The sequence below is a fragment of the Nelumbo nucifera genome, chromosome 5 (assembly GCF_055504915.1).
Source record: "Nelumbo nucifera cultivar China Antique chromosome 5, China Antique-T2T, whole genome shotgun sequence".
NCBI lineage: Eukaryota > Viridiplantae > Streptophyta > Magnoliopsida > Proteales > Nelumbonaceae > Nelumbo > Nelumbo nucifera.
The window spans coordinates 74,232,336-74,304,424 of record NC_142653.1 but is presented as its reverse complement, the minus strand read 5'-3'; the positions used below and the strand labels follow the sequence as shown (position 1 = coordinate 74,304,424).

At 40.4% G+C, this 72,089-nt stretch overlaps 1 protein-coding gene across 1 annotated transcript; it reads right to left on the bottom strand.

The window, feature by feature from the left end:
• Positions 1-18,486: 18,486 nt before the first annotated feature.
• On the bottom strand, positions 18,487-68,135 carry RGTA1 (RAB geranylgeranyl transferase alpha subunit 1). Its single transcript, XM_010254097.3, has 8 exons — positions 67,889-68,135; positions 67,537-67,696; positions 63,363-63,523; positions 63,184-63,288; positions 52,714-53,472; positions 52,419-52,605; positions 45,798-45,984; positions 18,487-19,107 (listed from the first exon to the last, which is right to left on the bottom strand). The coding sequence occupies exons 1-8, from the start codon at positions 67,999-68,001 to the stop codon at positions 18,722-18,724; spliced, it is 2,058 nt and encodes a 685-aa protein (XP_010252399.1). The 5' UTR covers positions 68,002-68,135; the 3' UTR covers positions 18,487-18,721.
• Between the last annotated feature and the right edge of the window lie 3,954 nt (positions 68,136-72,089).

The window sequence follows — 72,089 nt, the reverse complement described above, 5'->3', positions numbered from 1 at the left end:
TCTCCTGTAGCTGGATCCATCGGAACCACAAGAATCTTTAGAATGGAATAGGATCCAACTCAGCACCTTTTGAGATTTTGAGAAGAGTTGCTCTTTGGAGAGCACAATACGATGAAAGTTGTAAGCTGTGTAAAAGTCCAAGGAGTAGTGAGGACAGATTAGGTTTGGGGGATGACCTTAATCATGAGTCATGTTTTTTGTAGAGGTAGAGTGGATTTGGAGACAACTTGGAAGAGCTTCTAATACTTCTAGGGTGGAGGCTATACATGCGCCTTTCTTGTCAACATTAAATGCTAGGAGATCGGATCAAATTACAACCTCTTAAGGGAAGTGATGGGCAATCCAATTTTGGAACCTAGGTCAAGAGAACCCGATATTTGATTAGGACCTAGCTTTGAAAGCTTATTGGTGCGAAGACCTTAACGTCCAAGAAGACAATTTGGAGATGATTAGGGTCCATTAGTAGTAGGTTTAGAAAGCTGACAATTATGTTTGGAGCAAGAGAGGTAGCAAAACTTGGAAATTCCTTTGATAACTAGAGAAGAACCTACAGAGATGGTGGATGGAGAGAGTATAGTTGAGAAACCGATGATTACTTCAAGTGGCTGAAGTGGCTTTTGTACAGAGAAAGTGGGGAATCAAGTAAGGCTCGTGGTTCGCCATCCTCTTAGTCGACTCAGGGAAAAGGTAATCAAAATGTGGTTTAAAACCCCCAAGTACATTCTTGTTGTTCAAAAAACAAATTTTAAGGAAGTTTTATCTATCTTTGCTTGGAACTATAGGGGACATGTAAGAAAAATTTTATGCAAAATATAGTCGAAAAAGACTCTTGATTTTACTTTTCTTTCTAAAACTAAACTAGCAGATACCAAAATGTGTGAAATTCAAAAGAAACTAAAGCACCCCAATGCTACTGTTGTGTCGTTAGAAGGTTTGTCAGGGGCTTACTTTTAATTTGGAAAAAATAATCTAGTGGCAGATGTCATTCATGTAAATAAAAGATACATTCTTCTAAAATTAAATCATTTCCTCCTAACAAATAATGGTTGCATGCTTGTATCTATGTTGAACCAGATAAAAGAAAGAAAGTAAAATTTTGGTCAGAATTTTTGATGTTTTATGTAATTTGAATCTATGTAATGAAGGAATGAGAGATCCATCATATGGATGGCCGAATCCTACAAGAAGGTCGGGCAAAATTTCAAAAATTTCTCTTCCGTCTAAGAATCGCATTCTCTATGTTAGAAAACTGTATTTTCAATGATCATTCTTGAAACAAAACCAGACCACATCTGAAACCAGAGGGAGGAGAGGGATATACCTGATACGAAGTAGCAGTAACTCCCAATGAAGGTGTTCACGCCCAAAGAGAAAACCAAAACCCGCTTCCACTGAAGATGACACAGTGCGTAGTGAAGCAGGATCAGCATAACAGCTCTTCAGCAAGAACCGAATTCTTCAGTAAGAATGGAGTAAATGGCTGGTGATCACGACTTCAGATTGTTTCTTCAACCAATAAACAATATCTAGAACTCTTCTTGATCAGTTCCATAGGTGGAGCTCGAACTGAGTAGGGATAGCAAGAACAATGAGAGAATTATACAGATTGTTGTGTGTTGAAACTAAGGAATCTGCCCCCTATTTATAGTCTTCTTTGGATCAGCCTCCTAATCTAATTATGAGAGAGTTTCTTAATCCAAATCTGATATTTGGATCTAGACTCTTAAATGGATAAGACTTATCTTACCCTTTCAGCTAATCCTAATCAGATTATAAATCAGATCTTGCCTCCTTTTAATTAACCAATTTAAGCCTAGTTCGAATTGGGCTTTCGGCCCATTAAGCCTATGTTCTCACTTACACCTTTAACCTGTTGCCTAGTTGGCTCTTTTTGTATGGCATGGGACCCTTACATCGATCTACACATCAGCCACATCGGTTCAGCCCAGCCTTTGTTACAAGGCCTAGCCAAATTCATTGTAGGAGATAGTGAACCCCTGAGTCCATCACCATGGGCTCTTAATGGGCCCTACATTTACACTAAATGGTCATTTGATCCAGTCACCTTATGAAAACCTAAGGACTGTGGGAAGATGCAAGATTAGCCCATCAGGTATCACCCTCAATGGTCTTACACTTAACCTCTCAGCCCATAATGATCAAACATTGCCCGACAAGAGAGGACCTCTCCCTCGACTGCAATGAACAGTACTACACTCTCTACTCACATAGATCATGGGAATTAAAACCTTTTGCAAACATTTTGAAACCATAATATATATGTATATCTCTATATAAATATATTTTGCAAAAAACAAATTTCAACGTTTAAAATCAACTGCCGACAGTTTAGGTTTCCAACAGAGAGAGTGTATCCCCGATCATTCACTTTGTCCAACAAAGGGGCTGATCCTGTCACTATGATCACCCACTCAGATGAATTTTCGGACTGTCCCAATATACCCAAGTTTTGACCCCCTTTAAAGATCTCACTGATTGGCATATCAAAGACAGCCCAATCCGACACGTAGTGCAGTACCATAATCGAGTTTAGGAATCAAGTGTAACATTTCAGTTTTGCCCATCTGTCTCTAAGGTCTTACCCTAGCAGTTGAGACAAGTCACCCCAACCAACTTGGTGGCACATCAGTTTCAACCTTGCTAGGATAAATCTCCCCAGATCTATCCAACAGTTGTGAAGATTCTAAACCAATACAAGTCTCATAATTGTCCAATTTAAGGGTATTACATAGAAACATACCAAAACACATGAATCAATTATGTACTTTTATTCATTTACAATAAATGTCATCAAGTACATCAATCTGATTGGAGCTAAGGGCATACATTGTCTAACATGTAATATATTGTGTGCTTTTATTGGGAATTTTAAATATGATTTGGGAATTGAGACCGATGATGTCAATAGGAGGACAAAAAATGAGGATAATTTTATTCTAGCTATAAATTTCGTGCAATTTGTTAATTGTTTGCATCTTTTTGAAATTTGGGGAAGGGGGTGATTTTATTTGGGAAAATGGTCAAAAAGGTTTGGGTCCATGGAATTTCTTAGTCTTTTTAGAACTGTCCAAGGTGTGGTAGGGCCAAGATGGGGGTCAAATCATAAATCAATAAAGATGATTGTAAATGGGTCTTATGCTTCAAATCCCATTCTTTTCATATTTTTTCAAAGCTGGCTTTTGGAGGAGGATTACGTAAAGATTATAAAAGAGGGATGGGATGCAAATTTTCAAAGTTATTCTAACTTTAAAATAAGTGATAAATGGAACTTAATCAAGAAACATTTAAGGAGGTTGAAAAGGGAAATCTTCGGAAACTTTGAGTCTAAATTGAATAGGGTAAATGATAGACTCCTAAAAATAGAATCTATACCTCTGAATTGAGAGGACCACGTTTTGATTCAAGATCTATAGAGAAATTAGTTCTTCAACAAGAACTAAACTAAGGAAGATGGAGTTATCGCCAACAATGAAGTGGAAGCGAAAGAACTGTTACTAGAAGAGCTCATCCACCAAAAGGAGGTTGCTGTGAAGATAAGAGAAGGAAGAAGAGCAACAGTGTATCTGGTAGGCGAAGCAGAATGGAGCTAAGTAAGTGAATTGGCAATCGGAATGGAAAAGCTAGTTGAAAACTATAAACAAAGAATTCACTGTAGTACAAAGGAGAAATGATAGAGGATGGTATGTAAGTATGATGTAGAGGTTTGCAAAATGTAGGAGACAAATGATAATCATACCATAAGGAAGGAAGTTGGAAGGGTGGACAAGAATAGCAGATGAGTTATACCAAGTGGGAGTAAGAAATTGGAGTAGAGGAAAAGGAATGAAGAAAAGGAAAATGTAACCGATGCGAGGGCGGAGAAGAAAAATGAAGGAGTGAAGAAAGAATAAGTGAAAAGAATGGAGAAATTAGGGGTGGAAAATGAGTGAGGTAGAGGATACAGTATCAGTAGCTTCATGTTTGTTGGTACCGAAATTGGGGATTAATGGTGAGAAAGGAGAGTGAGAGCAGAAGAAGGTTATATCAGCCAAGCAAGGGGTAAAAGACTGGAAGGGGATTCTGGAGGAAGTATACAAAACCTTGAAAAAATGGCATTACTTATTCCATTTGACGAGAAAAGAGCCACACTAGATGTGGGGGATGTAGCGCTAGATTTCACCTTGGTTCAAATGAAGGAAGGCTTAGTAACAATAGAAAATTGGTGCCCGTCATGCAATACGAAGGTATTGGATGGAGGATGCATATGGTTGAAACTCCTAGGATTACCTTTCAATATTTGGAGGAATCCCATCTTTGTGAAGATTACAAGGGCATTGGGAGGAGTCCTTATATCCTTCAAGAAACTAAATTTGAGGGCAGCAAACTTGAGAATGACGGGAGTTAAATCAGAAGCAGCCCCTCGCTTCTTGGATTTGCTGGTAGAAGGAGTTTGGAGCAAAACCTGGATCACTTTAAAGGTGGAAGCAATGTTCTAGAGTGGGAGAGCAAAGGTTGAAGACGGTGATGTGGTGGGATGGGTCACATGAGCAGCCACAAAGGAGTGACACGTAGAGGTACACATGGTCAATACATTAAAAAATGGAAGAGGGGAGGCTAGATTAAAGGTGCCAAATATCCAAAAAAGGAAGGAATTTTCAATTAATGAAATAAGTAGAGCAAGCTTTAGTCAAAATGGGAAGCTCAGTTTAAAAAGGCTTGAATTGAGGGACAATGATAGTCACTTAAAACCGGTGAGTAGTGAGCCATTTGGCCAACTTATAAGTAATAGACCAGCCCGGGAGGTTTTAAAGCAAGAGGCATGTGGTTCAATTAGTGAACATGTGAGATTAAATAGGGATGTGCAATGATAGACAATTTGCAAGGTCTGTCATTGTCCCTAGGAGCAAAAAACAGAATTGAGGGGCAAAGGAAAGGGAGCTTGCAGTGGTAGCAGTGGCCTCGATTCTTGACCGAGCATCCAAACCCAAGATTTTATAGAAAGAGACAAAGGCAAGGGGAAGATAGCGAGGTGTACTAGAGCAATTCTGAGATGGATGAGGAATGGTCCTTTTTGGACGATGAGTCGAGTATAGGTAGTGCTCAAAATTAGGCATCTCCACCAGTTTTGGACTCAGAGGACTGCATGTTGGAAGGCCTACTCAGTCTAAACATCGAATATCAAAGGGACACAATACGATTGAATGGTCAGGGATCTAATAACAAAGAACCAAAGACTCAGGGTGACAACCTGTTTTCAAGGAAGAGAATAGTAGAACATTCATAAAGGCGGGGGCATGAAATTTCAACAAGGTTAGGGTCAATCCAGGAAAAGAACATAGAAATATCAAATAAGGGTGTGACACCAATTTTATCTCCAACTCAGTAGTGCGCATTAGAAACCAACCAAATCAATGTACCCACAAAAGCTCTTCCTTTTTTGTCGAGTGTTCCTCCCAGTAACTTACAATGTCCTCAAAGTACGTCTGTGCTTTCGGTTTTGGTTACTAATGATGAAACTGTTATTCCTGTAAAGGATCATCCAGTCTACTAGAACTTGAAAGAGCCCTTGGGTGCAGAGGTTATTATCGAAGGCTTAGGAAGTGGGGAGAGGAAAGCAACTGAGGAAGGTGGAAGAGTGGTGGAAATCAAAAATGGAAGGATCAACGGAAACAAGGAAGGGCCAAATGCAGGGTATAGAACATAGGAGTGAGAAGGATGGGGTAGATAAAGCAGATGAAGATCTTCCTTTAAAGAAATAGGCAAAGAAGATGGGCTTAAAAATCAAAACCCATTCAAAAGATAAGAGCCTAAGGGAGGGAAAGACAAGAGAAAGAAGAGAAGGAGATAGAAAAGTGAAGGAGTCTGAGAAACCAAAGGGGAAAGGGGGGAAATGAAAAAAAAAAAAAAAGGAGGAATGGGAGGAGGAAGAGTGGTAAATAGGAAGGGTAAGAACCAGGTCTAGCTTAAGACTTTAGGAATGAAGATTTTAAGTTGAAACATTAGGAGATTGGGGAGTGCCAATAAAAGAAGAATAATAAATGAGGTAATTAATAAAGAAAAGCCAGAGGTGGTGTTGGTTCAAGAATCAAAGTTACAGGACTTTGATAGGAGGTGATTAAGAAGTATTTGGAAAAGTAGGGGAATTGGGTGGGCAAAGTTACCTTCTTGGGGTGCATCCGGAAGTTTGATTACCCTATGGGATGAAGATTCGGTTAATTTCTTAGAGGAGTTAGAAGGAAGTTATTCTGTATCTATCAAACCGAGGAATGTAAGGGATAACTTTGTTTGGGTACTAACCAACATATATGGGCCTACTTCATATAGGGAAAGAAATGGAAGTGGGAGGAGTTGGCTGATATAAGAGGTTTATGGAAAGGTCTGTGGTGCTTGGGAGGGGATTTTAATGTGATTAGGTAGACCACTGAGTCCAACAATCCAAGGCAAAGGGTCATTACTAGTATGAGGAGGTTTAACAACTTCATAGATACCTTTGAGCCTAAGGAAGTCTTGATAGGATAGTTCAGGTTTACCTAGACAAAACTTCTAGGAGAACCTACTTGTTCAAAACTTGATAGATTTTTGTTATCTCAGGAGTGGGAGAATCACCGGGAAAATGTGTCAGGAAGAACCTTGCCTAGGCTTACTTCGGATCATCAGCCAATTTGTATCTTTTAAGAATCAAATGGGGGAGGACCTAAGCCTTTCAAATTTGAGAACGTGTGGATTATTGTACCTGATTTCATGCAAAAGATCAGAGAGTGGTGGGAGACAGATGACACTTGGGCTCAATGGGAAGGAGTAAAGTTTCATAGAAAACTCAAGAATCTAAAAGAAAGAATAAGAGAGTGGAACATTAGTAATTTTGGGAGAATTGAGGAGTGTAAATCAAGCCTAATAAACAAATAATGAGATTGCTAGAAAAGAGAAGCAAGGACAATTAGAAGAGGGGGAGAGGGAGGAAAGAAAATGCTAAAAAAATATTAACAAACTACTCTGATGGGAGAGGAAGTGGCCTGTAAGGAAAAATCGAGAGTAAAATGGATTAAGGAAGGTGATAGGAATACATAATATTTCCACTAGATGGAAAATGGGAGGAGAAGAAATAATTTCATATCTTTTTTGGAATTAGATGATGTAACTGTGACACAACAAAATGATATTGCAAAAGCATTAGAGGATCATTTCAAATCAATGTACAGAAAGCCTACTTATGGAAGGTGGGAGATAGAGGGAATGGAGTGGCCTTTTTTGGATTCTAAATTAAGTAGGGATTTAGAGAAGTATTTTGTGGAAGAAGAAGTAAAGGAAGTTGTCTTTTCCTTTGATAGGTCAAAGGCTCCTAGCCCGGATAGATTCACCATGGCTTTTTACTAGGACTGTTGGGAGTGGATTAAGGGAGACCTAATTAAAGTGTTTGAGGAATTTTATCGTAAGGGTTTTGTTAGTAGGGGGTGAATGCCACTTTCATAGATTTAATTCCTAAGTAGTATGGTGCTTGTTGCCCTAAGGATTTTAGATTTATCAATTTGGTGACAAGTCAATACAAGATTTTGTCTAAGGTCCTATCATGTCGGGTTAAAATGGTTCTTCCCACAATAGTCTCTCAACAAGGGGATTTATTTAAGAGAGGCAAATCTCATATCAGCTTTTATTGGCTAATGAATGTGTGGAAGATTTTAGAAGCTCAGGGAAAAAAGGAATAGTGTGCAAGTTGGACTTAGAGAAAGCTTATTATATGGTATGTTAGGGTTTTTTTATTGAAGTAATGAGAAGATGTGGGTTTGGTGAGAGATGGTGTAAATGGATGAGGGGTGTTTATAGACTAGCCATTTCTTTGTGCTAGTGAATGGGGTAGTAAAGGGTTTTTTTGAGGCCTTAAGAGGAGTTAGGCAAGGTGACCTATCATCTCCCTTTCTCTTTACTATCATAGCAGAGGTGTTTAGTAGATTGATTTTCAAAGCAGATGAATAAAAGGATGGAGGGTAGGATGAGGCAAGGTAGTGGTAACCCATTTACAATTTGTAGATGATACAGTAATCTTTTGTGAAGATGAAGGAAATGAAGCCAGGAATTTAACAAAGTTAATATGTTTGAGAAAGTAACAAATTTAAAGATTAACCTAAACAAAAGTGTGGTGGTTGGGGTTAATCTAGAGCAAAATGTGATTGAGATGTGGGCAGGAGAATTGGGGTGCTTAACAAGTGATTGGCCTTTAAAGTATTTAGGACTCCCATTAGGTGTAAGTCCTAGATTCCATGATTTTTGGACCCCAGTAGTGAAGAGATTTCAAAGGAAGTTAGTAGAGTGGAAAATGAATTATATCTCTTTGGGAGGAAGAATCACACTAGCAAGTCTACTTTATCAAACCTCCCTGTCTATTATCTCTCAATCTTTAGCATGCCTATGGCCATTACAAAAAGGTTAGAGAAGATGATGAGGAATTTTCTTTGAGAACCAGGAAAGGCTAAGAACGACCATTTAATAAGATGGGAAGTTGTGTGTAAGAGGAAGGAATGTGGTGGACTGAGTTTAGGGAAGTTGAAAGAGAAAAATGTGGCTCTTTTAGGAAAATGGTTGTGGAGGTTTTCTAGGGAGGTAGATAGGTTGTGGCACAGGGTGATAGCCAACATTCATGGGCTCTCAAAGAATTGTTGGGATGCTAGAACCTCTAGTAGGGCTTCAAGTGCATCACCATGGAAAGCAATCCAAAAGCACCTTCCAAATTTCCCACTCATATCAGGTATGATCTCAATTTAGGGAACAAAATTAGATTTTGGGAAGATTTGTGGGTAGGGGAAGTCCCCTTGATAGTGTCTTTCCCTTCCTTGTATGCTCTTTCTTTCTTCAAGGGTAAGACAATCTCAAACTTTGTAATCCCTTCTCCCTCACTCTCTAGGTATGGGTGGGATTTGGGATTTCATAGAAATGTTAAGGATTCTCAATTGGATTTAGTGTCAAACCTTTTGCAATTGTTGGATCGGTACTTCTAGATGTCAATAAACTTGATACTAGGGTCTAGACCCCTCATCCATCCGATACATTCGGTTGTGCTTCTTTCCTTAAATTGTTGTCTTCTACTGAATCTTATGGCTCTTCATTCCCAATTAAAGAAGTGTGATGTCGCCATGTTCCTCCTAAAATGTGTGCTTTCAACTGGGAGTCTTCCATTGCGTAATTAACACTTGTGATTTATTGCTGAAACACCTGTGGTTTATTGTTGAGTGAGGGGCTTGGTTGGTGTCTCTCCTCGAACTAGTGTGACTGCTTACCACTTGCTTATTTCTTGTCCTTATGCTAAATGTGTTTGGGAGTGGTTCTTCTCTCCCTTTGGGTGTAGGTGGAACACCCCTGAGAGCTTGGACAACTTATTTGATTCTTCTACCTTTAGTTGGACAAGAAAAAGGGGTAGGATACTGTGGAGATGCACAAGGGCAACTGTGCTATGGTCTCTATGGGAGTAAAAAAATCTGTGGATATTTGAAGGAAGAAAAAGGAGTAGAGGATGAGTGACAGCCAAAGTGATTTTCTGGATTAAATCTATGAAATTGTTCTATGACTTTTCATATGATGATTTGATAAGGAATTGAAGAATAATTGTTGCTCTACCTTCCTCAAAGAATAGAACTACAAGGGGGTGGATTCTCCTGGAATATGGGCTTATCAAATTTAATTTTGATGGTAGCAATTTGGAGAACCCGGGCCCATCTGGTATAGGGGGGTCTTCAAAAATGAAAGGAGTGAAGTGGTTGGAATGTATTTAGGTCCATGTGGGCAAGGGAATTCAATTACAGCTAAATTGACAGCAGTAGTATTTGGGCCACAGAGAGCATTGGAGATGGGGGTGAGAAAATTGATAGTTGAAGGAGACTCAAAAGTATATCAGTTGGTTGAGGCAAAAAGAAACAGCTCCATGGTTCTTTAGGATTTATAGAAGGTATGCAAGTGGATTTTCAATGGACCCCAAGATCAACAAACAACTTCGCAGATCAACTAGCAAAATAGGGGTGCACAAGGAGACTTATTTCTAGGCTCAATTGTAATTGCAAAAGTAAAGTTGGGTAGTTTTAATGTTTAAGCTTTCAAGGGTAATCGAGGCTACCCTTTGTGTAACTCTTATTTTGTTCTTTAATAAAATCTATTTTTATCCATAAAAAAAAAAAAACAGGAAGTAAACTAGTGATAAAAGTCTAGGTAGAGTCAGATTAAAGAATGAGATCAAAACACTAAATTTTTACATAATTTTGTAAATTTCAGAAGACAAAGAAATCAAATATCCTGGATTAAAGACGAAAATGGAGAGTGGATTGATGAGCATGATGACATAACCAAGGTCTTTATAAATTTTTTTGAGGATCACATTCGATCTCGTAGGGATTTACATTTTGTTGGCATTCCAAACCTCTTTGAGTCTATAATTATAGCCTTGGACAATGCAGCCATGATTGTAATGTCTTTAGACCCTTTGAAAGCCCCTGGCCCTGATGGGATACCAGCCCTTGTATATCAAAAATTTTGGGGGCTCATGCGTAATGATATTTTTGAATTTGTCCTAGAATTTTTTAAAAATAAAAAAAAATGTGAAAAGAATTAATTATACCTTTATTACTCTCATCCCAAAAGTGAAGAACCCTAGTTTGGTTATTCACTTCAGGCCTATTAGTCTTTGCAATGTATTGTATAAAATCATAACCAAGTTATTGGAAAATGGGCTAAAACTCCTTTTGCAAAAATGTCTCTCCTTTTTAGAGAGATTTTGTTCTAAGTAGGCAATTACAAAATAATACTGTTATAGCTTAAGAACTAATTCACCACACGAAATATTAAAAAATCTGGGGGGGCCTAATGGCAATCAAGTTACATATAACAAAATCTTATGATTCATTAGATTGAGACTATTTAATGTGGGTCCTAAAGTCTTTGGGATTCTATGATGAATGGTGCCAAATGATATGGTCTTACATCTCATCAGCATCCTTTACGGTTCAAATAAATGGGGTTCCTAAAGGCCAGTTTTAGATTTCAAGGGGTATAAGGCAAGGGAATCCTATTTTCCCATACCTTTTTGTGTTGGCTATGAAAGGCTTCTCAAGATTATTAGCTAGGGAAAATGATCAGGGTAAGTTGTTGGGAATTAAGGTTTATAGTCAAGTGTTAGTAATTTTACACCTTTTATTTGTTGATGATGTAATTATGTTTGGGAAAGATTAGAGATCTTTCTTGGGATTTTATTTGTTGATGATATAATTAAAGTCTATAGTCAAGTCCTGTACCTCGTTGATGATGTAATTTCACAACTTTTATCAATTTCAAACTTTATCTGGCCTCCGAGTGAATGCTCAAAAGTTGGAATTTTTTTAATGAAAGAACTGCTTCTAAGGAAGTCCAAATGATTAGACATTATCTCGAGATCTTTGAGTTGGATAAGAGAATCAATTATTTGGGTGTTCCTCTCCTTTGGAAAAGAAGGAAAAGGGATTCTTTGGATTTCATTTTACAAAGATTTAAATCCAATCTAAGTAAATGGAAGGCCAACTCTTTGTCCTATGTGGGAAAAAAAAGCCATGATTCAGTCATTTATGTAAACCATCCCATATTATTGTATGAATTGACTAAGTTTCCTAAGCATATGCTTGAGAAGATGGAACAAATTTAGAAGCTTTTTTTTTTTTGTAAAATGGGAGTGATGGTAGGATGAAATTGAAGTGGGCTAGTTGCGAGAGAATCTGTCTCTCTAGAAGAAATGAACGCTTAGAGTCGAGAAGAATGGATTTAATTAATAAAGCCTTAATTGGTAAATTAGCCTAATGTTTTCTTAATGAGAACAATAGTCTTTGGGTTTAGCTATTGAAGAACAAATATATTTTCAACACATAGAGGATCCCTGGGAGAATTCCTACCACTGCTTCTCCTATTTGAAAAGTGATATTTTATGAGTTAGGAGAGTTGGCTATGTCAATTGGTTTCTATGTCATGTGCAATTAGAGTTAAGCATTTGGGATAACCACTAGGTTAAGTCGAGTCAAGGTTTTAATATCCCAATGGGCCCCCCTTCAATGGATGCCAAAGACCTGAGGATTATGAATTTAATTTCCCTATCTTTGGGAGATTTAAATGAGCGCCTAATTTCTAATATATTTTAGCAAGAAGGGAGTGCTAAGGTTCTAACAACTAGTGGTGGCAATTGGGCGGGTTGGGTTGGGTTGGGTTCCATCTAACCCACTAACCATTAATGATCTAGTTAGATAAAGTTAAATGGGTTGGGTTCAACCCAAACCCACCTTGAGCCAATCTAAACTACCCAACCCACTAATCTTATATCAACTTAGTTTATGTACTGAAAAGGAAAAACCAATTCCTATTTAACAAATAAGTTTGTCATAGCTTGATGGTAATAGTGGTTGTTCTTTACACGTGGTGAAGGTTCAAATCATGTTACATGTATATTCTTTTTACAAGGAGAATAAAAAGCAATTAAGCACATTGAGTCATTTGACTATGTCCGGGTATCAGGTTTGGTCGAACCACTTAGGTTTAAATCGGTCATGTAATTAGATTTCGGGCTAATCACATCAAGAGTGGTTAAACCGTTTCGATTTGGACCAATCCGATCAGACCAGTTCAGTCATATGGCATCCAGACTCGGGCTGTGTTGGTTTAGACCAGACCGCCCCAAATTAGGTTGGGTTCGGACTGGACTAGGTTGAACTGACCTGAGCCAATACGGATCGGGTCGCACCTAGCCCATACTGTCTAGAATCGAGTCAGACTGGTTTACTCGAATGGGTCGGTTTGGAGCGGGTTAAACTGACCCAGGTCGGCACAGATCAAGTTTGGTCCAAACCGTCAATGGTGGTCAACACAAACCGGGTCAGTTTCGGTCAAGTCGGTCCAGACTAGGCTGGCATGGGTTCAAATAAGGGACCATTCCGCCCAACCTAAACCAAATCAAGATTGGCCGACCATACAATCCAAACTCATATCAAGTTGGTCTGGTCCAAATTGGGTTGGGTCGGGATGCCTTGAATGATCTGATCTAGAGTTGGATCTAACTGGCTCAAATCGGGTAGGTCTAGATTCCTGGGTTGTTTGGGTTGATTTGGGTTGGGTACAATTGGGACATTTGCACTATAATCAAATCGGACCATATTGGGCCATTTGATTTAATTTGAATTTATGTCGATTTGGGTGAATTATGTTGACTCAAGACAAAACTAATTTTAGTCAATAATTAATAGAAAATTAATGCATTAATTAGAAATTTTTCACACAAATGAAAAAAATAAAGAAAAATGGCTAAAGAATTCACACTTGTATCATTAATGATTAACCCAATGAATATCCATAACCCGACCCAACTCAACCCATTTAAATTGACCCAATGGACCATCAACCAATTTCCAACTCGCTAAGTATGAAGGGATGAGAGATCCATCGTATGGACGCCCAAATCTTGCGGAATAAGGTGGGCGAATTTCAAAAAATTTCTCTCCCTTTCAACCGGGAATCAAATTCCCTATTTAGAAAATCATATTTTCAATGATCAATCTTGAACTATAAACTGAACCAGATCTGAACAAAAGTAGTGGGAGAGAATTATACTTGATACGGAGAAGTAATATCTCCCAATGGAGATGTTCACGCCCAAGGAAGGATCCAAAGACTGCTCCCACTGAAGATGGCGCAGTGCAGGATGGAGCAGAATCAGCAGTGTTCTTTCTCCAAGAACATATTCCTTCGCAAGAAATAGTAGGATGGCATGTGAGCACAGCTTCTTGTCAATCCTTCTACAAAGAACTGATGTCAAGATCAAATCTTGACTTCTCCCACAACTGGAGATCGAACTGGCAAGGTAGGCGGCAAGAAAGAATTCTACAAGGTTGCTTAATTCTTCCTTCTGTGATTTCAACTCTGAAAATGATGTGAGTATGTCTCTGCTAAAGGTTGTCGCCCCTTCTTTCTTTTGTAACCCTAAAGGATCAGCTCCTAATCCAATTAGGAGTTGCTGATCCAAATATGATTTGGATCAGACATCCATTTAGGTGATAAGGATAAACCCTTATCTTATCTGCATATTAGATCAGCCTTCTCCTAATCTCATTAGAAGGTTTCTAGATCCGAATCACATTCAGATCTGGACTCTCTGAGTGGATAGGGTTAAGACCCTATCCTATCTGCTAATCCATCTCAGAATTCGCCTCATATTTAACTCATTAAATTAGCCCAATTCGAAATGGGCTTAAGGCCCATTAAGGTTATGTACTCACTTAGTCTTCCTATCTGCTGCCCAGTTGGGCTTCCTTGTATGGCGTGGAACCCAAGCAGTGATCTACACATCAGCAACATGGGTTCGGCCCAGCCTTTGTTACAAGGTCTGGTCGAGTACACTGTTATGTGCAGTGCACCCCCTGAAACCCATCAAATGGGCTCTATGGGCCCAACACTTACCCTAAGTGGTCCCTGGGCCAAGCCACCTTGTAACACCCAAGGACTGTGGGTAGATGCAAGATTAGCCCATCAGGTATTACCCTCAATGGTCTTACACTCAACCTCTCAGCCCATAATGATCATACACTACCCGATAAGAGAGAACATCTCCCTTGGCTGCAAGGAACAGTGTTGCACTCTCTACTTATATGGATCCCAGGAATTAAAACATTTTGCAAACATTTTAGAAACCATAATATATACTTTTATATCTCATATAAAATATACTTTGCAAAACAAATCTCAACGATTGAAATCGGCTGTCGACAATCTTGGTTTCCATCAGTGAGAGTGCATCATCGATTATTACCTTTGTCCGACAAATGGCCTGATCCTGTCACTATGATCACCCACTCAGATGAATTTTCAGACTGTCCCAACATACCCAGGTTTTGACCCCCGCTAAGGATCTCACTGATTAGTACATCAAAGACAGCCCAATCCGACACCTACTGTAGTATCATAATCGAGTCTAGGGGTCAGGTGTAACTTTCCAGTTTTGCCCATTAATCTACAAAGTCTGGGGCAATACTGGAAATATGGTCCAGTTCAAAGATTCAATTAATCCTACACTGCATGTGCCTAGGGTCTCACCCTAGCAGCTGAGACAGGCCACCCCAACTGACTTGGTGGCACATCAGTGTCAGCCTTATCAGGATAGGTCTCCCCAGACCGACCCACTGGCTGTAAACATTCTAAACTAACACGAGTCTCATTAAGTGTCCAGTTTAAGGGTATTACACAGAAACATACCAAGGGAACATGAATCAAATATATACTTTTATTCATTTACAATAAACTCATAATGTACATCATTCTGATTGAAGCTAAGGGCATACAAAACTGTCTAACAAAGTAAATGAACAAGTTGGGTAGGTTGGGTGGGTTCAACGGGTTGGGTGTTAAATTGCCACCCCTACTAGAAACCTATATTTTCACTAGAAGCATTGATAAAATAGTTTGTACCTCTAACATAAATGGGAAGTTTTCAACTAAAAAATAATTAAATATTACCTTTATGAGTAGGGGAATCTAGTGGGGGAATAGAACTCAACTCTATCTCAAAAACTAAAAAGAAAAAGTGTGGAAGTTAAGTCCCCTCGATGTTAAAAAACTTTCCTGTGGAAAACCCTCAAAGGTTTCGTCCTACAAAGATGACTTGCTTTCCAATGGTTCATGTAGATAATTGTTCGATCTGCCAGGATAATCAAGAATCTCTTTTCCATTTATGTATATCCTACCCCCTTTCTTGAGTTATTTGGTTGTTAGTAATTAATTTTTTTATCAAATTTTGGTTCATTTGTCTTCTTTGCATCAAGTTTTTTATCTTGTGTTTTCTGGTGTCTTAAGTGCTTCTCAACTGACTAGTCTGATAGGCTAGATCTCGGTGGCCTAGTATCACATTTGGTAGGGCAGGAGTGGGAAAATTTTTGAAAATATGGACCTCAACCCTTAAAGACTTATCAAACAAATAAATAAAATTCTGCAATCTAATATTCCACTTTTAAATGAATCCGTTGATATTTGTCGTGAACAAAGAATTGATTTGATTCCTTTAATGGAAACAAGAGCTTATTTGATTCAATGTGATGGCAGTGTGTTGAAGGATGAAATTGGTTTTCTCTTATTTTTATGTTCACGACGGTAACAAATTCGTTTGTGGTGGCTGCAAGGAGTAGTTTAGGAGTTATTAGTACTCTTGAAGCTAAGTTGGGTGCAATCCGGAAAGCCCTTCTTTTTTCTATGGCCCAAGGATGGAAGGATCTGGTAGTTATTTCAGACTCCAAGGTGGCGATTGAAGGATGTGTGGGAAGTTCATTTGATTTTTGTTGGCTTGGCTAAGAAAATTTAGACATATCCTGAATATTCTTAAAAACTTTTCCTCAATTAAATTTGTATATAAAAATAGACAAGCTAGGATGGCTGCCCACATTTTGGTTCATAGGGAAAAATCTTTCTTCTAGCACTAGTAAGTGCATATGTACTTTGCATGTTGCATTTTGTTGTGATGATGATGACGGTGAATAATGTTTCCAAAATTTTCTATAACTTTTTTATATTTATTTTCTATCTCTATATAAACCATTCTTATTTGTAACACTTATTTTTGTTTAATATGATAGATATATATAGTATTAGAGATGTGTCCATATTTTTTGTATTTTTTATACTTTTGTGTACTTTTTCATCTTTTAGTTTTTATTATTATTTAACAATAACATTAAGGATTTATACATTTTAACCTAAAAGGTTGAATTGTTGACTCATCATCAGATAGAAAAACAATTCCATTTTTGGGTTAGTTTTAAATTGTATTTTATTTATATATCAATAAAGAATAATTATTATTTGTCACATTATTTTTCTTTAATATAGTTAATTAATGTAGGATTCAATGAAAGAATGAGAGTTAATACTCTAAATATAAGACTTAATGAGATAAAATTGAATAAGGAAAAATGTAATAATTCAAATTACATTTTGAGTATTCACAATTACAAAAGGACCAAATTCAAAAATAGGAATATTCTAGTCAAGAATAAAATTAAATGAATGATAATGGGTGATAATACTTAAGACTTAATGAGAAGGATTTGAATAAGGAGCAAATTTAGAATTAGAATGTTTTAGTCAAATAAAAATCACCCTCTCATTTACATTTATAATAGTAGTATAGATGTAAAGAAAATTATAACCTCTAATTTACTATATTCTTCCATTCGTTTTCTTTTTTTTTTTTTTGGTTTCATAGGCTACAGAACTGGCAGGGAGGGGGGTAGCTCTTCCCCCAAAATCCACAACCCTAGTCTATAACCAGCTAGAGACCTTACTGAGCCAGTTGGCACATGGCACCTTCATTATTACATTCGTCTAGATGATTCTTCGCTGTAGTGAAATCATAGGGGTGTAAATTACATATAGGTACCCTATACTTTGGGGCTAGTGACAAATAGGTACCTTAAACCTTCAAATGCGACATTTGAGCCCCTTGAACTAGGGTATCTATTCCCAAGAGTTCAAGGTACTCAATGTTGCATTTGAAGGTTCAAGCTACACAAGGATTTCAAAAATAAGAACCTGAGAATGAAGATCTCAAAACTACGATTTCATAGTGGAGAAAGGGCAATATGGGTTCAAAAATAAGAAAAATTAAACCCGAGAATGAAACCCCTTCTCTTCTTTGTTGATTGATCCGCATTTGCTATAAATCAGGCTTGAGAATGAAATCTAAGAAGAAAAATAAGGATTTCAAAATAAACAGTATTTCTGGAAGTTCAGGATACTCAAATGTTGCATTTGAAAGTTCAGGGTACCCATCTATCACTACCTCTAAAAATACAGGATACCTATCTGTAATTTACCCGTTTTTGGCATAGTACCATAGTAGCTGTTCAATTTCCACTACTGGTTAATTATTGAAAATATAAAATTCCAATACTCATTGCTGGATGGCAAATATATGGACAAATTTGAGGGCACTAAATACACGATGGTATTTCCCTGCAAGCAAAACTCTGCATACACTCTAAAAGCATGAGAATCCGGTCACACATTGGGAACATCTTCTCCTAAATTTAACAGACATGTATAGGAGATATTCCCAATGAACAGAAACTTTCTTTTAGTACCAGGTTTCACATCGCAGTAGGTAGAAAGAATGGAAGTTCCACCCTTCAGCAAGGGACTTTATTAGTCCCAATAAACAAAGTATGTAAAAACTCCATAAAAAAATCACCAAATGATAACTTGGGTAAATGACTGTGATCAAGAAAGATAGAATGAAGACGACACCTCTGCCATCAATGACTGGGAAAGTACTGGGTAAAATTAATAAACATTGCAAACCATGCAGTGTTACATGGATTCTTTTACAAACAGCTAATTTAACGAATGCTATTTTTCCTACAAATCACTACCAATTAGCAAGAAAGACGAGCTTTTAGAACTTTTCCCATAGAGATATAAAATCAAAATATATAGATTAATTTAATGCAAATCCTGTTTTTCCATCAAATTCTAACTCCCGTTTCCATGTCCATGCAAATTAGTTTCATGGTCAATACTCATTCCACATACAGAAAAATGATACAATGTTCCCTGATAAGTTACCTCATGTAACTGTAATTAATATGTTACAACTCCGTAAAGAAGCAATATGAAAAGGACAAACATGTATTCAAGAAAAGGGCAGGTAAAGAAAAAGGGAAAACAGAACTATCAAATACAAGATCAAAGATTAATATACTCTATCACCGTCAAGCCACACAAGGCTAGGAAGAATGTGTGTCAGAAATAAGTTAAACTTCTCGTCAACTATTGCATTCCCTACTACATCTAATTGAGTCAAGTACAGGCCCTTAAAAATGACAGCCGCTTCCCAATAGTTCATTTTGACACCATCTGTGACGTATGCATCAATATTCCAATCGTCACCTACTGTATGAGACAAAGGAGAAGAGAACAAATACCTTGAGGTGTCAATAGAGTGTGCACCGATCTCATTGTAGGATATATTTAGCACCTTTAAAGACTTGAGAAGTTTCAGAGGCTCCAGTGCAGTAAAACTACGAAGTTTATTGTTGCTTAGATTCAAGCAAGATAGAAGTTGCATTGCCTCCAAACCTGTTACAAAAAAACACCATTAACTAGTCCACATTTGTCTCCTTTCTGTTAACAAAATTCAAACTCTCAACAAGTACTAGGTCAAAAGGATACTATAAATTTAACATTCCAGTCATAGGGTCAACAGATGTCTTCATCTAACAAGACAAGTGATTGTGCATGAAGACTATGAAATCTCATCAAGGAATTGCCAACTAAACAAGAAACAATGTGTAGATGCATCTACTTCCCACTTTTTACTTGGTGAACCTAAACCTCAACCCATAAATCCAGTGTAAACAAAACAATTACACTAGATAGTCATTTTTTTATAAGCAACAGAACTAGTAATGTTATTTATTCATTCATTCATTCATTTATTTATTGACCAATTAACCATGAATTTTATTAATGAGAAAAGGAGAATACAAGTACAAACAGCAGTTTTATTAAGAGCAAAAGAAAATAACAATACAAAGTGAAGACAAAGTAACAAAAATACAATAACTTCCATCTGTGACCTGGTTACCAGATAGCCATATTTAATACAATAAGGACTAAAACCTTAAAATGTTAAGAGTTTTGGGTCACTATTGTAGGTTTCCATTTGTTTCTGATCAAAACAAAAAATTGCAGGTTTCCCATTGCCATGGAGGTTTAAGACATGCAATGCAAGCAAATGCCAAAGTGTTGTAATTTATTGAGTGTTTCATCAGATGACCAATAGATCCTTTTATATACCCAATAATCAAATAGAGAGGATTGGTGGAGAAAGTTGATTGCAAACAAACATGGTGTTTCTAGAGGTAACTGGACCTCAGGATCCCTTGCCTTGGGGTTCTCAGTGTGGAAAGGCATTATGAAGTCAAGCTCTTCCTGAAAGGGGTTTCCTACAAAGTGGGAATTGGGAAATGGGGACCAACTTCGGTTTTGGAAGGGCAGATGATGCAGGGCAAAGGTCTCTAAGGGAGCTGTTCCCTCAGTTGTACTTGCTGGCATGCTTGATCATCTCAAGCTGCTTAGAAGGTGTTTCGTTGGATGTTTTGTTAAACCTGATCCAGATGTGGAAGATGTGTGGACTTGGGTTTCTTTCTTTCAGGTGAGGAAAATCAATGTCGACTTCTTTAAGCAGTGAGGAGGAAGGTCTGGATATTCTTAATTGTTAACAAAATCGAATACAATGCCCAGAACTAGGTTGGGGAGATGGAATCCTCCAGTTGGGGCTGTAAGAAACTTGGGACCCTGAAGTTTGATGTGGATAAAGATTTACGGTATTCCTTTACATGCCCGAAGTTTCCAAATGTTTAGGGCTGTTGGGGATTAATGTGGAAGATTTCTGGTTCGTCGACTCAAAAACAAATTCCTGGAAGAACATTGTCACTGCACGCATTCTAGTTGAGGTGAAGAAAATTCCTCTGGTGCCAGCGTCCTTGTTGCTTCATTTTGGTGGAGAACTCTGTGTGGTTGAAAGGACATATCCACGTAGATGGCTCAAAATCTGGCTTTGCAGGACGAGAGTAGTAAGTTTCTTCCATCAGCTGGTTTGAACAATTGGAGGTTGAACAGGCTCTTAGTAGAGGAAGATGTTGAGGTGGAAGGTGAGGGTACTTTTGGAAATAAAAAAAGAATTTGTTGATAGTGGGACAGTTTGTTGGGACTGATCAAAAAATGAGATGGTGAGGAGGTGAAGAGTTGCGATATGGGGAAGAGTCATTCGAAGATTTTAAGCTCAAGATACATGGAAGCCCAGGGTGAGAGGATTTTGGAAATTGGAAAAGGTTGCTTTTTTGGAAAAAAAAATGAAGAGGCAGGTTGGGCCTGCAAATAAGGTAGTGGCTTAAGTGGGGACCACTTTTTAAAGTCCAAAGATGGCCTTAACTCCAGACCTCCAGACCTCTTTTTGTTCCAACAGGTTAAGGGTTTCTAATAGGAGAGATTTCAAACTTACGCGACCAAAAGTTTCCAAAGGGGTGGAGACTTTGAATAAATCTGACATGTTTAAGAGGAGAAAAGGAAAAGTTGTCAACTGGGTATGGGTGATTAATAAATAAAAGAGGTCTGGAGTTAAGAAGACTGCTGCAAAGTTTGGGGAATTTAAGGTCAAGAACAAGATTGGTTGAGTTGATGGTTCTGTTGAACGCTCTCCTAGTTCGTGTGGTCAAGATGAGTCTGGTTCTGATTTGTCCATCATTGTGTCTGATCAAAAGACATCTGAAGAGGTGCCAGTCCGGATGGGAGGCTACGATTTGGTTGTGCCCCCTGACCATGGCGCAGGGATGGTTGCTGAAGAGGTGGTGGTTGGGATGGAGGAGAGAGTAGTTAGTTCAGAAGAAAATGTGGGAAAAGGTGGAGATTCTGAAGAGGTGGTTTGAAAGAGACATAGAGGTTGGCTTGGAAGGGGTTTGCTTTCACTAAGATTGAGGAAGTAATGATTGGCAAGATAAGAGTTGACTTGGGTCATATAAGGAAAGTAGTGGAGGATAAGGTGGTTGTAATTGGTACTAATGTATCAGATACTAAGAAGTCTTGTGCTTCAAATAGTACTCATATAGAGCATGTGACCTAAGTTTTCTCAAAGTTGAAATATGGTTTAGTGGGGGAAGATCCTACAAATAGGTATAAAAGGATTTTCAAGAGAAGGGGAAGGAAGTCAAAGGTGCTGATACCTGAGGCGAATTGTAGGGTGGATTAAGTCTCATCTGAAGAGAAAATTCAGTCAGGGATCTACGTCTCAGAGGAGGAAAAGAGGAGGATGAGTTTACTTCTGAGGCACAGGATTCGTCTTCAGGAGGTAAGGTGGTGAGGCATGGAATTTTGCCTATTGAAGATTTTTCAGAGATGTAGAGGTGGATAAGGGGCTTAGGCTGTTTTTTTGGGGAGAGGAGTTTGCTAGAAGAGATTTTGAGTTTGAAAAAGTAGGTGAATATGGACAAAAGAAAGTCATAGTGGGTGAATATGGACAAATTTGGGACAAGGACGATCCAGGGAAGATGTGTTTGAGGGGAGGGGGGATTAAGGTGGTTGAATGGTGATGGAGATGGGAGAACAGTGGATTTTTTTTTTTTTTTGAAGAGTAAAGAATAAATTTCATTAAAAAAGAAAGTAATTACAAGCTGAATGGGTGTGAAGATGACTCGCCAGAAAAGCTAATTAAGATGAAAAAGATTCATTTTACAAGCTTGAATCTCAAGAACATCCCAAAAGTTTTTCACCAAATCTGAGCTGTTGGCTTGCTCAAATTCTGGAAGAACCAAAAACCCAGTTTATTACAAGCTTTCAAACGGAAGCAACTATCACTTCAACACCCTGCGATTTGTTCTCAAAAAGCCTTCTATTCCTTTCATTCCATACTGTCTAGCAAATTTCAAAGGATATACAATTCCAAATGATTCTAGGTTTCTTGCTCCCTCAAAAGCTTGGCCAAGAGGAAAAAAAAAACTACTGGTGAATAAGGCTGGAAGACCAGAACACCAAAAAGGAATGAGTAGAATTTCCAGATGAAATTTGCCACTTTGCAAGAGAAGAACAATGTGACAAACTGTCACCTCCTCCATCTACATAAGCAACAGTAATTAGCCATGCTAAATCCCCTGCTCTTCAAATGATCTGTAGTTAGGATGCTATCCAAAGCAACCAGCCAAGCAAATGCTCCACTCTTGGGGGAACCGGATTCTGATAGATCCCAGTCAAAGCTAGAGAGAGATAGAGTATTATGCTTAGGGCGAGAGTAGACCACAAGAGGTTTATTAACTTTCAACTGCCCCATCCATGTGATGGGGTGGTGTTTAAATACACAAACTTCTTAACTTCCTACCACTGAAATAGCCTTAAAGTAAGGGATTAGCCTTCTAACTACATGGTCGATCCCTATGCCTTCTCATGCTAACAACTTAACAGAAATAACAATTAACTCATTTGACTCAATCTTGCTTAAGACCAGCTAACAACAGGCTTAAGACTAGCTAACAATTAACAACTAACTGCTTGACTGATTCTTGTGGCTTGATCGAATCCTTCTCTACTGGGTCCTACTCTATTGGGCCGTTGCATGGGCCATGCATGGTGGGCTGTTTTGCATGGGCCATGCATGAGCATTTCCAGTCCACGTACCTTGGGTTACGCGTGGGTACCCTGTTCGATCTTCTCGGCCCATCATTGCCCCCATCCTGAAGATGGACCTTGTCCTCAAGGTCCAGATTGATATACTTCTCGCGCAACTCTTGGGAATTCTCCCATGTGGCATCTTCGCTAGGAAGGTTCTTCCATTGGACAAGACTTTCCTCCACGAAGGTGGATCCTTTCTTCACCTAGCGGGTATCCAGAATAGCTGTCGGTTCAGTGATGAGTTCTCCCTCCTCGTTTATGGGTGGTAAGTCGGTGCTAGTGGCAGTGGTGTCGCCCACCTGTTTTTTTAGGGAGACGTGGAAAACTGGATGGATGCGCGAGTCCTCGGGTAGTTGCAGTTTATAAGCCACCTTGCCTATGTGTTCCTCCACTAGGTACGGCCCATAATAGAGACTGGCCAGTTTGTGATAGGCCTGCCTATGAACCGTCTGCTGTCGGTATGGGTGGAGCTTGAGAAAGACCAGATCGCCCACTTGGAACTCGACGTGTCTTCTTTTGGCGTTAGCCATTTGGGTCATGTGGTTAATGGCCGCATGCAGGTTTACTTTGAGTTGCTGCAAAATGGCATCGCAAGAGAGCATGGCTTGATCTACTTCTTCTACTGGAGATGTTCCACCTTGGTAATTTGGAATACGAGGTGGTGGTCTTCCATACAATGCTTGAAAGGGCGTCATTCCGATAGAGGAATGATAGGTGGTGTTATACCAAAATTCTGCCCATGGAAGGAAGGAGCTCCACTTCCGAGGTTGCTGAAAAACAAAGCAACGAAGATACTGCTCTAGACAACGGTTGACCACTTCTGACTGTTCATCAATCTGGGGATGATAGGTGGAGCTCATTTGCAATTTGGTACCAGACATCTTAAAGAACTCCCTCCAAAAGTGGCTGATGAAGATAGGATCTCTGTCACTAACTATCGTCTTTGGCATACCATGCAACTTCACAATTCCTTCTACAAACCTTTCAGCTACTACCTTCGCCGTATAGGGGTGTGGCAAGGTCAAGAAATGAGCTGATTTAGTGAGATGGTCTACTACCACAAAAGTAGTGGTTTTGCCTTTGGAGGGTGGTAGTCCTTCTATAAAGTCCATGGTAATGTCGTCCCATACTTGGCAGGGAACGGGTAATGGCTGTAGCAGTCCTATCGGGGATAGTGTCTGCCTTATTTTTTTGGCAAATGGCGCAAGAAGCTACATATTGTTGAATATCTTTGTACATGGAGGACCAATAGAACTGTTGTGCCATACGCTTGTATGTTCGTAGTACCCCAGAATGTCCACCATAGGGGGAGTCATGGAACTCCTGTAAGAGTATAGGGACAAGGTGGGACTGAGGGGGGATCACGACCCGGTTTTTGTAACATACCAGCCCATTTTTCCATATGTAGGGAGCTCCAGGATTCTCCGTTGCCAGCTTGCTGATGCGGATCATGTAGGGGTGGGCGCTGGCTTCTTTCTTGATGGTGTCCCACAGAGATGTTTGAGGCATAAAGAGTATTAAGGCTGGGACTACCCAAGACTCTCGAAAGTGCATCTGCAGTAGAGTTTCCTCGTCTAGGCTTGTAGATGATTTTATAGTCGTACTCGAGCAGTTTGGATACCCATTTTTGTTGTTCTGGTGTCCCAATGCGTTGCTCTAATAGATACTTGAGGCTGCACTGATCGGTCTGGACATAAAACTTGCGGCCCAACAGGTAAGGTCGCCATGTCTGTATTGCCTGAACAATGGCAAGCATTTATTTGGCATATGTGGACCAACTTTGCTTGTTGATGCCTAGACCTCGGCTCATGAATGCAATGGGTCGTCCCTGTTGCATCAATACTGCTCCAATACCTGCGCCGGAAGCATCTGACTCAATGGTGAAGGGCTCCTCAAAATTAGGCATTGCCAATGTGGGAGTCGTGGTCATTGCCTTTTTTAAGGCTGTAAATGCTTCTTGGGCTTCGGTGGTCAATCTGAATTCACCCTTCTTGAGAAGATTGGTGAGGGGTCGAGCTATAATCCCATAGTTGCGGACGAACTTCCTGTAATACCCTGTAAGGCCTAAGAAGCCACGCAAGTCAGTAATATGGGCCGAGAAGATCGAACAGGGTACCCACGCGTAACCCAAGGTACGTGGACTGGAAATGCTCATGCATGGCCCATGCAAAGCCAGCCCACCATGCATGGCCCATGCAACGGCCTAGTAGAGCAGGACCCAGTAGAGAAGGATTCGATCAAGCCACAAGAATCAGTCAAGCAGTTAGTTGTTAATTGTTAGCTAGTCTTAAGCATGTTGTTCGCTGGTCTTAAGCAAGATTGAGTCAAATAAGTTAATTGTTATTTCTGTTAAGTTGTTAGCATGAGAAGGCATAGGGATCGGCCATGTAGTTAGAAGGCTATTTCAGTGGTAGGAAGTTAAGAAGTTTGTGTATTTAAACACCACCCCACAACATGGATGGGGCAGTTGAAAGTTAATAAACCTCTTGTGGTCTATTCTCGCCCTAAGCAGAATATTCTCTCTCTCGTCGTAGTTGAAACACAAACCTTGGACACGCCTCCTCTGCATTTCTGTCCAAGAAAGACGCTTCAATGGTGGAGTTGTCTTTGTTCTTGTCGTGAAAGAGTCGCCGGTGGTTCTGGGGGTTGAACGTAGAGCCTTCTCTTGACGACACAGTTGTTCGACCTTCTTGCGCGCCAGCCTGATGGCTTCTTTCAAGGATCTCGGTTTGAACATCCGAATTCCATCGGCTATGTCCGTTTTGAGACCGCCCATGAATGTGCCCACCAACGCCTTTTGTGTCCATCCATGCACCCTGTTGCCCAATCTTTCGAACTCCTTCTGATATTCCCGCAGAGACCCCGTTTGTTGTATTTTTGATAACAACTCATCGAAGTCTTCAAAGTCAGTTGGGCCGAAACGAGCCCAAAGCTCATCTACAAAAATCTTCCATGTTACCTCCTTCCCGTCTTCATGATATGCCCGACGTAACCATTGCCACCACTGGTTTGCCTCTCCTTCCAAATGGAATGAGGCGAGCGAGACTTTCTGTGGTTCCTCGGTTTGCTGGTATTCGAAGAATTGATCAACACGGGCAAACCATTCTGTTGGGTCATCACCGGAATATTTGGGAAACTCGAGCTTGGCTAGTTTTGAGGAAAACATGGGTCGGCCTCCTTCTGAGGTGTCACGAGAAGGTCCGGAGGAGGACTGTCCGCTGCGTCCATTAGCTTGGCTAAGTGATGGTTCCTACCGGATCAGCAATGTTTCGGACATCCTACTAATGGTTGCCTCGAGTTGGTGTAACTTGTCATTAACCCCTTACTCGAGCTTGCTAAAACTTGCTTGGAGTCCTCCAAGCCCAACTTCCAAACTCTCGATTCTTTCTTTGTTGGTTGCCATGGTGCCTAGCTCTGATACCAATGATAGGTCCCAGTCAAAGCTAGAGAGAGATAGAGTATTCTACTTAGGGCAAGAATAGACCACAAGAGGTTTATTAACTTTCAACTGCCCCATCCATGTGGTGGGGTGGTGTTTAAATACACAAACTTCTTAACTTCCTACCACTGAAATAGCCTTAAAGTAAGGGATTAGCCTTCTAACTACATGGCCGATCCCTATGCCTTCTCATGCTAACAACTTAACAGAAATAACAATTAACTTATTTGACTCAATCTTGCTTAAGACCAGCTAACAACATGCTTAAGACTAGCTAACAATTAACAACTAACTGCTTGACTGATTCTTGTGGCTTGACCGAATCCTTCTCTACTGGGTCCTACTCTACTGGGCCGTTGCATGGGCCATGCATGGTGGGCTGGCTTTGCATGGGCCATGCATGAGCATTTTCAGTCCACGTACCTTGGGTTACGCGTGGGTACCCGGTTCGATCTTCTCGGCCCATCAGATTCCCCCACACTACTACTACTTGGTCAATAGCCATATCACCTCTGATCAAAGCCAAGTAGAAGGACTTCACTGTAAACTTTCCATCCCCACACTCCTTCCACCACAAGCCATCACTGGAAGATGTTGAAATTCTGGAGTGTTCCAGTCTGTCCAGCTCCAGCAGCATGATACACCCTTCCACTTCTTGATCCAACAAAGGCCTTCTGAATTTAGGGCACCAAACCACCTGCTCACCTCTTATCTCATAACATTGAGCAATCTTAACTTGTTCAGCAAACATGTACAGCCTTGGGCATAGATCACACAGTTTCCAACCCTACTCCACTCATCCTCCCAAAATCTCACTCTAGCTCCATCTCCCACATTGAATCTAACCAAGCCCCTGAATTCCTGATTGAATTTCATAATACCTTTCCAAACACTCATCCCAAAAGAGATTGACACCTCTCTCAGTTCCCACCCAAACCTCACCACCCCATATTTCCCAACCACCACTCTCCATAAGGACTCCCTCTTCCTATCCAACCCAAACTTCCAAAGCCATTTACCCAGGAGAGCTTTATTAAAAGTTTTTATTCTTTGAAACCCTAGTCCCCTCCCCCCCCCCCCAATCTCCTTCGGCCTACAAAACTTTTCCCACTGTTGTGGGACTTAACAGAATGGGCCTGGCCCATTATATTTCTGTTATGTATTTGCTTCTTATTACTGGGTGTAATGGGCATGGGCTTATTATGTCTTGTGTTTTATATTTGCATTTTGGTGCCACCTAAGCAGGGGCATAGTTGTCAATCCCAATATTTATGTGGTGTTCTCATTTAAATAACACCAAAGGGCTGGAGAGACATAAGTTGCTGCCCTTTTTCTCCTCAAACTTCCTCTTCTCTTCTCTCTTCTTTTCTCTAATCTAGGGCTAAGAATCTTCATGGTATCAGAGCAATAAATCTGTCCTAGATCCTGGTCAGTTTTTTTCTCTTCTTTTCTTCCTTTCTGGTTGTTCCTTTCTTCTTCCTCTCGAAACCCTAGTTCTGTTCTCAGCTTTCTAGGGTTTCACTTCTCTCTCTAGGTCTCTTCCTTGGAGTTTCAGACCAAGGATGCCCTAAGTTGGTAGGCCATGAACTAGTGCAGCATGGACTGCAAGTAGTCAAGTATGACTACTAGAGAGACCTAGTGGTGCAGGTCTATGTGCTGGACAGTCAAACATAACAGCCCCAGAAGTTTTCTGGGTTATTGACAGTAGAATACTGTGGCTCAAGTAGGAGTTACTACACTTGGACTGTTGCATTTTTTTAGATTGAAGTTGGAAGAGAGTTCTGTGGCCTATTACTTCAAAAGCTGAAGAGTAACAGGTTGCAAGTACTAGAGTTGCAGACCAAGTGTTCGATCAGTGGTGCAGCCCAAGCTCTTCTTTATTTTTACTTGTTGGTGTTTGGGGGGTGGTTTCCCAACATATAAGCCAAAAGGTTCTGATTGTTTCTGCAATTCCTGGGTAGGTTTCAAGAGAGCTAGAGACCATCATGTCTTCAAATACTAGTGAGGCACCATCGAAGGAAAACAATTCAAGTGAGGGATTTCTTCAATATGGAGAATCCTAGTTATCCTAGTTTTCAAAGTATCATTGTGAAGTTGGATGACCACAACTTCAAGGAATGATCTACTTCAGCAAAACTTCATATCAGAAGTTCTGGATTATTGGGATATATCAATGGTTAGAGTAAGGAAGATGGAGGAAGATTCTCATGGAAAGTGGTGTAGGGAAAATGCTACTGTCTGTCTTGGTTGTCCTCCTCCATGCTACTGTTCGTCTGTCTTTAGGAGTTTTGGCCTCCCTCTTCTTTGGAATCAAGGTGATAAAAGTAGCATTTACTCCTGGTGAAACCTCCCCTTTGGAGAAGAATTCGTTAAAGACTTCCAAGATTTCTGATTTCACCATATCCCAACACTCAATCCTAATCAATGGTGTAGCAAAGGACTTCTTCCCGACTAGGAGAGGAATTAGGCAACGTGACCCCCTATCCCCATTCTTGTTTACCCTAGTGATGCAGTAGGGCTGGAATGAACAAACTATCAGAAGACAGAAAAGAGAGAGAAAGAGAGAGAGAGAGAGAGAGAGAGAGAGAAATACCAAGGAATCACTCCAAGGGGTCCTAGAATCACTCTAGGGTTTGTAGGAATCACTCCATACAGAAAAAAGAGCTCTAAAGAAATCTTCAATTCATTCATTAGCTTCAAAACGAAGAGAATACATCTCTTTATAGAGTGACTTGTGCGGCCCGGAATACTGTTCACCATAATAACTAAAATGCCACTCCTTGTCTTGTGCATCAAGAAACACAATAGCTTTATATCTACTAATACAAATAAACTGAAAATTGAAAGACAAGTCCTACTAAACTAGAGGAACAAGATGTTATAGCCTAGGCTCACACAGGACTAGTTAAAATGACCTAAATACCCCTGACCAGCTCAGTCCAAGTCCCAAGAGTCTTCCCCATGCCAAATCAGAACCTGTTTGCTGGCCTTCTTGCGATAATAGGTCTTATAATGGCTGGACCGATCCACATCACCTAGTGGCAGAAGTGCTAAGCAGAACGGTGGCAAAAGCTGATGGTCTAGGCCTTATCAGGGGTTGGAGAGTAGGTAGAAATCAGGTGATTGTTACCCATCTCCATTTTACAAATGACACCATCTTTTTCTGTGAAGGAAACAATGAGGAAGTGGTGGAAATTTTGAAGGTGTTGCTGAATAGTTTTGTCGGAGCGAGGGGCTGAAGTTAAATTGGACCAAAAGTGGAATTGTAGGGATCAATTCAGAGGAAAGAGAACTAATAAGATTAGCTGAGATCTCGGAGTGTGAGATCAGAAGCTGGCCATTCAGTTACCTAGGTCTACCCTAAGGAGGAAACCTAGGTCAATTGAGTTTTGGAAACTAGTCTTAGAAAGGTTTGATAGTTAGCCCTACGGAAGAGGAATTATATTTCGTTGGGTGGAAGAATAACCTTGATTAGAGCCACACTGGCAAACCTCCCCACCTATTTCCTTTTCAACCTTTAGAATCCCTTCAAGGGTAGCAAAGTGTTTAGAGAAGTACATGAGAGATTTCTTTTCAGATCCAGGAGAGGAAAGGAAGGACCATTTGATCAAGTAGGAGCAGGTTAGCAAACCTAAGGAACAAGGGGACTTAGGAATTAGGAACATCCTAATAAAGAACACAGCTCTACTAGGTAAGTGGCTTTGGAGGTTTCCTTTTGAGAGTAATAGACTATGGCACAGTGTGATTGAGAGCATTCATGGGGTGGATGGAAATGGTTGGGATGCAAAAATTTCCCCTCATAGTTCTTCAGCTTCTCCTTGGAAAGCAATTCATGAAATTTACCCTACTTTCTCAATTCCATCTAGTTCGATGTGGGACAAAGGTAATAAAATTCTGTTCTGGGAAGATTAGGTAGGGGAAACCCCACTTAAGACTAATTTCATGATATCTTTATGCTATCAAACCCCAAGGAGGAAGCTATATCCATTTTGGGAACACCATGTCCAAATGGTGTGAACTAGAACTTGGGCTTCAAAAGGGACTTAGGGAAAATGAGTGTGAGTCTTTAATCTGTTGCTAGACCTTCTAGGTCAAATCCACTTGGACCTATCACTGGGAGATTCTAAAATCTGGGTAGGCTCTCCAGACGGCATCTTTTGTTGCTCTTCTTTCTTCAGAGTACTTGCTTCCCCCAACCCCCTAGGTCGGGATTTCCCTGTGAAAGAAATTTGGTGCAAGCCTATTTCCCCAAAGATTCTAGCCTTCTATTGGGAAATATTCCTTGGTAAGGTAAACACTTGTGATATGTTGCAGAGAAGAAGGCCATACATTTGCCTTTCTCCTCACATGTGCTCTTTGTGTAAGGAAAGTGGTGAGACCCAATCTCATTTAATGATATTTTTTCTTTCGTGCTTCGAATTTGGGATTTCTTTTGTACTCTCTTTGGCTGCAGGTGGGTTCCCCCTCAATATGTGGCAGGACTCTTCAATCGTGACTTCTTAAGACAATGAAAAAAAAGAGAGATGGTAATGTGGAAAGCAATAAAGGAAGCAATTTGTTGGATAGTGTAGGAAGAAAGGAATAACAGGATTTTCTCGGAAACAAGCAGCACGATAGAGGAAGTGATTGATAGCATCAAGGTGAAAGTAGTACATTGGGTAAAATCCTTGGACAGTTTTCAAGTCTTTTTAGTCACAAACATTCTAAGAACCTAGTATGAAGTAGCACAGTCATCGAAAGTAAGAGATAAAGTAAGGCTGGAGTGGAAACCACCAGAAGGCAATAAAGTGAAACTGAATTTTGATGGGAGCTCCTTTGGAAATCCGGGTCTTTCAAGAATAGGCATTCAGAAATTCTGAAGGTTGAACTTATGCTCTCAGGACCAATTGGCACCAGAAATTCATTGGAAGCTGAACTTTTGGCATTACTACAAGGTTTAAAGCTAGCCAAACAGTTAGGATACAGGGACTAAAAAGTAGTCACATCCTGGGCAGCAAACAGTAGCCATACCCCGTGGACGTTTAAACATGTGATTAGGAAGTGGAGACGAATGCAAAGGAAGTTGAGGCTGAATTTAAATGGGTCCAAAGTAGCGCAAATGGGCTAGCTGATTGTTTAGCAAAACAAGGGGCACAAAGACAGCAATTATTTTGGGATGCACTGTAATGAGGGATAGAAAAGAGGGATTAAAGGGATCACCAGTCCCATCACCAATTTGTATGAACTGTTTACAATCTGAAATTTAAATAAAATACATGTTATTGATAAAAAAAAAAAACATTATCCAACTGCTTACAAGATATGGGAAAAATTGTCCAACACTTACGGACAAAGGAAAAACAATGGTGTACAGGTTAACCCAAGACATTGCAACATTTTTTTTTTTATAAGTAAAGAGTCATATTCCATTGCAACATTGATTCAAGGGAATTTGTCTGCTGCGACTTATTTTGCTACACTTGAGGGACTGTAGGAAGAGCTTGACCACCATCTTATCATTGGTTGGAAGGATTCAACGGATAAGGAGATTTATGTAAAACAAGTTGAAGAAGGGTGTTCAAGTTTCTTGTTGGATTTGATTCTTCATATAAAAGCATTAGATCTCAGATTTTAGGGAGGGAGGAACTACCTAGCCTGCAACATGTCTTTTGTATGATTAGAAATGAAGAGACTAGGAGGAATGAAATGAAGATGGATGCTACACAGCAGGTGGAACTTTCAGCTCTTGCTGCAGCCACCCAAATGGGGGGTAAGGGGGAAGAGATACACCAATGATACTTGTTGGATTTTGTATCCCCATCTGAAACCAACAACTCTCAAAAAGGAAAAGAAACCAAATAAGGGTTAAGGATCCCATGGGCATGTAGCAAGTTCCAATATGGTTAATGGTGTGAATAAATTTGCTACTTCTTGTGCTTCTCCTCATATGGAACAGACCACCAATGCTCCCAATAGCTTCCCTGACTTAACAACTAAAGAGGTAGACAACCTTAATCAAGCTATGGCCCAACTAAAACAATCTTATGTTGCTTCCTCATCTTTTGCCAAGGCAAGTATTTTGTCTGCCCTGAGTGCTATACAGTCTTGTTCCTCCAACTCATGGGTTATTGACTCAGGAGCTTCTAAGAACATGACCAACGACCCCTCTTTTTTTTTTTATCAATAACACTTTCATTAATTCATCAGTAGAAAATTTACAAGTGGAAGACAAACACACTTATCTTCCAAGAGTCACAAAGAACTTCAAGAAAGGAAAAAAGAAAATACAAAGACACGTTACAGCTTAGCCAAAAACAAAGAATCCCTTTTTGCCCCTTGTTTTGCTAAACCGTCAGCTAGGGAATTAGCTGATCTTTTAATCCAACATGTCTTAACTTCCATCTCCCACACCAGCTATTTGAATTTCCTCTTCTCATTATTATACTTCCATAAATCATTTTGATCTTTAGCCAGCCACCCTATCACCACCTCTGAATCCCCTTCAATTATAAGTTTCTTGATGTTCAATTCCTTAGCTTTTCGGACTCCTTCCATAACTGCACATATCTCAACCACACTCATTACTGACTTGGTCAAAGTTTAATTTCCGGACTCCTTCAATTCCTTAGTTTCCCCTACTACATCCATCAAAGTTTAATTTCAAGAATCCACTAGGTGGGGGGGTCCAAGCCACACCCATTACTGACTTGGTCTGCGTGCAATTTGCAATTTCACTCCACTTCCTCAACATGTCATCCACAGTGTAATCTGTGAATATTTCCAAAGATTTCAGCCACTGTACCGCCCTAAAATGTATGATAGCCCTCAGATCTGCTATTCCTCTCTGAGTTTCTGAGAATATCCTGGAGTTTCTTTCTTCCCTCAGTGTCCAACATACTGCAGCCCTTAGTCCTCTCCACATTGTCCTTCCCCTTTTTAACCGCCACCTGAAAAATGAAGGGGAGAAAAGGCCCTGCATGTCTGATGGGGGATTCCAGCTGCATCCAAATAAGGAGAAAGCCCAATCCCACAATGACCTCACGAAGTGGCAAGACGCCATTAGGTGAAAACCAGTCTCCCCATCTACTTTACACAGAACACACCACTGAGGTGACAAGCAAGTATTGGGTCTCTTCTTTTGGAGTAGATCACCAATGTTGATTCTTTCCAGATAGGCTTCCCAACAAAAACTACCAACCCTAGGAGGTATAGCTCTGCACCAAACCTCACCAACAAGGAAAGGAGACAAGGTAGGACTGGTGGACTGACTTAAGACTTTGAAGAACGAAGCACAAGAGAAAATGTCATTGGGGGTAGGTGTCCAAATTTTAGAATCCGCCCTAGTGGGGTCTAAGACAACGTTATCAAGAAGTGCAAGAAGGCTCGAAATACAGTCGAAGTCTGAGTCCCTCAAATCCCTTCTTAGACCCAAATTCCACCCAATCCCAGAAGTGGAAGAGGACGGGGTGGTGAAAGACGAGATCGGCTCATTTTTCAAATCAGAAAGAGCATACAAAGACGGAAACTGATCCTTTAGAGGGGCGCTCCCCACCCAGGTTTGTTCCCAAAATTTTATAGAGTTGCCGGAATTCAAGTCATACCTGATATTAGGAAAGAAAACTAGTAGCAGGTCATGAATGGCTTTCCAAGGAGAATTGCTTGTGATCCTAGCTCTGATTCCAGCGTCCCATCCATTGTGCTCCAGCCCATTTATACTTGCCACTATTCTAGCCCATAGCTTCTCCTTCTCCATAGGAAACCTCCACAACCACTTCCCCAGCAGAGTCATATTCCTTCTCCTAATACTCCCAAGCCCCAAACCACCACACGACTTACTCCTACACACTATTTCCCAGCTAACTCTATGATCCCTCTTCTCCTCTCCCAGCTCCCACAGGAAATCTATCATTATCTTCTCTAATCTGTTAGCAATCTTCACTGGGATTTTAAACACCGACATGAAAAAGATGGGTAAGTTAGCAAGCGTGGCCTTAATTAGTGTAATTCTCCCACCAAGAGAGAGGTAGTTCTTTTTCCAGGATACCAATCTTTTTTCAAACCTTTCCATCACCGGGTTCCAGAAACTCACTATCTTGGGATTATCACCTAATGGTAATCCTAAGTAGTTCAAAGGCCACCCCAAAACATCACACCCCAGCACTTCAGCACTCTCCCTGATCTCTCCCTCCTCCAAATTCACCCCCACTACACAGTTTTTCCCAAGGTTAACCTTCAAATTGGACATTTGCTCAAACAGTTGTATCACCGACTTTAAGTTCCTGATAAACCTCACATTACCACCTTCACAAAACAAAATCGTGTCATCAGCAAACTGTAAGTGAGTGAGGGGGGTTTTCACCCTCCCAACCCTCCATCCTCTAATGAGCCCCCTAGAATCTGCTCTGTGAATCAGTTTCCCCAAAACCTCCGCAATTAAAATGAACAAGAAAGGAGAAAGGGAGTCTCCTTGTCTTATACCCCTACTGGCTGGAAAGAAATCTACCACTGTCCCATTCACTAGCACTGAATAATGATAATTTCGGACACAGCCCATGATCCACTTGCACCATCTAGCCCCAAACCCGAACTTAGTTAAAACTTTCCTCAAGAACTCCCAGTCCACCAAGTCATAAGCCTTTTCCAAGTCCAGCTTACAGACCACTCCCTTCTTCTAATCCCTCTTAAAGTTCTCCACACTCTCATTGGCAATTAAAATCTGGTCTGTAATTTGTCTTCCACTCACAAAAGCTCCTTGATAGCGTGCAATGATATCTAGCAGTACCTTCTCCAGCCTCAAAGACAACACTTTTGCAATGATCTTATACAAGCTATTAACCAAGTTTATTGGCCTAAAATCCTTCGGTTGGGATGCATCTTTCTTTTTTGGAATTAAGGCTATAAATGTAGAGTTCACACCCGAATTGACAATTCCTCTCCTGAAAAACTCCTCAAACACCCGCAAGAGATCATCTTTCAATATATCCCAACAATCCTGATAAAAAGCCATTGTAAACCCATCCGGCCCTGGAGCTTTTGTTCTATCCATAGAAAACACAGCCTCCTTGATCTCTTCTAGATTAAAGCTTCTTTCCATCCTTCTCCTGTTCTCCACCCCTACATCTGGCCAATCCAAACCTTCTACCCACACCCTTCTACTCACAGGCCTTCTTAGAATACATTTGAAGTGCTCCACATAGGCCCTGGCAATCTCCTCTTGTTGTACTAACTCAACTCCATCTACTACCAATTTGGAGATAAAGTTCTTTCTTCTCCTGCCATCTGCTAGAGAGTGGAAATACCTAGTGTTTCTATCTCCCTCTTGCAACCATTTACACCGAGATTTTTGCCTCCAGCTAATTTCCTCCTTGTGTAGGCAGTCCTCTAACTATCTTCTCAATTCTCTCCTGAGGTCATTGTCTTCCCCTCCAAATTCTCCCCTTTCCTCTTTAAAGTCAAGGCTTTCAATCTTCTTCATCAAGTCTCCCTTTCTTTCTGTTGTTCTCCCGAACTCTATCAAATTCCACTCCTTGATTCTTGCTTTCAAGAATTGTAGTTTCTTATGGAATCTCATCCCCTCCCACTGCACCAGCGGGTTACACTCATGCCACCACTCCCTCACTTTGTTAGGAAACCCTGGATGAAGTAACCACATATTTTCAAATCTAAAGGGGGTAGGACCTCCACACCTTCTTTCCTCCTTACATAACACTATGGGCCAGTGATCCGAGGTCACCCTTGGGAGAGCTCTAGAAGCCAAGGTTCCCCAATGTTCTTCCCAATCCAAAGAGAATAGGAATCTATCCAACCTAGAGTAAATGGGTCTAGATTGGAGATTTGACCACGTAAATGCCTTGTGTGCTAGGGGAATCTCTTTAAGCTCAAAGGCATCCACAAAACTGTTAAACTTCCTCATGCTTTTTGTCACCCTCTAGTTAACCTTATTGGACTCTTCCGAGAATCTAATCACATTGAAATCCCCACCCATGCACCAAGGCCCATCCCACAACCCTCCAACATCAGCCAGTTCCTTCCACAGCTCCTTTCTCTCTCTGTAGTCATTCGGTCCATAAACATTTGTGAGCACCCACATATAATCATCCTCTTGCTGCTTAAACTTCATAGAAACCGAGTACTTTCCGATCAACTCCTCCAGACCTTCAACCATATCCCTCTTCCACATTGTTACAATCCCCTCGGAAGCACCCCACGATGGAGCCGCCACCCAGCTAATCCCCCAGGCTTTCCAAACGCTCCTTGCCCACTTGTCATTAAACTCCATTCTCTTAGACTCTTGCAACAGCACAATGTCTGGGTCATACCGTCTTATTACCTCTTTTATTGTTGCTCTCTTCTTCGCACTCCCAATTCCCCTCACATTCCAACTAAGAATCTTCATTCTGCTTCTTTTTTACAAACGCCTTGCCACCTACCCACTACTTTCCCCCTTTCCTTCTATCTCCTTTTACCTCGAGCTTCTTGTCTCCTTCTACATCTCTCTTTAATCTCTCTACTTCACTCAACCTCCTCTTCTTTGTTATGATCTGCATCTTCCTCTTCTGTAAACTTTCTTTCAACTCGTTCAAATCTTCCAGCCTACAGCCCAACTTCCCTACAAATTCTACTATCGTGTCTTTTCTCACCGATTCCACCACCCCTACCCTTCCTACAGAATCCCCTTCATCTCTGTCCACCTGCCTTTCCTTCCTCTCCTCTAGTCCCACCTCAGTTCTTTCCTCTCCAACCTTCCTCCCTTTAATGTTACCTCCCTCCTTCCCTGCTTTCTCCCCGTAATCCTCTCCATCTCTACCCTCAATCCTTTCCCTCCTCTCCACTAACCCCTCCTCTCTTCTTTCCTCCCCTTCCCTCCTCCAGATCAGCTTCCCTTCCACATCCTTAAACACTCTTTCAACGATTTCCCACACTTTTCCACTCCTATACCTTTCTTCCCACACCTTCCCACATTCCTTCCCCTCTCCCCCTCCTCAGAGAGCCCACCTACTAGCTTGGCTGCATATTCATGGGCTACAGGACATGGTACAGGAACGGAATCTGGAACCAAAGACACAGGAGACACATTAGTAGCACAAATCGAAAACACATGGTTACCTGGGACTGATGGACAAGCTAGAAAAGAACTGCTCCCGGCCTCCCTCTCTTGTTTCGGAGGTTGGTAAACAATTATCTTCCTGAATTGGTTGGGAAGTACTTTTGTCCTTTGGTCCACGTGGTGATCTTTCCACTCTACCCCTGGGTCACCCCTAGATGGCATATTCCTACTCTGCTTCCGGTTCTCCCGGTTTTCCCCTTCTGATAAACCTTGCACACTCTGTGGTCTTGGGAATGAGATAAGCCGATTGCAGTCTTCATCCTGAAATAACCTTGCAATATTCCACCCTTCCATGTCACCTCCAGCACTGCCTTCATCGTTTACACTGCCCACACTAGAGCCATCAACAGAAAGGTCCTCCAATTCATCATTGCCTTCACTGCACTGCACCCATCCTTCAAACTTCTCTTTCTTCTCTTCAGTTCTTCCCCTATTGAAACTTGGCTTCGACCTCTCTGAGAAGCCTCGCACGGGGCTAAACTCCTTCGGACTTCGTCGGGAGACCCACTGTAACGCCCTCTTCTTTTCTGGTTTCCGACACTGCATGCATTCCCCCCTTTGCCTCACGACTGGGGACGATGATAGACCGTAACCGTTGTCTATCATAGTCGAAACCCCAGTCACGTGTTTCATTAAAGGCTCACACACCTTTTTAACAAGCTAGGTCGGGCCCGCTGACCTGTTTGGGCCTTTAAAAAAACCACTAGCAGTCCACATGGGCTTTTGCTTTGGCCCATTCTTAAATACCCGCGAGCTCACGTGACTTTTAAGAAGGTCACGCACGTCCAACCCCGGGCTCGGCTTGGTTTTAACCGGTCTATGTTCGGTTCTTCCTTGGACCAACCCCTTTTCCTTGTTCAAAAAAGTCTTGGCGCCAGTTACAACCTGTGCAAAGGACCTGCCACCATCCAGACTGTTCACTGCTTCCACACGTGAAAAATCCCACCCCCACCTACTACCCTTTTGTTTCTCCAGCAAATGTTTTTCCATTTTAGTGAAAGTGCTTTTCTTGTTTGAATCCTCCAACCCTTTCTTGCCACACAGCTCTTCTTCTTCAACCTTCTCATCTCCCTCCCTACGAGCCTCTTTGGTTGTGTCTATTTTATACATCTTAAGGATCCCAAAAAGAACAAAGTTGGATGCTAAAGCTATCCGTAGTGTGTTTTTTAGGTGACTCACCCACACAAAAGGGGTATAAGTGTCTTTATCCTATTTTTCGGAAGAAAGTTAATCACCAAAAATGTCACCTTTTGTGAGTCCCAATCCTTTTTAAACCCTCTCGAAATCTCTTCAGTGAGAGACTTGCGGGGTGGAAGAGACTTCCTCTAAAGCTTCCCCTTCTATTGAGTCCTCTTATCGAAAAGAGAATCTTGTTGATGTGACACCAACTGATACTACTCTTAGCACGAAAGCTATTGCCCCTAATATTAATGATGAGAGAGAGCTAATTTTTTATCGCAAAAAGAGAAAGAGGGATAGGCTCGCTGAACACCACAACCAATTGGGTGCTACTAATGTTGATCAAGGTATTGTTCCTCCGACTGATTCTACTTGCTATTATTCTGATTTGGCTATTTGCCTTGACGAAACATGTCCAATAATGCACCCTTCATCCTACAAATAGATTTGTTTCTTACTCTCATTTGTCTCATGGCTATCACTTTTTTATTTATGTTTTGTCTTTCTTTTTTGGAATCAGAGCTATAAATGTAGAGTTCACACCTGAAAAACACCACCTCCTGAAAAACTCCTGAAAAACTCCTCAAACACCAGCAAAAGATCATCTTTAAAAAATGTCCCAACAGTTCTAATAAAAAGCCATTGTAAACCCATCCGGCTTGAGCTTTTGTTCTATCCATAGAAAACACAACCTCCTTAATCTCTTCCAAATCAAATCTTCTTTCCAACCTTCTCCTGTTCTCCACCCCTACATCCGGCCAATCCAAACCTTCTACCCACACCCTTCTACTTACCGGCCTTCTTAGAATGGATTTAAAGTGCTCCACACAAGCCCCGTCTATCTCCTCTTGTTGTGTTAACTCAACTCCACCTACTACCAATTTGGAGATAAAGTTCCTCCTTCTCCTTCCATCCGCCAAAGAGTGAAAATACCTAGTGTTTTTGTCTCCCTCCTGCAACCATTTACATCGAGATTTTTGCCTCCAGCTTATTTCCTCCTTATGCAGGCAATCCTCTAACTGTCTTCTCAAGCCTCTCCTGAGTTCCTTATCTTCCTCTCCAAATTCTCCCCTTTCTTCTTTAGAGTTAATGTTTTCAAGTTGGTCCATCAACGTTTTCTTTCTTTCTTCTAACCTCCCAAACTCCAAAAGATTCCACTCCTTGACCTTTGCTTTCACAAATTGTAGTTTCTTATGGAATCTTATCCCCTCCCAATCCACCATTGGGTTACAGTCATACCACCACTCCCATAATTTATTGGTAAACCCAAGGTGGAGTAACCACATGTTTTCAAATCTAAATGGGGCGGGTCCTCCACTCCTTTCCTCCTTACAAATCACTATGAGCCAATGATCCAAGGTCACCCTTGGGAAAGCTCTCGAAGCCAAATTTCCCCAATGTTCTCCCCAATCCAAAGAGAACAGGAATCTATCCAACTTAGAGCAGATGGAACTAGATTGGAGATTTGACCATGTAAATGTTTTGTGGGCTAAAGGAATCTCTTTAAGCTCAAAGGCATCCACAAACTTCTTAAACTTTTGCATGCTTTTTGTCACCCTCTTATTAATCTTATTGGTTTCCTCCGAGTATCTGATCACATTAAAGTCCCCACCCACACCATCCCATCCCACAGTCCTCTAACATCAGCCAATTCCTCCCACAACTCCTTTCTCTCTCTGTAGTCATTTGGTCCATATACATTTGTGAGCACCCATACATAACCATCCTCTTGCTGCTTAAACTTCATGGAAACCAAATACTTCCCAATCAGCTCCTCCAAGCCTTCAATCGCATCCCTCTTCCACATTGTTACAATCCCCCTCGAAGCACCCCACGAAGGAGCAACCACCCAGCTAATCCCCCTGGCTTTCCGTACACTCCTCGCCCAACTATTATTAAACTCCATTCTCTTGGACTCCTGTAACAGAACAATATCTGGGTCATACCTCCTTATCACCTCTTTTGTTGTTGCTCTTTTTCTTGCACTCCCTATTCCCCTCATGTTCCAACTAAGTATCTTCATTTCCAATTCTTTCTTGACTCCCTCTCTACCTACCCACTACTTTCCCCCTTTTCTTCTATCTCTTGTTGCCCCGAACTTCTTATCCCCTTCTACATCTCTTATCAGTCTCTCTACTTCACTCAGCTTCCTCTTCTTTGTTTTTATCTCCTTCTTCCTCTTCTGTTGACCTTCTTTCAGCACATTCAGATCTTCCAACCTACACCCCATCTTCCCCACAAATTCTGCTATCATGTCCTCTTTCACCGAACCCTCCACCCCTATCCTTCCTACACTTTCCCCTCCAACTCTGCCCCCATGCCCTTCCCTCCTCGCCTCTGGTCCCACCCCTCTCTCTCCTCTCCAACCATCCCCCCTCTCCTATTACCTGCCTCCAACCATGTTCTCTCCCCACATTCCTCTCCCACTCTACCCTCCTTCCTTTCCTTCCTCTCCACCGACTCCTCCCCTCTTCCTTCCTCTCCATCCCTCCAAATCAGAATTCCTTCAACTTCACTAAACACTCTTTCAATGATTTCCCACACTTTTTCGTTCCTATACCTCCCTTCCCGCTCCTCCCCACAGTCCTTCACTTCCTTCTCCACTACCTTGAACAACCCACCATCTAGCTTGGTTGCATATTCATGGGCTACAGTACATGGCGTCGGGACGGAATCTAGAACCAAAGACACAGGAGACACATTAGTAGCACAAACCAAACTCACTTTGTTACCTAGGATAGATGGAAAGGATGGAAAAGGACTGTTCTCGGCCTCCCTCTCTTGTTCCAGAGGTTGGTAAACGTCTGTCTCCCTGAGTTGGTTGGAAAGTACTTTTGTCCTTTGGTCACTCTGGTGATCTCTCCTCTCTACCCCTGAATCACCCCTAGGAGGTGTGTTCCTGCTCTGCTTCAGGTTCTCCCGATTTGCCCCTTCTGTTGTACCTTGCACACTCTAGAGTCTTGGAGATGAATTAGTTCGGTTACAACCTTCACCCTGAAATAAGCTTGCAATATTCCAGAGGTTAGTAAACGTCTGTCTCCTTGAGTTGGTTGGAAAGTACTTATGTCCTTTGGTCACTCCGGTGATCTCTCCTCTCTACCCCTGAATCACCCCTAGGAGGTGTGTTCCTGCTCTGCTTCAGGTTCTTCTGATTTGCCCCTTCTATTGTACCTTGCACACTCTGGAGTATTGGAGATGATTTAGTCTGGTTACAACCTTCACCCTGAAATAATCTTGCAATATTCCACCCATCCATGTCACCTCCGGCATAGCCACCTTCGTCGTTTACACTGCCCACGCTGGTACCATCATCTGAGCTTTCATCCAAATCTTCATCTTCCTCACTACATTGCACCCAGCCTTCATCCGCCTCTTCCCTCTCTTCTGCTCTTTCCCTTGCATATCTTGGATTCGGCCTGTCTGAGGAGCGTTGCAGGGAGCTAACCTCCTCACAGTTCCGTTGGGGGACCCACTGAAAGTTCCCCTTCTCCAACTTCCGCTGCTGCGAACGTCCCCCATCCATTCTCGCCATTTGGGACAAAGATAGACCAAGTTCACTATCTAGTAATGATCTATGTTGTGTCTCCTAACCCCAACCCACGTGACAACTTAAGTTATCACGTGGGTCATTCGAAAAAGACCTGTGTTCGGTATTAGGCCCGCTCGACCTGCCCGCATGACCACTTAAGTTGCCACGTGGGCCCTTAAATGAGTGACCCGGTTCACTTTCCAACCCGCCCAACCCACCCACGTGACTTTTTAAGTTGTCACGTGGCTCCTTCCAAATTTGTCCCGGTTTAATCTTCAGCCCGCCCGACCCACCCACCACCTTCACCGGCTCGGACCAAGCCATTCTGCTCCCAAAAGCAATCTGTTTCTTTGTCACGTCAGCATAAGATGAGGAGCCCACCCTAATTTTGTTTAATTCAAACCCATTTGAATTATTTCCTTAAATAGGTTGCCTATTTGTTTGGTTTTCCCCAGCCGACACAGTAACCCCAGATTTAACCTTCATCTGCTCCACCTTTTCACCGCCCTCCCTCTTCCCTCCACATGTCCACCACCCTGCCATCTCATCATCTTCGACCTCCTTCCCACCACGACCGTTTGACTTCTGAAGCCACCCACACCTTGTACCAGGCTTCATCCGAACAGATATCAAAGAACCTTGGCAAGTTCTTGTGTCTAACACCAGCAACCTGTAACTCCACTGCACTCAGGTTACGTCTATCAGCCTTCACTAAAATACCTCCCAGGCTCTGCACTATATACTCAATAACAGGATCCTGCCATAGGTGAAATGGAAGGCCTATTAGCTTCAGCCAAACACACCCATCTTGAACTTCGACTTCATTGCAGATTGGGCTCCAGTTCTGAACCTGTATCAGACCTCCATCCACCACAACTGCTTTGAAGCTTAGTTCCTGGTTGCCTACATCAAGCACGGCTTTCGTCTCCGCAAAAGGGAACAGCATTGCTTCATTCCCAGCACCTATCTCTCCTGCAACTGTACTCAGAACCTTCTTCCAATCTGTCACCTCTTTATCAGCCACTAACACCATTCTTTTCTTCCATTCCTCCTTCCCCACTCCTACCAATATTCTTCGATGAATAGAAGAGCAAGCAACCACCATTTCAGGAATCAAATGGCCTTGCACTTCTATACTCCCAGAGGTACCAATCAATGATGCCTCCTCCTGAGTTTTTTGACTCTGGTCTTCAAGCTTTTAGCCAGTTGCCTTCCCTCCATCCACTCCCTTCTCTTCCGAAGCTACAAGGTAAGACTGCAGCACCTGCACAAAAGCCATCCACCCTTTTCTGCAATCTCCCTTCCGGCACACAAAGCATTTGTTTTTCATTTGTTCCAAAAAAACTCCACCACAGTGACGAACCACCCTTTCTTGTTTCTATTCAGTTCTGTTACATATCTCTTGCCTGGAACTGACATGGAATTTTTCCAACCATTCACCTTACCAGAGTTGATAGCCCCATCTATGAAACCTTTCATCCATGCTATAACCTCCTTTGACACCAACACTGTCGCCCTGTTATTCTCTCTTATTTTCAGTACAACCTTGCCTTTGGTCCTTTCCTCTTCGAACTTGAACGTCTTGGCTTCGATCGACACCTCAGACCTCCATCTTCCTACTGCTCTGAATCCTCTCTCGCCCTCCATCAAGAGGTCCTCATTACAATGCTACAGAACTCATTACAATTTCCATAAACCAACCAATGCTACAGAACAATAAACCCTCTAGGTTTCAATCTCTCTTTCCTAGATATTGTGCCAAACAACAAGTATAATCAGAATAGCAAGGATCGAACTGTATACCTTGTCATCCAGCCCTCGAAACAAAATAACGGGGCAAGCAAAATTATCTACAAAGTTGATAGGAGATCTCTCAATGAAAGCACCTTCACTCCCTTCAATCAATGGAGAGAATGGATGTTACACTCATAAGAATGGAGAGAATGGATGTTACACTCGTAAAATTATCTACAAAGTTCTGTTCTCATCATCCCAATCCAGTCTCGTCCTTGACGCCCTGTTCTTCCTAGCATCCTATACTCTACCTCCAGAACTTGGACCATCTTCACAGTGCCATACCTACACATAGACAAGCTGTTATTTTCTTTCACAGAACAGAGAACAAACCCCTCCTTCCTGCTAACAAAGAAACTTCAAAAGTTTACATTAAACTAACACAGAAATGGAATACCACTCTTAGAAAATTACTACAAGTCATTGTATTTATGTAGTGTTCTCATTTAAATAACACCAAGGGGCTGGAGAGACATAAGTTACTGCCCATTTTTCTCCTCGAACTTCCTCTTCTCTTCTCTCTTCTTCTCTTCTCTCTTCTCTCTTCTTCTCTTCTTCTCTTCTCTAATGTAGGGCTAAGAACCCACTTTACTAAATGAAACTTCTTAGTTCAATTGGAGCCTTCCCAAAGAAAGTCCCTCTGAATCTTCTTTATCTTGTTGGCCACTTCAAGGAATCTTCAACAATGAGAGATAATAAGTAGGTAAAGTAGACTAGCGGTGTTAATGGACCGGTTTTGGATTGGACCCCGTTCAAATCAAAATCAATTTGAACAGATTGGATGGACCAATGAGACATACTGAATTGGACCATTCCAAACTTAATGGTCCAAATAATTTATTGGATTGGACTGGACCCGGTCCATCCATTATGGATTTATACTGGATTGGGTCCAACTGAACTGATATTCGGTCCATTAATAGAAGATAAGAATACAGGTGTCAATGGACCAAGTTTGGATTGGAACCAATCTAAATTAAAACCAATTTGAACAGATTGGACAGCCCAAACATTGAATTGGATTGGTCCAAAATGGTCCAAAGTATTCATTTCAATCATGAAGTTAAATATTAGTTTTTTTATGTAATGGATTATTTAGTTGATCTATTACATTCATTTACATTTTCTATGAGTTCAAATTTTGCTTTAACTGATTCTATCATGAAGTTTTGAGTCTTAAGGTTTACAACAACTTCAGAACATATTCTTTTGTCTATAACCTTAGTTTCTTGGCCTTGTTTAATGATTTGGAACAAGATAATAATTTAACAAGGTGTGTCTATGCTTCTTTTATCATTTCATAAAATATCATTCTATATTTTTGCATATTTTACAATGTTTCCACCATGTCTATAATTTTTACAACATTTCCATATGATATTTCCAACATTTCAGACATGTTTCCTATATTTGATTGATCGGCATTTCCACCCGCACCAACATTTTAAAACTTGGTTGTGATAGAAATTACTATTTTTTCCTTTTTTTTTCTTTCATTGGCAACATAGTAAAGTTTTATTAATGGGAAAAAGAGGAAAAACAGAAGATGCAATCCAAAGACTCCAATGAAGTAGTGTTACCTTCAATTGACCAAAGTTCATTGTGGCTGAGATCTAGCATTTGGACCCATAATAAATTCTCAAAAGAACCAATTCTTGATAATGATAATTTACTGAGTCGCAGGCAGATAGGGTTACATAGATATGAAGGATGTGCTTCTCCGTATTTCCAGCAGTATGTCAGCAAAGACTCTCTATTGGAAACCACCTGAAGAATAACACAACTATGAGAATTTTCCAATCACATCTTATCAGGGTATAATAGGTGACTACTACATCTTGTTACATTGGCAGGTTGGACACATACTTATTAAAAGAAAGAGGAAATTATATGTTTCCTAATTGAGGATACAGTCCCCAGGTTTGAAATTGAAAGAGTAAGCAAAAGAAGCCAGGACAGTTATTTAGTCAGAACAAGCTGGAACCTTGTTTATACACAGTTTTTACATGTCATAGCTGAGGTAGCAGCCCAAAATGGATCACAACTTTTCCCATGTTACCCTCTTTCCATACAGAAATAAGAAGCTCAATATCCCCCTCTGTAATGTGACAAGATAGGCTTATTTTCCCACCTCGCATTTTATTTTAGGGGCCAGTTAGGGTTGCAATTTGGAGCAGATCAACCTGAAACCTAATTGCCCCAACCCAATTTTGGACCTGATTGGTTGGGGTTTTCAGAAATCACATTGGTTAAAACCATGTTGAAGTCAAGACGATTTTGGATGGGTTGGATTAGGATTGAGGCCTCAGGCAATCTGAACCTGATTCCCGTGTATGTTTATATATTATATTTTATTATATTTATATGTATCATGTGTTAATATCTTTGAGTACTACTAAATGTTTATGTAATTTTAGTCTTAATGAGATGTAAAAAGTCATAACACAATTAAGTGGAAAAAAAAAGCCATAACACAAAACAATATTGAGATTTTTTTTATCTTGCATTCGTCGAGTTAACTTGATCTGACAAACCGAATGCAATTATGAAAACCAGGTTGCCCAAGTTGGCTAGGGTTACTTATCCTACAGTCAGATTGCACCTAGGTTGGGCTCTTCTGCTTGAGGATTGGGTTGGATTGGGCTAGGGTTGAGGTACCCTCTCAATCCAACCCAATCCCTAGTTACATCAGATTCCCCACCCAAAACAACTGAGGTCTAACGACCCATTGTTTTGCTAGTACATCTGCCACCCCATTTGCATTTCTTCTAACCCAGCTCAAATTAGGATTGATTTCCTTTGCTAGGTAGTCAATTTCCCTGAAAGCATGTCTACAATTCTAAGCTGCTGAATTAATTTGCCTAGTCCAGGATATGACCAGTTTTGAATCTCCTTCAAAGTTATACCCCTATAATTCATAAAAGAGAAATTTAATGTTACAGTTTGATAGAGCTGTGGAGAGGGAGCTGGTGGAAGGTTTCCAATGTGAAGCTCAATGGGACTGCTATTCCAATCCTGCAATATGCTGATTTATACTCTTCTTCTGTAAGGCATCAGAGGAGCAAATCCTTAATCTGAAGCATCTTCTATCTGGTTCGAGATTGTGTCAGGCCTGAAAGTAAACCTAGCCAAATGTGAAATGAGAGAGGTCTCTAACATTCAGGGTCTGGCAAATTTGTCGGGTTACAAGGTTGGTCAGCTACCTTCAAACTATTTGGGTTGCCATTGGCAGCCAAATGCACTTCTAAAGCCATATGGAACCCAATATTAGAAAGGATGGATCAGAAATTGGCCACTTGGAAAGCAAGGTATCTCTCCAAAGGTGGGAAGGTAACTCTATCAAGAGTGCCTTAGCAAGTTTGTCAACGTACTTCATGACTCTATTCCCAATCCCCTCAGAGTTGGTGGAGGTTTTAGAAAAAAAAAAAGATGAGGGATTTTTTGTGGGTGAGATGGAAGGTAGTACTCACACAAATACCATCTTGTAAACTGGGGTCAGATTTGTAAAGCCCTATCACAAGGGGGGTTGGGGATAAGGAAATTAAAATCTTTCAACCTAGTTTTTTCTTCTAGGAAGTTGGCTGTGGAGGTTTGATGCTGAACCTGACAACCTTTGGAGGAAAGTAGTAGCAGAAAAATATGGGATGGATGACAGTGGATGGGGAAGTGGTCCACCCCTGCCAACCTATGGTGTAGTTTGTGGAAAGGAATCTGCAGAGCTTCAAACCTGTGGTGTAGTTTGTGGAAAGGAATCTGCAGAGCTTCCACCCCTGCCAACCTATGGTGTAGTTTGTGGAAAGGAATCTGCAGAGCTTCAAACCTGTGGTGTAGTTTGTGGAAAGGAATCTGCAGAGCTTCCACCCCTGCCAACCTATGGTGTAGTTTGTGGAAAGGAATCTGCAGAGCTTCAAACCTGTTCAGAAGGGGAATCGGTTTTAAAATAGAGGATGGGATAAGGATCAGGTTCTGGTTGGATTCCTGGACTGGGGAGTATTCCCTTAAGGAGTTGTTTCCCACCCTGTTTAATTTGGCTGAAGATAAAGAGGCAATGGTAGCTGATACTTTTGTGATGAGGGATAATGCTATCTGTTGGGTTCCATCCTTTAGAAGGGATTTTAATGACTGGAAGATTCAACAGGTAGGAAATCTCTTAGCAGTTAGCACTGCTTCATTCTCAGGTGTTGAATTTGCAATCTGAGGATTCTTTAGTGTGGAAATGGGACAGAAATGGAGAGTTTTCAGTAAAAAACTTTTACAGCTTCATAGTGAGAGGATTTGAAGCCCTCTTCCCTAGACAGGCCATTTGGGGGACAGTGGCACCCTCAGAAGTCAAATTTTTTGTATGGGTGGCAGCTTTAGATAAGTGTCTTTCCAAAGAGATGCTGGTGAAGAAAGGTTACAACTGTAATGACCTGAGGTGCAACTTTTGTGGTGTGAATACAGAATCAGTCAACCATCTGTTTTTACATTGCAACTTTGTCACAGAGATCCTGAACTACTTCTTAAGCAGTTTGAAGTTAAGTTGGTGTATGCCTGCCTCAGTTAAAGCTTGCCTGGAGGCTTGGCATATTCAAGGGATGACTAAGGAAAGATTTTCTGGTCCTCCATTCCTTTGCCAATTATGTGGGCGGTATGGACAGAAAGGAATAGAAGGGTTTTTATCTCAAATCCTCCACTGAAGTTGAGGTCATCAATATGGCTTTAGGATTTGTTAGAAATTAGTCATCTATACATACTGATTTTAAAGAGGATACTTCTGATTGTACTTTTTTGAGGATGACCTTTTTTTGAGGTCCTTCTGGCTTGTTTTGTACAGCTACTCATTGTACAAAGGACCTTTTACATACAACTATACCTTACCTTTGCTCAAAAAAAAATGCCATAGTTTGATAAGGTTTTATTTAAATAACTGTAAGGGGTTAATGTAGAGAGGAAAAGAGGAAAATATGCACATCACTAATTCAGGTCTGGTATCAGATGGAGAGATTGGATTTTCCATCTCAAATCTTCATGTTGGCCTCAAATCCCAAAGTGGCGTGACAGAATAACTCAACTTTCCCAATTAACAACATATAGTGCTAGACAGCATATTGACTATTAACCATTTCACAGGGAAGGGATTCTACACGGCCAGTCAATTTGCAATCTCTAGTAATTGCAATAATATTTTAATCTTATGGTCTTTCTTTTTAATTAGGATGAAATGTTTCAACCAATTGAATCTCTAATGAGATCTTTTCAAATTGACCATCCTTTTCTCAAAATTTTAAGGCAAATATCTTCCACAGCCTCATTTTGTCTTTGCATTTGTTGAGGGATCTAAAAAGAAAGGAACATGATAGAAATTTTTTGGGACTTTTGGATTGCTATAGATACTTTGCATGTGTTATGTTCCTAGCTGGGATGTAATGTGAAATCCATCTACTTCGATAGAGAGAGAAACCTCCAATAAAAACTGTAATGGTTAGGGATAAAATTCTTCAATTCATGGTTAAGAATATGGGTTTGACTATGATATGGAAAAGATATGATATCAGAAAAACAACTCACCAATAAATTGGAATCATAAACGTGGTGGCGAATCAGGTATCATTTATCAAAATTCATGGGTGGATTTTGATTGGTCAAAACTCTTTCCATATCATATCTTCCCCGTATCATAGATTTTCCCTAAGAATATATATATATATATATCCTACTAACCCATGACTCCTTTTGAACCAATACATATGTGACACCACACAACCCTGATAACTGACTCTAACAACTACTAACAAGATTGACCACTACTAACAACGTGATTTCATGTATAACAAATCACATAACTCAACCAATAACAGTGGTGGGCCCAACATAGCCCACATGACACGTAACATTCCCTTCCCCTTAAATTTTGACCTTGTCCCCAAGGAAAAAGCCTCCCGGTTACATCCCACAACTGAATTTACACTGACCCACTAACAAGTTAACAACAACCTTTAGCTGGACTCTCCTACGATAGTGGGCTATGGGCCCTTATTTCTTGCAAACAAGGATGCTATTTGTAACCAACCCACTGGATATCACAAGCAATCTTTCCCCATTGTCCACTGTGCATATAGCCTGGTCCACCTTGCACGTTGCTTCATCCTCCTAACAGTTGCTTGCATGCATGATACAGGAGCCCTACACATGATGATTGCTTCCCCCTGAGTAGTGTCCTTGTCCTCAAGGACAAAATCTGAGAATCTCAATTTGAATTCATCTTCGGTTTCCCAATATGCTTCAGCAATGGCTAATCTTTGCCAGTGCACCAGTATTTCCCACTTCCTTTTGGGAACTCGACGATCCAGCACAGCCTGTGGTTTAGGAATTAACGATCCATCTTTCTCCCATGTTGCCGGTAACTCAACATGGACCACCTGATGAACCCCAAATGCAGGCTTTAACTGCAATGTGTGAAAGGCAGGGTGGATTCCTGAGGACCTCACATAACTTACGGTGATACACTACTGTGCCAATCTTCTTATCCACCTGGAAGTATCTGTAAAACTTGGGAGCTAACTTGGCGTCTCATCAGAGGGATAGAGATGCTAGTTTATATGGATGGGGTCGTAAGTAAACCCAACCGTGGCTTTGAACTTGAGTTCCTTTCTCTTGCAACCAGCTACAAGCTGCATTCGTTCTTGTGATAGCTTCAAAGTATGTCGTAGCTCTCAAATGACATCATTGCAGCCATGAAGAATAAGAACAAATTTAGATTCTAGAAATTTCTTTTGTTGTAATTGTTCAGAGAATGGAATAAGGATTAACTGCTGGTTTTGTTGTTGAGAGTGGTAACTGCAGAAAGAGGTTAAGAACCTGTTTTTTTTTCAAATGGCAAGAAGAAACAACCATTACAGAATCAGAATGGTCGAATTCTGTCCCAAAATCTTTTTTCTTGCATTCCAATCAAAAAAAAACCTTGCAAGCTGCATTTACCACCCCCATCTCTTTCTCTGTAAGATCCATTGGATCCGGTGCCTGTTCCGACTCTAGCTGCTTCACCGGTTCAGGTTCTGGATGCAGGTGTTTCATATCCTTCAATGTAGAGTAGAAGATCACACCATCAGTCACTAGTGTCTCTTTCACATCGGTGAGGGAATTATGGTGGATGGAAGCATCAACAATAGATTGGTTGAACCTGCAAGGTGAGGGCATAACGGCTTTATCGTTGTTGCCGTCATCATCTCATTCAAATGGTGGCTAGAAGTGTGAACAGTAGAGAGACTGGACCCATAAGGTTTATAGGATGCTTCCAATTGATTGAGACGAGCAAAGAGGGGCCTCAAACATTTGGGTCATTCTCTCCTTCAGCTTCTCTTAGTTCACCACCAACAATTGAACCCTTCCTTGCAGTTGGACAAGTCGGTGTTCAAAATCGGGATTCATAACCGACTCTAACAAAATATTACAGTCACACCAGGAAGTAAGCGCTGTTTTCGTCTGCTTCGAGGGAGACAAGAGACCTCGAATAGAAAACATAATGGTTAAGGATAAAATTCTTCCATTCATGGCCTTTAAAATGACCATTACAAGAATATATATAAACTCCTACTAATCCATGACTCCTTTTAAACCAATACAAGCGTAACACCACACAACTCTGATAACTGATTCTAACAACTACTAACAACGTGATCTCATGTATAACAAATCACGTAACTCAACAATGACAGTGGTGGGCCCAACACAGCCCATATGACATGTAACAGCATGGTGATGGATTTGAAAGCTCAAGATTCCATCTAAGGTGACTTTTTTTTGTCTGGATGGACATCAAAGGAAAAAATTCTCACAATAGAGAATCTGAGATCTAAAGGAATGGTCATAACCAATGCTATTGAAGGAATCTAACTCTTTCTAATGAAATCTTAATTTTCAAGAAAAAAAATCCACTTGTTTCTTTTAGAAAGTTTGAGCAAAAATGGCATTTTAGCAGCTTACACATTAACTTATTTCCACTTAAAGGTCAGCAAGCTCCATTACATGATAGAAGCATCCCATTAGTCAATAGACAAAAGTACATCTTGCAGAGCAGTCCAGAAGACCCAATTCCATCTTGATTTCCATACTCAAAGAAATTTAAGAAAAATATCATGCCTATGCAACATGATGAATCAAATAATGAACATTTGGGAATACAACAATGCGGAGAGAGAGAGAGAGAGAGAGAGAGAGACCTGCTCCATCAGGACTAGGCTGTGCTCATCCTTGTAATATCTAGAATGAGATGGGTCTAACTTCATCAAGTCGCTAAATAGATCAAGAACTTCTTTAGAATGAGTCTTCTCATCGGCAAATGGCATTTTATAAATCATTTTATCATGTGCCCTTAATAACCGTGCAAGTGTAAGCTTCCCAATTTTACTATGAAAAGGCAGAAAAGGAAAAGAAAATGTAAGATGGAGTTGAATGAAGACAGAAACAGTATTTGTAGTTCTCAGTCAGAAACCCATAAAAATGCATAATGCATACCAGTTTATCTCTGACAACAACTCCTGAAAGAGAGCAATCTCATTAGCTAGAGTCTCCTCATGCCATCTAGAATCTATCTGCTCAGGTTCCTTGTTGGTAGTTGCTTGATCAAGAGAAACAACAGGAGGGCTTAGAAGAAGAGGTTCACTTGCATGAAAACTGTCATCCTTCCAAACAATCATCTCCATGTCAGATCCTCCTTCACCATGTTTTGAATCAATAGAACGTAAACTCACTGTAAATGCACATTGAGAGTGACCAACTTTAACCTCAACTGGATAAGCTTTCAAAGAATCATCTTTCACATCAGGAAATCTCAGAAATGTTACCCAAGCTTGGGCATTTCCTGAGTTGTTTGTAGCAAGTGGCACCCAGATAAGATCTTCATTCTTATCAAACAAGTGCTTAACAGTTACTGTAGACGAATTTATTCCTCCAACTGATTGATTAAAATAAATAATTAGTGGAAAAGCCCCTTTATCTGAACAGAAGCTTGTGAATGAAGATGAAACACCACCATCCAAGTTCCCCTTGAAGGATACAAACAGATCTGAACCATGAGCAGGCCAAGAAGAAACCAGTACGGGAGCACCTGGTGTAACTGTTTGATCCAGAAGCCAAAAATGATAAAACCACCCACTTTGGTCATCTGGATCTGTAAAGAGGGCTTGGTGCACAAGCTCATATTCTTCTGTCAGAACTTTCTCTCTTGGAGTAAATCCTTCAATCTTCTGCTTCAGCAAATGGGACAGAAGAACACTGCAGAAGCCTCTTAGTTGAGCATATGTCATAAAAGCCGCATAGCACAAAGCAATAAAGACATCATAGAAGAAAAACTTCCATCCAAAGCAATTAAATATCATTTTATAGATTCTATAACAATGTAGCAAGTTAGCAACAGAAATGAAATTTTAAAAAGCAAATATGGCTGCTTTCCTTTTTCTGGCATTAATTCAAGAAAATGTGAACTTCAATTTCTTTTATTGGAAACGGTAATTTAATTAATACAAAATTAAGTACAACTTTCCAGAATCAAGTACAACTGTCAACCCCTAAACAGGTGTTGTGTCCCCAGTTATCTTTGTTACAAAACTGCCCAGAACATTCTCTCCCTCACAGTCCCTTGTTTAGCCAACGTATCAGCTAAACCATTAGCTGATCTCCTTGTCCATTTGAAACAAGCACCAATCTCCCTTGTTGTATTGAGGATTTCCCTTATGGTCTGTCTATAAATCCCGGCTCCCAACTTCCCTGATTGCGGCCAATCAATCAACAATTTAGAGTCTCCCTCTATCTCAATTTGGTGTAACCCCAATTGTTTGGCATATCTTACACCTTGAAGCAAGGCCATCACCTCCGCTCTCAATGAGTCCCCCACTCCTATTGGCCCAGAAAACATAGCCACAATTCTGCCATTTTCATCTCTAAATACTCCCCTTATACCTTTTATTGGTTTTAAGTTCACTTCAAATTAATCATGTGTTCCTTTTTTTTGTCAATTAATCATGTGTTCCTTGCCATTAATTAAACCAAGTTTTCTATGTCCATGGAACTAGATAAGTAAAATGTTTATGCTGGACCCTGAATCACTAATAGCCAATCCCTCTTTACAAAGAAGGGTCCAGAAAGTCTAGTTTCTATGCTGCTACAGAATTTACCGAGGCAGGAAAAGGACCATAGCCAAGACAATGGGGTTTGGAATCTGTCCATCACAGGAAGTACGTGCCTTGATTTGGTTTCAAGGACTGAATGGAGATGCCATCTTGCCACCTCTGAGGCCTTCCATAAAAGCAAACATGGTGAAGGGCCTGAAGGCAGAGTACCATAGCTGTGAAAGCAACAAACATGCCTCTGGTTCTATTCTCAAAGGCACTAGTGCTAAAAACAACTCCCTGTGTTGTCAATGCAGATCTTGATTCTTTACTATATGCTGATACTTACCTTGATTTCAAATCCAGACCACCATGTGAAAAATCTAAACCTTTTATTTTTCTCTCCTTGCTCTACTCATTCTCTCTCCCTTCCTCTCTCTTTTCTTGCACATACATTTTCACATGCCGCTCAACTAATACAACGAAAATAACAGCAATGCGAGGGACAGAATTGCTTGGGCTCTAGTCCGCCATAATTTTGAGTTACTGTATGCCCCTGCTAATGGATTTTATGCAATTCCGCCCACAGGTTTCCAGCATCTTGTGGAGTATTATTGGGTAGTAAGAGACTAAGAGTATCTGCATGGTCTGTCAAGCAATCTACATTGCCCATGGACAAAATGATACCAGGATTAACTTCCTCCCTTCAGAACTTCCCTCAGACTCTAACTTCAAGTTTAGTTGTGCTTGCTTTCAAAATATGGGTAGTCTCGCATCCACCTTGACATAAAAGTAAAGATTTGACTAATTTCATGCCCTGCTGAGCCAGCACATCTTTAGTGGAAATTCTGTTTTTGGTGGAAACAAAAAGAAAAAATTTTCTGATCCTTTGCCAGCATGGAAGCCTCCACAGCCTTCACCACTTCATTGTCTGGGTGTTATCACCTTTAACAATCCAATCATAGACTGACTTACTGGTTACTTTTCCTAATTTATGGTGGTGCCAAACTATGCCACCTACAGCCTCAGGATTGCAGGTAATCAGTCTTTTAGAATACTTTGTATATCACGTCAGGCAGGTAAAAGGCCATTATCCAATGTTGGTTCCAGCTATCTGGGGTCATGGGAATGGTAAACTGAATATGGTCCTAACCTTTGGAATATTGTTCAACATTCCCAATCTCCCAAGTCCCAGTTATAAGGTAAATAATTAATAATGTCCCTTACAATCGTTTTATGATGATGTGGTATCGATTGTATGGAAAACTTTTCTAATGGTATATCTTTTACCCAGGGATCACGGGTCAGACCATACATCCACATGGGTGCCATCCCCTAGACACCATTTAAATCCTTTGTTTAGCATGTTCTCTCCCAATAGGATTCCCTTACAGCACCAAAAGCTGGGTGGAGATTTTCGTACCTTTATAACAGAATCCCTGCAATAATTAGTAAGCATAATTTGTGATTAAGAGGAATAGATTCTGGAAAATCCTCCATGATAAACCAGTAAGCAAAGCTATTTTCTGCATTTGCAGCAATTTCACTCCTAACCCCGCAGCTTAAATAAATTGAGTAACTACTACCAATGGAATGGTGTGAATTCTCCGCTTGTCCTAACCATTAGTCAATAAGAAATGTCTACTCAGTTCTAACATATCAGTATGTTATGGACGCTTTTATTGGGAAGCAGTATCGCCGCCGAAGCAGCAGTAAAGGGTGTTCTCATCTTATCTAATTCAGTTCTCATCTTATCTAATCTAGTGTTCTCATCTTAGTGTTCTCATCTTATCTAATTCAGTGTTCTATCTTATCTGTTTTCAGTAGTATAGATCAGTAGGGAGTCTTATCTGTTATGTGTTTCAGTAGTATAGATCAGTAGGGAGTCCTCCAAAAAGTAGGATTCTTATCTTCTTGTAATCTCCTATTTAAAGGAGCTAATGATATTCAATAAAGGCATCGAATTTCTCAGTCAAGACAGAGTAGAGGAGAGTTGGTGATCTCTTGAACAATCACCATTAAGGCGCCAAAGATAGGTTCCTCAAGAAAAGGGAGGAGCAAGGGGAAACAAGAGGTTTTCCCCGTTGACCGACCTGTGACGAGATCCTATTCGCGGGCCCTTAACAATTTGGTATCAGAGCCAAGGTGTCATGGGTGACCTTGAGCAGTTGACGACTAGGGTTCATGAACTGGAGCACAAGCTCGTGGAAAACAGCATGGAGGTGCGCGAGATCAAGGAAGACGTCCGAGAATTAAGGCGCATGATAGAGCTCTATTTTTCTAGCAAGGAAAGGAATCCAAAAGGGGCTGCAACCACAAACGGCCGCCAACCAGACATGGCAGAATCGTCCGGCGAGCGGCAGGTCGTCGCCCAGGGAGCCGCGATCGTTCCCAAATACAGCAGGCTGGAGTTCCCTTCCTATAATGGTGTTGGAGATCCGTTGGGATGGTTGTACAGATGTGAGCAGTTCTTCCGCAACCAACGAACAGTGGACAGAGACAAGGTAAGCTTGGCCGCATTCCACATGACGAAGGAGGCGTAGCTCTGGTTTTATAGATTAGAGCAGGAGGAACCCGGGCTCAATTGGACCCAATTCAAATCCTACTACCTACTCAGATTTGGGCCCCCATTAACAAGCAACCCATTAGGTGAATTAATCAACCTCAAACGGACGGGAACGATGGCTGAGTACCAGCGTCAGTTTCAGACCCTCCTTGCAAGAGCATCATCGGTACGACTAGACCAGCAGGTTGACATGTTCACCGCAGGGTTAGCCGAAACCTTGAGGGTGGATGTGGAGATGCAAAATCCCCCCAACCTGGTTACGGCTATGAATCTGGCTCGCGCTTTTGAGCGCAAGCTGCAACTCAGCCGCGGAACCTTCAGTATGGGGCGGCCTCCGACAACATGGGCATCCCCGAAAACACTTGGTACGGCCCCATCTTCTGCAGCCAGCCGAGAACAGAAGTCACATACAAGCAATGTTTCCAGATCGGCCAGTGTGGGAAGTAGCGTGGTGGCACCCCCCATTAAGCGCTTGTCTAGGGCAGAGATGGTAGAACGTCGGGCGAGGGGACGGTGTTTCAACTGTGACGATCTCTATTCGGCGGGACACAGGTGCAAGAGACTATTCTGCCTCCTGGTGGATGAGCAAGAGGAGGACGAGGATGTACCCTCTTCGTTAGAACCCGAGATTTCTCTCCACGCGATCACAGGAATAAAAACCTCTCAAACTATGCAATTGCAAGCGCGGGTAGCGGGAAAACCGGTACTGATCCTCGTTGATTCAGGAAGCACACACAATTTTGTAAGCAAGCAAGCTGCCCTCCGGCTGAAGCTGCCAATGGAAGTCAAACCATGACTGCAGGTAGCCGTAGCAAACGGTGAAAGTGTACACAGCCCGGGCATCTGTAAGGACGTCCAAATACAGGTCAATTCTGAATCTTTCTTTGTTGATTTGTTTGTGCTATCCTTGGATGGATTTGATATAGTTCTTAAGGTAAAGTGGTTGATCACCCTGGGTCCAATCCTATGGGATTTCAGCGCCCTATCAATGACATTCCGCTTAAACGGGAAGCAAGTCACTTGGCAGGGTAACGTGGTAAAGGCTAAAAACCCACAGGTACATGTGCTCCAAGGTGAGATGACGCAGGCAACAACCATGGAAAGGCTCCTCGCCGATTTTTCAGACGTGTTACAAGAACCCAAGGGACTTCCTCCTTCCCAAGCTTGCGATCACCGGATCCCTCTGGTGACGGGCTCCAAACCAGTTGTCGTCCGACCTTATCGCTACCCACATCTGCAGAAAGACGAGATTGAGAAGCAATGTGCTGAAATGATGAAGCAAGGGATCATCCGCCTTAGTCGTTCTCCTTTCTCCTCGCCAGTCCTGTTGGTGGCAAAGCGGGATGGCACTTGGAGATTTTGTGTTGACTACAGAGAACTCAATAACCGGACTGTCAAGGATAAATTCCCTATTCCCATTGTGGACGAGTTGTTGGATGAACTTCATGGTGCCCAATATTTCTCCAAACTAGACCTAAGGTCGGGATACTTTTAGGTTCGAATGGCTTCCGAAGACGTTGAGAAGACTGCCTTCAGAACTCATCATGGCCACTTTGAGTTTTTAGTTATGTCGTTCGGTCTCACAAACGTCCCATCCACATTCCAATCCTTGATGAATGAGGTATTTCAGTCCCACCTTCGCAAATTTGTTTTTGTGTTCTTTGACGACATTTTAGTCTACAGTAAAACTTGGATAGAACATGTGCATCATTTGAGGATTGTTTTTGAGCTCCTGCGCCAACACAAGCTCTTCCTTAAACGGTCCAAGTGCTCCTTTGGGGAGCGCTAGGTTCTTTACTTGGGTCATGTCATTAACGGGCAAGGTGTAACGGTAGACAGTTCCAAAATTCAAGCAATCAAGGAATGGCCCAGGCCCAAATCCGCCAAGGCCCTCCGCGGTTTCCTCGGTTTGACGGGATATTGCTGCAAATTTGTACAGAATTATGGCTTGTTGGCTGCCCCATTAACTAACCTACTGAAGAAGAATGCCTTTCATTGGGACGACGCAGCCGATGCGGCTTTTGCAAGTTTAAGGGATGCCCTCTCCACCACTCCAGTTCTGCAATTACCGAACTTTGATCTCGAGTTTACAGTTGAGTGCGATGCATCCGGCATAGGGATTGGTGCCGTACTACAGCAACAAGGGCACCCGATTGCCTTCTTCAGCCGTAAACTTGCTGATCGTCATTTAAAATTGCCAGCCTATGAGTGCGAATTGATCGGGTTAGCTAGAGCAGTCCAACACTGGCGTCCATACTTGTGGGGAAGGTCATTTGTCATCAAAACTGATCACTATAGCCTCAAGTACTTGTTGGAGCAGCATCTTACCACTTCTCCCCAACAACATTGGATTAGCAAGCTACTTGGGTTTGATTTTCAAGTCGATTACAAGGTGGGATCTTTAAATCGCGTCGCGGATGCATTATCTAGGCGTGACGAGGACACTATGCTTCTTTGTGGGATTTCACGACCACAAGTCACCTTATTAGACGACATCAAGAAGGTGATGCCACAATCAACGGAGTGGACGACCCTTGTTCAGCAAATTCAGACCAGAACTGCCAACCCCAATTGGTCCCTTCAAGACAGGCTTGTGATGTATAAAGGTCGGGCGCATCTTCCAGCCGATTCCCCTCTAATTCCCTTCATCATCTCCGGTATTCATAACTCCACCCATTAAGGCATTCAAAAGACACTGTATCGCGTCCAAGCAGATTTCCATTGGCAAGGTATGAAAGCTTCTATTAGGGACTTTATCCAAAACTGCTCTACTTGTCAACAATACAAATGGGAAAATCTGCATCCCGCTGGCCTTCTTCAGCCCCTTTCGATCCCAGCACAAATATGGGCCGATATCTCCATGGATTTCATAGAGGGACTACCCAAAGTTGGGGGGAAATCGGTTCTTTACGTGGTGGTGGACCGCTTCTCTAAGTATGCCCATTTCATTCCTCTGTCACATCCGTACAGTGCTACTTCTGTCGCCCACATCTTTTTCACCCACATTTTCCGTTTACACGGGTTACCGGAATCGATTGTCTGCAACAGGGACCCGGTTTTTACTAGTACCTTCTGGAGGGAATTGTTTCGGTTACATGGTACCACTTTAGCTCTTTCTTCCGCTTTTCATCCTCAATTAGATGGTCAAACTGAGGTGATGAACCGAACAATCGAAATGTATCTCCGTTGTTTTGTTAGGGATCAACCATGACGGTGGGTTGATTGGCTTCCTTGGGTCGAGTACTGCTATAACACTGCCTATCATTCTTCCCTAGGAATGACACCTTTCCGGGTCGTCTATGGCCGTGAACCTCCTCGTTTGTTGTCCTATGAACCCGGTTCTACTCGTTTGGAGGAGATTGATCGTTCCCTACAAGAGTGAGATGCCCTTCTGGTTGAAGTTTCTCTTCGCTTACAGTAGGCACAACTACGCATGAAGCATGCCTATGACAAGCATCATCGGGAACTGCCATTTGAACCTAGGCAGTTTGTTTGGTTGAAGCTTCAGCCTTATCGACAGCGCTCCTTGAGCCGCAGGGCTGCTCCTAAATTAGCTCCTAAGTTTTATGGACCTTTCAAGGTTTTCCGGCAAATTGGTACGGTTGCATACCAACTGGAACTGCCAGAGCACAGTAGGCTCCATGATGTCTTCCACATTTCCTTGCTCAAGCTGTTTCTGGGTATTCCTCCTGACAAGGTTCCCCCCTTACCACCCTTGAAGGACGGCAAACTCATTCCCCAACCTCGGACTATTTTTCGCTCCAGAATTAATCAAGGTGTACTTGAAGTCCTGGTGGAATGGGCCAGCTTACCATTGGCCGAAGCTACCTGGATCCCTTTGACTAAGTTTCAAGACACATTTCTTGGATTTGAGCTTGAAGACAAGCTCTTAGTCCGGGAGGGGAGTAATGTTATGGACGCTTTTTATAGGGAAGCAGTATTGCCGCCGAAAGCAGCAGTAAAGGGTGTTCTCATCTTATCTAATTCAGTTCTCATCTTATCTAATCCAGTGTTCTCATCTTATCTGATTCAGTGTTCTATCTTATCTGTTTTCAGTAGTATAGATCAGTAGGGAGTCTTATCTGTTATGTGTTCTTATCTAAATTCAGTAGTATAGATCAGTAGGGAGTCCTCCAAAAAGTAGGATTCTTATCTTCTTGTAATCTCCTATTTAAAGGAGCTAATGATATTCAATAAAGGTATCGAATTTCTCAGTCAAGACAGAGTAGAGGAGAGTTGGTGATCTCTTGAACAATCACCATTAAGGCGCCAAAGATAGGTTCCTCAAGAAAAGGGAGGAACAAGGGGAAACAAGAGGTTTTCCCCGTTGACCGACCTGTGACGAGATCCTATTCGCAGGCCCTTAATACAGACACTATTTGGTAAATTAGGTGAGAAGGTATGGCTGCTAATACTGACAAAACCAAAATTGTTTTCCCAAAATGGAATAGAAGCTTAGCCCTTGCAAACTTGAATCCTTTGTTGGGCTTTCTCTGTAAGAAAATTAAAAATAAGACTACTGGTGTTACCAAGATAGTTCCCTAGTACTGTAGTTTTTGTATCTGGTCAGCCTTTTGGGTCTATTATGACCATCAAAGAAGATTTGTTAAGGTAAACTTTCAATAGTTCAATCCTGCAGCTATATGTAATTATGGGAGTTTCATTATATGCCTACAATTTAATATGTCATACATGTAATAAAGACATTCAGAATGTTTCTCTGCCTTTTGTGGTGGGAGTGCCCATGTGGAGTGTGCAGTGGTCACCATAGTTTTCAAGGCGCCAAGGCGAGGCTAGGCGACAGGGAGGATCCTTGTCACCTAGTACCTAGGCGATGGATTTTTTTATGTTAAAAACATAGATCCTTGGGTAGTCCCCTAGGTACCATAACCATATTTCCTTAATAACTATTCATAATTTTCTTAAGAAAAGTATGAAGTTCGTATAGAACATCAACATATTCATGAGAAGAAAAAGAAGGATAATAAAATTCAAAAAATATAGGGGCGGAACCCTTTTTATTATAGGAAAAGACGAAACGAAAAAGTATTGGTAGTAGTAGTAGTACAAGAAGAAGAAGAAGAAAAAAATGTGCTGATTAGATAAAATTTTAAGTTCTTCCTTACTAATTGATTCAGGTTTTGGAGTCTTTGAGGGTTCAAGACAGCATTTAGCAATGTTTGTGTTGATTAAGCCCTAATAAATAAGAAAATAATAAAAAGAAATTAGTATATAAACACACAAAATGATTGTTTTAGGTTAATAATGTCTATTTTATAATTATAATCTCAAAAAAGAATGAACAAAAAAGTATTTTATAGTAGAAAGTAAAAAACTGCTTGGCGATTAGGCGAGGCAAGCCTCAAAGGGCGCCTTGTCACCTAGGCGTCACCTTGACAACTATGGTGGCCACCAGCATTGATTTGGGGCCACTTCACAGAGGTAGTGACTTTGTTCAAGAATAGTCAGAATTCAGTTAATTGGGTCTCAACTAAAAGTGAAATGGTCTGAATAAGAAAGGTGTGATACCTGTGGTTTATCTCCTTTTGACCATTTTGTTATTTATGTTATCTTTCAGTTTCTGTGTTGTATTTTATTTCATGATTTTATTTTCATAATAGACAAAAAAAGAACTTGTTAAGGAGGGCTTTCGGAGCTTCTTATCCTTATGTTGACAGGCTACTGCTCTACCATCTATCATGAACACCTCATTTAGATGGATTTGGAAATCTGCATTAACAATTTAACATACTAATAAAGAAGGGAAGATAAAGGAAGATAAGTACATTATGTCCCAATAGAAAGAAATGGAAATTCAGAAACAGAAATCTTGTAGATTAACATGGAACAGATGTTAGCCAAAGTACACTGGTTCTAGTTCATCTGTCTTGATCTCTTTTTTTTTTTACTTTGATGGATTACTTCTACAATTTATTTACAGGTTAGATTGAATTAATTTTCATACAAAAATGCAAAGGAAGGGGCACGTATATGAAAATTCAGTATTTGTCCACTTTGACTCAGACATCATGTAGAACTATTCAGCAGAAGGAAATACAAAAATAATTTTTTATCATTAATACAAAAATAATACTTTGCCAATCATTGCAAAAATATTGTCAAAATTCAAATCCTTGAACCCCATTAAATGGACAACCAGAAAATGATTATGCTCTCAGGTCTCCACCTTCCAACTCCTAAGCTAATTATTTTCATACAAGTTCAAAGCTTGAGACCTAAAATCTTTGTCATAATCCAATCGTGCATGTAGACTTCTAATTTCAAACTTCAACCAAAACTGTATTTTTATACCTACGATTATGCCATGCAGAATAGTTGCTGAAATTGGTCTCTATCATGTCTGTGGTATACTTCAGCTCTTCCTCCTCTGACATGTTTTTCAATGCTGCAACAAATCTGAAAAGACAAAGAAAGAAATCAAAACCAATTACTGTACTACACCAAAAGCTAAAAGAAGAAAGAGAGTCCACCTTCGATAACTCCATGCATGGAAATTCCTAGAATCAGCCTTTTGAAACTGATCCAAAAGCCGGAACTCATGATCAACTGATGAATACCCCTTGTTTAAAACCCATTTACGATGGTGCCAAGCTCCATAACACTTAAAATTTCTTCTCAATGCACTCTCCACCTATTTTATTCATATGTAACAAAAGAAAAAACAAAAGTATCATCCATAAAGCAATAGACAATCGTAAGTATATAACCTCTTTTTATTATTTTCTTTTTCTCCCCCGGGCCCCACCCTTTTTTCTCCTCTCTCCCCATGGTTTGCAATTTCAATATCAATGGATATTTTTCGATGTAGAGAAGGAGAACTTCAGAGATATTTCGCTAAGATATTTAGAAAACCTAAAAAAGTAGGAAAGATTTCTAGAAACATGAATTAATTATTAAACCTTTAAGGCTCAAAAAACCATAGCAAAGAACTATATAAATCGAATAGGACAAAATTGAGACTTTATTGGTATCTTTCTCTTTGTCTCCGTTTTAGTCTTTTAGCTATCTTCTCTTCATTAAATATGTCAATTACTTGCCATTTTTTTTTACTTTATTTCTTTTCTTGTTACTATATGTTTTGACCAATTTGAGAATATTCTTTTGTAGTTATGTGCATTTTACATTTTCTTTTGAATTATAGTGACTTGGTAAGTAAATAATATTAAAATAGTAAACCAATTATTCAATCACCAATTCCCAATCTTTTAGGAAAATATTTTTAAAAATTTACGATGATTTTAACGAAACATTGAAAAGCTTTTAATAATATTCTAAATTTTTTTATTGGAAATGGCATAATATTCTGAAATATCACTGACATATCAGAAAATTTTCAGAGATATTTGGGAAAAAAAAGATTCCTAGAAAATTTTGTATCCCCACTTAGCAAAATGGGGATATTCAGGGATATATTGCCAATATCATCGATATTGCGAACCATGTCTCTCCCTCTTATTTCTTTCTCTATTTCCTTTTTTTTTTCTTTTTGATGAGAAACTCAAGAAATTTTATTAAGATTAAAGAACAAAAATGTACAGCAAGAAGTTGTTAGGGCAAAGACCCTTTACATCAGAAATCCCCCCACACGATTAACATTGCGCCAAAAACAAATGCTGCCTATGAATTCCTTGCTTAGCTAATCCATCCACCAACCCATTAGAAGACCTCCTAACCCATCTTACATAGATTTGCATATTTCTCGATATCATCTTGAATCTTCTGAAATCATTTCTGAATTGCCATACTGCCTATGAATTCCTTGCTTAGCTAATCCATCCACCAACCCATTAGAAGACCTCCTAACCCATCTTACATAGATTTGCATATTTCTCGATATCATCTTGAATCTTCTGAAATCATTTCTGAATTGCCATAGAACCCCCTCTCCTCTTTTTCAGCCAGCCAACAACTATTTTTGAGTCCCCTTCAACAATCAGCCTCGTAATTCCCATATCCTTGGCTTTTTGCACCCCAACAATAGCAGCCATAAATCCCGTTCTCACCGAGTCACCTTAATCAATAGGTCCTGAATACAAACCACATAAATTCCCATTCTCATCTCTAAACACGCCACCAATTCCGGAAGGCCCTGGATTGCCAAAGATACTTCCATCAAAGTTCAGCTTCATCCACCCTCCACTTGGGGGGTGCCAGGCCTCCAAGACTTTATGTGTCCTAGTGGAAGAAAGGGCAATTGACCTCCAATTCCCGAAGAAGTCGTCCATTGAGAAGTCTGAGAATGCTTTCATAGTTTTCACCCAGTGTGCAGCTCTTACAATAACAATCTCTGCTATTGCCTCCTTATTTCTTTCTCTCTCTTCAAAGATTCTTAAGTTCCTTTCCTCCCAAGCTAGCCACACTACCACTGCCCTTGCACACTTCCATAGGATTCTACCTCTTCTCTTCATGCTCCTCAAAAAATATAAACTAAAGAGACCTTCCAAGCTTCCAAGAGGGATCCGCCTACAACCAAAAAGACAGCAAAACCATTCCCAAATACAACAAGCAAAGGAACATGAAATTAGAAGATGGAGATCATTCTTACCATTCACCTTACACAAAAATGCACCAGTTAGGAGATAGACACCAATTTGGCCTTTTCTTTTGTAGAACATCACATGTGTTGATTCATCCTTGATAAACTTCCCAACAAAAGGCACTGACTTTCGGGGGGATGGGGCACTCCAAATTTCTTTCACAGGAAAGGAATGGGGAATGGGGGTGGACACACGAGAAGAAAAAAAAAAGGATTTACAGTTAAAAGACCCAAAGGAATTGAGAGACCACACCCTACTATCATCCCCTATATCATCAAGGACAAGGCCATCCAGAATATTTAAAAGGTTTGACACTGATGAAATGTCTGACTCTCAAAGGTTTCCCACAAGCCCCAAAAAAAAGTCAGACACAAGTTTCTCCTTGAGATTAGAGAGAGCATACAACGAAGGAAACATATCTTTCAAAGGAATATCCCCAACCCACACATCTCCCTAGAATCTTATCCTATTACTAAAAGCCAGATCATACCTAGCATGCTCAAGAAATGGGAGCAGGATACCATGCATTGCTTTCCACAGTGTAGCAAGGTCAGCTCTTTGCAGAATACCGGCATCCCATCCATTCCTAGCCAGGCCATGAATACTTGAGACCACTTTATGCCGCAATCTGTCATTCTCTAAAGGGAAGCGCCACAACCACTTAAAAGAGCAAGGTTTTTCTTACTAATGTTACCTATACCCAATCCCCCCCTCCTCTTTCCTTTTTACCACCTTTTCCCATTTCACCAAATGGTCCTTTTTACTGTCTCCCAGTTCCCACATAAAGTCTCTCATCAGTTTTTCCACCCTCTTCACAACTGATTGAGGCATCCTAAAGACAGACATGAAGTAGATAGGGAGGTTAGCCAAGGTTGTTTTTATCAAAGCGATTCGCCCCCCTAGAGAAATGCACTTCCTTTTCCACCCAACTAATCTTTTCTCAATTCTCTCAACTACTGGAGTCCAAAAATAGACCTTGGATTGCCACCAAGGGGTAAGCCTAAATATGTCAGAGGCCACTCCCCTCTTTCACACCCTAGAATCTCCGCATACAAGTCTAGCTCCTCATCCCCAGCATTTAAACCAACCATTGCACTCTTATTCCAATTGATCTTTAAGTTAGACATTCGTTCAAAGAGGCTCACCACCAACTTCAGATTTGCCACTCCATTTCTATCTTCCCCATCACAAAAATACCAAAATGCCATCTGCAAACCGGAGGTGGGAGACCATTACTCTATCTCTTCCCACCTCCAAAATCAGGCCTTTGGATGAATTAGTAGTCAACATCAAAACCAAATGGAGTTCTGCACACCATCTATCTGGTTTCTCATTTCAAATCAGCCATCTATATTGCTTCACAATAGGGCTCTTGCAGCCCACCATCAATCTTCTACATGTACAAACTTCAGAAACAAAGCTACCACAGGATTAGGATCCTATTCAAACATGGAAAGTCCTAAACTCTTCTCTTTTGTTGTTCTCTGATTTTTGCTTTTGGTTTTACCATATTTAACATGGTTGATTGATACACTATCTCAGTGTTCTGTTAAAGAGAAACCTAGTTTGTTCTGCTTGTGAACTAACATTCTGATTTCACGTAAATCCTTGATACAATCATATTTCAAAACTCTTTTCTGAAAACCTAGGATTAAGTTTGATACTTTAGCAAGATTCTGCCAGTTTTTGTGCATTTGTTATCAATCTATTAGTTAATGAGACTTTTACTTGTTTGTAGTCTCTAGATTTTTTTTTCTTTGGTAAACATCTCTGGATTAGTTCAAGCATTGTCTCTATCATCTATATATTTATACACGTTTCTTATCTGGGTTATTTAGTTTCTGTTATGATCTCATTATTTTTCGGTAGATTTGTATCCTATTGTTCGAATTTCTGTATTGACTATTAGCCACTTCATTTTTACTGAATTCACAGCGGTTATTTAGGCCTGGTTTGTGTCCTTCATAACTGATTTGTATAACTTCATTTGCATCCTTTTAGCTTTCTATTATCTATGTTTAAACCTGTTTTGTAATTTTATTATGCATACAGCAGTGATTTCAAAGAGAAAATGCAACAGCAAATGAGAGGGTCGGTCGGAACATACGACTCTGAGTTCCTCATCAAGAACTGCTTTAATGGCATCGGGATCGGTTTCAGATCGGAGATTATGCTCAACAGCAAGCTTTCTGTAATTCCAGGCAGTGTAAGCTTCGGGATTTGTTTCCAGAAGCTTGGCACTGATCTCTAGCGCTTCCTTAGCATAGCTGAAAAGATGCATATGAATATATAATACTATATGAGAATCTAAAAGACAAATCAGAAGGAAAACTCGATTTAAAAAATCACTAAAAAACTGCCCGTCATTCTTTTTCTCAATCGAATTTGACAGTATAAGAGAAATTAGGTTTGAAAAGGGGATTCTGTTTGTTTACGGGAAAGATCAGAAAGGAGCTTACATTTTGTCGTGATGATTCTGAAAAAACTGAGCTTGGAGAACGCGTAACTTAGCAGCTTTGGCGATTGAAGCGTCATCTACTGGTTTCTGCGGCTTGCGAGGTCGGCCGTGCATGGTGCCTACGCTCCCCCCACGTCTTTCGTTTCTCGACTGTTATAGACTCAACATATGGAAAACAGTCCAAAGCTCAGACGTACGGTTTTGGTATGAGTATTGGAGAGCTGAAAACGGACCGAATCCGCGCGGATCGTTCAGGTACGCTTACAGCACGGGTCAGGATCTAGTAGGCACCGGTGTGACATATATGTCAGTTAATGCGTTTTTCATTCAAATTTGTGTGTTCGTTAGATAAAAAATTATTTATTAGGTTTTTCTTTTTTATTATTTTTATTTTTAATTATTTTGATAAAGATAATAAAATAATAGATAATTTTTGTCTAATGGAACAAAACGTTTAGATAAAAAGCACATTAACTGGTACATATATCACACAGCTATTACGTGATCACTCATTGTGCTTACCCAACACGCCTACAGCACTCATATTTTTTCTGGGAAAATCTACGATGCGAAAAAGATATGGTATGGGAAGAGTTTTGACAAATCAAAACTCATTTATGAATTTTGATAAATAACACTTGATTGGCTACTAGATTTATGATTCTTTTTATTTTTTACGGTTTACAACACCCATATTTGATTCATTGTATTCAGATACTAGTAATTAGTAAATGTGCCGTGCAAATTTCAAATGATATCAACAGTAATAATTGTACATGGTGATTTATTGTCTTTCAATCTAAAAATTTTAAAATTTGTACCAAATCTTCTTAGTCTATAAGTCTATAGCTTATACCAATATTTTTAATTTATAGTGAACCATTGCCATTAGACTAACTGAATTGTTATTTGACCTAGATTTTAGGTTTATTTTTCATCAAATTGTTTGTCTTTAAAAAACCTAATGACTTGGCCAACAACATGGTGACCTAGCTATTCAAACCATTGAATCATTTAATTTATTTAGTATGGTGATGGAATAGACACTAGTTTTCTCTTTTCATTATCTTTGTATTCCATTTTCATCATTTAACAAATATGAAAGTACTTTCATTCCTAACACAGATTTAAATTTTGTATTTTCTTTCTATCATTAATAAAAATTATTCTTATTTATCATACTTAAAAACTGGTTTTGTTTCCAAGTTGATTTTCAATATTCAAGCTTTTATACTATTAAAATTGTTATTCGTGAATTTAATTAGTGCAATTTAATACTAAGGTTGCATTTGGAAACGATGCAAATGGAGTGTAAATCCTGGTTCAAGGTAAATTTGCACTCTGATTCACTTTTGCCTGTGTTTGGCACCATTACATTTATGCATTTACAAATGACAGAAAACACATTTTCCAATGCATATTTACATTGATAATAAGATGTAAAGGCTCAGTTTGAAACGAGTACAAATACAAATATGTACAATGCAAATACATACAAAATAATACAAAATAATACAAAATACAAGGTTTTGCACTCTACAAATTTGTATTTGTACTCTTTCCAAACTTAGCCAAAAAAGGCATATGCTTTATTGGAATTCATGTTTGCATCCATTATAGCTAAAAATTTGTTTGGTAAGAAGGTAAATTTGTTAGTGCAAAACTAACCCAACTTTGCAATTTATATGTATCATTTTACACTACATAATTGCATTCACACTTATTTGCATCGTTTCCAAACGCAACTTAAGAAACAAAAATACCTTGAACATATGATTCAATGAGAGATTATGGAAGTTAACTTTAAATATGAGACTTAATGAGAGAGAATGGAATGAAATAAAAAATAGTATTCAATTTACAATTTATATGTTCATAATATATATTATATAATACACAGAGATATCTAGAGAGAGAGAGAGACCAATTTCAAAGATAGGGGTATTTTAAATCAAGACTGTAAATTGTAATTCTTATAGACAAGTAAATTGTAATTCATCTACAAATTAAAACATAGCTCCAAGTGTCTTAGAGTAGTTAAACTTGTCCAACTAAATATTTTATGCAATTTCAATTACAATTCATTAAGTTCTATGATTTATAGATATCTATTTAGACATGTGAGTTATCAAAACACAAAAAAATAGACATGTTGTGTAGTTATTTAAGATGCATAAAAGAATTTCATTTATGTCCTCTTATACAATTCAACAAGATGCTAACAATGAAGGGCTCAATTTGTCCTATTTTGATATCATTTTAAACAATCAACAACATACTTTATTTTCCTTCAAATTCAAATATGAAAGCATTAACACAAAGGGGAAAAAATAATTCTTATAGATTTTCTAGGAACTTTAGGGGTACTTAATAATTTTCCCAAAAATAAAATCACTAATTTGTAAAGACTTTCTAACTTGTCCTACAATTGCTCCCGTGCCTTCTCTTTAGTCTCTAAAGAACTCACTTTGACTTTTATCAATCTTTTTTAGGGTATGTTCATTTCAACAACATTTGAAATAGGGGAATTACATTTTCTTTTTCTTCTTTTTTTTTTTGCTCCATGGGGCTACACAACAGAGATGGCCCATCCCCTAAAAGCCTAAACCCATAACCCCCAACTCAGGTGTAGGTGGGATTTCATTCCAAGCACCAAGAGACCTTGCCAACTACCCAGTTGGCGCCTTGTAAATAGAAGAACCACATTCAAAACTTATTTGATAAGGATAGCTCTTCCATCTTTAAAAAGAGTTTTCAATTTCCAACCCTAACTTTTCTTCTTAATTTTAATTGGGATGTTATTCAAAACCTTCTTATCAATTATGCCATGAATAATTGGAGCACCCAAATATGGGGTGCTCATAATCTTATAAATCTAATTTTAAAGCCTATCTCGCAACTTTTTTTAGAAAAAAAATATCTCTTTGAAATGGATATTTTGGATGAGACCCTCTCAAACATCTTGAGAATGGGCAAAAACTACTTCTAAACTAATGGAAAAGCTAATCCCAAAACCATTGTTTTAAAAATTAGTCTAAACAAGATGATCAAACCGTTCGACCTAGGAGCCGGTCATAGTTTTGGGTCCGATTTTGGGTTGTACCACTTTTTTTTGAAAAAAATGTTTTATAAAAAAAAACATTGACCCGGGTAGTTGAACTACTAAACCGTTCAACCTAGGTAGCGATTTATGGGTTTTGGTCATTAACGTTTCTCTCTCTCCCTACCCCTATATTCTATTCCATTATTCTAGGATAAAAAATTATAAATTAGAATATGAATCTAATATGGGAATTATGGGGTTTATTTCTCAAAAATTTAATGTTGTAGGTTAAAACGTTCGACCCAGATGGTTGACCGCTAACCCAAAAACCAATGGTCAAAGCGGTTCTGTTTCCAGGCTAGTTTTTAAAACCTTGCCAAAATCCATAATCAAATTTTTGGAGCCACACTCAAAATCTACATTTTAAAATTATTAAATAGTGACAATTGGACCTACTTTTAAAGATGATCAAATAACAATGATTTTTTCAATATTAATTAAAAAAGAGAAACACATCTAGCTAAAACTCCATTTTTTATGGAAACAAAGCTTTTATTACGTTGGAAGCTCTTTTATAAAAGAAGCAGCAATAAAGTAAAGTAAAGAAGACCAAGTTGATGTTGTCTGATCCAAGGTGTTCCGAACCGAGGACGCAGTCAGATAGTCCTGCCAATTGGATGAGGCCGAGGCGGAAGGACAAAACCGCACACCGAGATCTGCAATCATAGAAAGAGTCAGAGGCCTGAGGAGTATTCCCCTGGTAGAAACTCCGACACTCAAGTTAGTAGGGTGAAAAGGTTGTCTAGGACGAGCAAGTTGAGACCGTGCTAGCTTTGAGCAGAAGAGATGGTGCAGAGAGGTGTTAAGTGAGTGAAGAGTTCCAAAAAGTCCCTTACCTCGAGTGGGGGATACCTATTTATAGTTGAATATCCGTGTTTTGCTTGACTGTGGCTAGGCGGAAGAGTCTAAGGTCCTTGGCTGAGGAACTCTAGTTTCTTTGAGCTGGTTACTTGGGGTAAGACCTACTTAATGGGCAAATCGGGCGGTTCAACACTCGTGTCGTTTCTATTATGGGTCAGTAGACGTGTCGTTTCATCTTCCCGAGGTGTACGAGCATGCAAAGTGCAGTAGAAATCCTACATCGTTGATCTAGATTGAT

Excerpts from the sequence above, each read along its gene's own strand:
- RGTA1 (XM_010254097.3), bottom strand. The coding sequence starts at position 68,001 with ATGCACGGCCGACCTCGCAAGCCGCAGAAACCAGTAGATGACGCTTCA. Across the intron at positions 53,473-63,183 it reads TCTGCATGGCATAATCGTAG|TGTTCTTCTGTCCCATTTGC; the intron begins GTATAAAAATAC and ends AGGCTTCTGCAG. Across the intron at positions 45,985-52,418 it reads GCCTAGTCCTGATGGAGCAG|GTGGTTTCCAATAGAGAGTC; the intron begins GTCTCTCTCTCT and ends GTTATTCTTCAG.